At 48.1% G+C, this 60,948-nt stretch overlaps 2 protein-coding genes across 4 annotated transcripts in view; both read left to right on the top strand.

Moving 5' to 3' along the window:
* The first annotated feature begins 226 nt into the window (after positions 1–226).
* On the top strand, positions 227–18,115 carry WNT9B (Wnt family member 9B). 2 transcript variants are annotated; one of them, XM_054088534.1, is made up of 4 exons: positions 227–353; positions 8,786–9,042; positions 15,909–16,174; positions 17,170–18,115. In XM_054088534.1, exons 1-4 carry the CDS (start codon positions 268–270, stop codon positions 17,644–17,646), a joined length of 1,086 nt encoding a protein of 361 aa, XP_053944509.1. In that variant the 5' UTR covers positions 227–267; the 3' UTR covers positions 17,647–18,115. The 2 variants fall into 2 exon arrangements, with proteins under 2 accessions (XP_053944509.1, XP_053944508.1); XM_054088533.1 differs by lacking the exon at positions 227–353 and adding an exon at positions 436–567.
* A 37,147-nt stretch (positions 18,116–55,262) lies between these two features.
* Positions 55,263–60,948, top strand: part of GOSR2 (golgi SNAP receptor complex member 2) — a 13,434-nt gene continuing 7,748 nt past the window's right edge. For both annotated transcript variants that reach the window (XM_054088603.1, XM_009555696.2), the window contains exons 1-4: positions 55,263–55,349; positions 56,816–56,880; positions 59,638–59,746; positions 60,844–60,948. The exon at positions 60,844–60,948 is cut by the window's right edge and continues 28 nt beyond it. In XM_054088603.1, coding sequence (XP_053944578.1) covers positions 55,321–55,349; positions 56,816–56,880; positions 59,638–59,746; positions 60,844–60,948 — 308 coding nt within the window. In that variant the 5' untranslated portion in view covers positions 55,263–55,320. The remainder of the gene's footprint in view (positions 55,350–56,815; positions 56,881–59,637; positions 59,747–60,843) is intronic.

Here is a 60,948-nt window from a genome sequence, read left to right as displayed (position 1 = left end):
GGATATGGAACCACGGATGTTCTGCCGCATTCTGGGATGCCCTGGGATGGAGAGGCTGGGCAGGATGGACACAGCATCCCCGAGATCTGGGGAGCCCGCAGGGAGCCCTGGGGGTGCCCGGAGCCTTCCTTTAGGACATCACCGGCTGCGGTGGGACGGGACGGGTCTGGACGGGACGGGAGGAGGGGGTTCCTGCCCCGCCTCCCGTTTAAAGAGCCGAGGTTGGGCGGGCGCGCAGCGCGCTGCGGAGCGGCACCGCCGGGCACCATGCGCTGCGCCGCCGCGCTCGCCCGCATCCTCAGCTTCAGCCTCCTCCTCCTCCTCCTCCTGCCGCCCGCCGCAGCCTACTTCGGGTCAGCAGCGCCTTCGGGAGCCGCCTCCGCGCTGGGAAGGAGGGGGGACAGTGGATTGTCCGAGGGGCAGAGCTGGGAATGCGGGAGGGAGCGCGCAGGGTGCGCGGGCAGCTCTGGGAATGCGGGAAGAGTTGTGGGTTTTCCACGAGCAGCGCTGGGAGTGCGGGAGGGAGCGAGGATTCTCCGCGGGGCAGCGCTGGGAAACCGGGAAGAGGTGCAGATGCTTCGCGGGCAGCCCTGGGAATGAGGGATGGAGCGCGCAGGGTCCGCGGGCAGCGCTGGGAAGGAGGGGTGGAGAGCGGATTGTCAGCGGGCAGAGCTGGGAATTAGGGATGGAGAGAGGATTTTCCACAGGCAGTGACGGGAATGAGAGATGGAGAGTGGATTTTCCACGGGCAGCGCTGGGAGTGCGGGAGGGAGCGCGCAGGATCCGCGGGCAGCGCTGGGGATGCAGGATAGAGCGCGGATTCTCCATCGGCATCTCTGGGAATGAGGGATGGAGAGTGGATTTTCCACGGGCAGCGCTGGGGTTGTGGGATGGAGCGCGGATTCTCCGTCGGCAGCGCTGGGGTTGTGGGATGGAGCGCGGTTTCTCCGTCGGCAGCTCTGGGACTGCTGGATTGAGCGTGGATTTTCCACGAGCAGCGCTGGGAATGTGGGAGGGAGGGTGGATTCTCCTCGGGCAGCGCTGGGAATGAGGGAATCCAGCGCATCCCCGAACCCGGCTCATCCCCGCACCCAGCGCGTACCCGAACCCAGCACATTCCCACACTCGGCGCATCCCTGAACCCCGCGCACCCCCGCATCCTGCACATCCCCGCACCTGGTGCATCCCTGAACCCAGTGCACCCCTGAACCCAGCACATTCCCACACAGCACATTCCCACACGCATCGCATCCTCGTACTCAGCGCATCCTCATGCCTGGTGCAACCCCACAGCCTGCGCATCCCTGCACCAAGCGCATCCCCATACCCGGAGCTTCCCCCACCTCGCACATCCCTGCATCGAGTGCATCCTCGCACCTAGCGCATCCCTGCATCCAGCACATACCTGCACCCGGCACACCCCTGCACCGAGTACATCCCCACACCCAGTGTATCCTCACACCCAGTGCATCCGAGCATCCAGCAAATCCCTGCACCCAGCACATTCTCACACCCAATGCATCCCTGCACCCAGCTCATCCTTCATACCCAGTGCATCCCTGCATCCCATGCATCCTTCATATTCCGTGCATCCCTGCACCCAGTGCATCCCTGCAGCTGTCCTGACTCCGCTGGGATGGTCCCGTGCGCTGCAGCCAATGTGGCATTGCGTGGGGGTGCTGGGAGTTGGCAGGACCCCTCGCCGTGCTCCCACGCACCATGGAGAAAGGGGATGGGGTGGGACGATCAATGCGTGCAAGAGTGGGATGGAGAAACAGAGTGGAATATGCTCTTAGCTGGGAGCAATAGGGAGAAAAAGTGGCTTTCTTCTACTCCATGAATGATGCTTTCCTTCTCTTCAGGATGTGAATTGAGCTCTGGACAGTTGCTGGCTCTGATACCCCTCTCCTGGTGGTTTCCCTGGAGGGAAAAAAGGAGGAAGCAGGGGGTTGGCAGATGGAGCCAGGGCTTAGCAGAGGGGGGCGGGTGACGTGGGTGCTGCGGGGCTCCATGGGGCACCGGGGGCTTAAAGGCAGCCTGGGGACAGTGGGTGCTCTTGTGTGCAGAGAGCTGATGCTTCAGCCTGGGATCACCTGGGCTGCGTGTCCTCCCCTCACATGTTAGTTTTCTTAGGTTTGAAGGGTTTTCAAAAGATTAGATCAATGCAGAATTTCCCGTGAAGAGGAGCTTTGGTTGGCTTTCTAGTGAAGCTGCAGCTTAGGCAGGTTTTCAGACCCTCTTACAGGAACCAGAGCCGTCGGTTCATGCATCACGGCGAGTGCAGGAGAGACACAACCATTGACACGTTCAGCCTCTGCCCTGAGTGATTGTAACACTCAGGACCAGTCTGTGCGGACTGACACTTGTGGAGGACCTTGGTCCCTCTCCACCAACCCTCCCATCACCTGCCAGACACCTCTTCCCGCATTTGCTCGTGTCTACTGGCTTAGCACCACTTCCCTAGGACGATGATTTGTATTTCTTTTCTGTTGGAAAGCTGCTTAAAAACAGTTGGATTTGAAGTTTATCAATTCTGATAGGACGAGGGGGAACGTTTTTTAGCTGAAAGAGGGGAGACTGAGATGAGATCTTAGGAAGAATGTTTTCCTGTGAGGGTGGGGAGGCCCTGGCCCAGGTTGCCCAGAGCAGTGGTGGCTGCCCCATCCCTGGAGGGGTTCAAGGCCAGGTTGGATGGGGCTTGGAGCAACCGGATCCAGTGGGAGGCGTCCCTGCCCATGTCATGGGTTTGGAACTGGATGGGCTTTGAAGTTCCTTCCAATCCAAACCACTCCATGATTCTATGATTCTTATTCTATCATTTAGCCACACCTGAGCACCTGCTGACAGGGAAGACTCTGCCTTTCCTGGTCACAGCAGTATTCTGTAAAGGACCTGTGCTGCAGTGGGTGTTTGGCTTTCCAGTTACAGGACCATGTGCATGTGGATTGTTCTGGGTGGAGGTGAATTAGCTTGTCCTTCCCTTTCAGATACCACAAAGCAGTTACTGACCATTGCTCAAGCTGGACTCTCGTTAGAGCAACCTGAACGATTTTTCTGCTTGTGACAATGATCTTTTTGGGATGTGTTGCTTTTGAGGCATTCAAGATCTGGATGTGCCACCCTTTGATGATGCCGAGGGCGTAGTTTCACCTTCAAACTCTTTTCCTTGAGGGGTTTGACCCAGGTGTGTTCTGTGTTCTCACTTCTTCATTTAAAAATCAAAAGAAGCAGCACAAGGAGGAAACCAAGCACCAATATGGAGATATTTCATATGGTTAAGTTGAGAGGTGGAAGGATTTTAACTAATTATGTCCAGATTGAGGGAGCCCAGAACAGATAAGGATGAGGAAACGAGTGCAGGTACGGTGACCCAAGTCAACTGCCATAAAGGCACTGCTTGTGACAATTCCCAGCTGGATCCTCACACCAGCTGAGGATACACATACCGCTCATCCCAAACCTGCAAAGCTCTTGCCAAATTATTTAAAAAACTGAGTATGTATCTGGACACATCATCTGTTGCTGCTCCCAAAAAGAGGTTGCAGCAAAAAAAAAAAGCTGTTTCTAAGGTTTCCAACCCAAAACCTCCCTTGAACCTCACTTGACCTTTTAATACAAGCTCTTTTTCTTCATGAGGAGCAGACAGCCTGGGGTATAAAATCATAGAATCGTTTGGTTAGAAAAGACTTTTGGGATCATGAAGTCCAACCATACCTGCCCACTACTGAACCATCCCTGAGCACCTCATCTGCCTGGCTTTTAAACACTTCCAGTGATGGGGACTCTACCACCTCCCTGGGCAGCCTCTGCCAGTGCCCGAGAACTCTTTTGGTGAAGGAATATTTCCTAATATCCAATCTAAACCTCCCCTGGCACAATTTGGGGCCATTTCCTCTCATCCTTTTCCCTGTCACTTGAGAGAGGAGACCAACATCTACCTCTCTACACCCTCCTTTCAGGCAGTTGTAGACAGCGATGAGGTCTCGTCTTCCTCAGGACACCACAACCCCAGGTCCCTCGGCTGCTCCTTATAAGGGTCTGAAATGACAACTCTGATAGAGAAAAGTAAAAAAGCCTTTGAGATCAATAGTTTACCCCAAGATGTTGCTTTAGGCCATTCTGCCACCTCCTCTGTAGACAGCAGGTTGTGCAAAGCATGAGAGATGCTCAAATGTAGTCAAGGCAGCACCAGGCTGCTGGCCATCCCCTTGTCCAGGGACAGACACTGAGGTTCAAACAGTGTTGCTTCTGAGAGGATTAAAACTCTATTCCATTGAGGGCGAGAAGACCTGTTGTGCACCATAGTTGCCTTGATTTGATAGGTCATGTCCCACGTTGTCTTAGCCTTTCCTGAAGGCTTGTTGGAGCTCTCCGTGGGGTGTCGGTATTCTGTGGAACATGAAAGGCCCCTGAAATCAGATATGCAGCACTGTTGTGGCTCCCTTTGATTTTTCTCTTTCTTGGGAGAGGTAGAAAAGGTGTATTTTTAGGGTTTTTTTAAGACCTTTCAGATCCAGAGGACATCGGGCATTGCACAGGAACAGGCTCTCATTAAAAGTCTCTTAAGCAGCTGGAATGTGGCTGGAAGGAGATTAAAGGAAATGGATGAATTTAGCAAAGTGCTTAGAGAGAAAAGGAGAAATAAAAGTTTGAGATCCTTATTGTTCTTTCAGATTGCCAGCAGGTGTGCATTAATTCAAAGAGTTTACTTTTTTTTTGCTGTGTGATCTGTAGATAATAAACTCTAAATCACCTAAAAGTGATGTGCACTTTGCCTACCTGTGAATATCTGCATAATTTATATTTAATCTTGTAAGAATGTTGACCTACCGTGATCTTGATCTGAGCAAATGTTGGTTCTACCCTAATAAAACACAGTTACAGTTACTACAGTCAGAGCCTTCAAGCCTCTGCTCATACGAATACTCTCAGCTGTGTCTGTCAGGACTGTGAGAATGGCTTCTGCTCCCGGCTGTGCCACCGGTCCACTGCCTGACCTTGGGCATCTCCTTTGATTTCTCTGCTTACTTATTGAAATTGAAAGTTATCACAGGATCATGGAATGGTTTGGGTTGGAAGGGACCTCAAAGCCCATCCAGTTCCAATCCCATTGCCATGGGCAGGGACACCTCCCACTGGATCAGGGGCTCCAAGCCCCATCCAACCTGGCCTTGAACCCCTCCAGGGATGGGGCAGCCACCACTGCTCTGGGCAACCTGGGCCAGGGCCTCCCCACCCTCACAGCAAAACATTTCTCCCAAAGATCTCATTTCAATCTCCCCTCTTTCAGCTGAAAACCGTTCCCCATCATCCTTTCCCTGCACTCCCTGATGAAGAGCCCCCCCAGCTTTCCTGGAGCCCCTTTCAGTACTGAAAGCTTCTCTAAGGTCTCCCTGATCCTTTTCCAGACTGAACCATTCCAAATCTCCCAGCCTGTCCTCATATGGGAGATGGTCCAGCCATGGGATTATCTCCATGGCCTCCTCTGGCCTTTTGCACCACGTTTTTGTTCCTGCATCAGCACTCTGATGCAAGTACTTTGATATCCACTGAGCCCCAGAAGAGCATAGCCTTGACTTTTTGGTTGCTACTCAAGGAAATGCATCAAAGCCCCTGACAAAGCTCAATAGCCCTTAGTAAAATTGTGTCTGCTGAAGGTCTGAGTTTCTGAATTTAGTTCTCACCCTATGGTCTTGCTGTGCTGCTTACCGCTAGACTGAAGCAGTGTCTACTACATCTTTGCCCTCTGAGAACAGATGAATGGATTTTAAGCCGGTATCCTAGACCCTGACCTTGGGCATCTCCTTTAATTTCTCTGCTTACTTACTGAAATTGAAAGTTATCACAGGATCATGGAATGGTTTGGGTTGAAATTTATCACAGGATGATGGAATGGTTTGGGTTGGAAGGGACCTCAAAGCCCTTTGGATGAACAAGAACGAAAGGTTCTACCCTAAAGAGCAGTTAAATTTGCAATTCTCTGTTCTGTTCCCAGTTGAGATCCGTACGGTTGGACTCCTTTGGCAACCAAGCCACAAAGCCTTTACAGCAGAGCTCCTGCCACTTGTGAAGCTGCTGTGAAATGGAAGGGCTGGGAGCTGATCACAGCTTTTGTGGGAAGAGATGACTGGTCTGAAAAGTCAGTGAAGCTACTACTGCTGTCTCGATGATATCTGATAAGGGATGGATACTGGTTTAGCTGGGATGGAGGACATTAAAATGAGAATGGAGACTGGCTGGAGGGGAGCAGGGGAGCGCTTTATCTTCTGAGAAGGGGTTATGGGCAGTTAGGATGCTTGGCATGAGTGGTGGTTGTGTTGGAATGTACCAACAACAGCTTGGTGTTCAAGAGTTTAGTAAAACTAAGGATGCGGTTTTCCAGCAGTGAGCAATTTCAGTGCTGTTATATGAGGCTCTTAAGCTCTTCTTTCCCATGTCAGCTCTCTCTTTTTCTTATTTTTTCTCTCTGTGCTGTGAACTCGGGAAACTTTGCTGCATGGAAGCAAACGGAAAATAACCTCATCTCATGTCTGACTTGTTGACAAATGCACTTTCCTGGGATGTGAATACTGGATTCTGACTACCAAGCAACGCCCAGGTCTCTGACTTCCTGAGTGAGGATTGTTATTCCTCCAACTCATGCAATAGCAACACCTCTTTCTGAACCCAGCATTGTCTCAGTGAGTTTGGTACAGTCTGAGCATTCCTAAGAAGTCAGACTTTTGTTGACATCTAAGCCTTTCCCTGCCCATGCTGCAGGTGGCCTATCTTGATCTTCTTAAGCTTCAGAGTTCGTGCAGAGCATGTGCTTATGCACTCAGGGAAACATCACCACAGTAAGTCAGGCAAAGTGGTCACGCTCACTCACCATGTACTGATCCCGGTCAGTTGGGTCAATCTTGTGTCCCTCACCCCATCTCCTCCAGCTTTGGACTGCCACGTCCTTTTTGCACCAGCTGCTACTGTCCTCTCCGTGTGGCGTTGATGCCAGGTAGGGCTTTGAGCTGCACAATCTGAGTTGCTTTCTGAAGCACATCAAGCAGTGTCAATTCCAGTTTCTTTGGGGCTGAAGCTGGCCCCAAATAGCTGCCTCTGTTTCCAGTATTGCCTGTTTATCTCTGGACTCTCACTGTAACATCTCATATTTCTGTCTCCTAGTTCAGCATTGACAATGGGATTGAGAGATTGTTCTCACTCACTTATTTTCTAATGTTTAATTACAATGAATTCACAATGATTCCTTGATTCTGGGTTAGTTTTCAGGTCTCTGGATGTGTTAGTCAATCGCACTTGTGCTGAACTAGATGACCTCTAAGGCCTCTTCCAACCCAAACCATTCTATGATTCTCTGTTTGAAGGCATCTGGAGGTTGTAGGCTAATGTGAGAACAAATGCAGAAGTGCTGAAGGGTTTGGTCAGCTGAATTGTGCTGTAGCTCCTGGGCTTGCGTAGACTGGATGGACTACAGAGAGTTCTAAACAACTAGCTCAGAAATAGATGTCTAGAAAGTCCGTGGAGGACTAAAATTGCAGTTGCAGTGCTTAACTTGCATCCTCCGTAATGAAGATGATGTCCCTTATAAGAGTATGACCTTACTGGAACAGTTGAGTGTTAGAAATGTTCGTCTTTTGTGGAGCAAAGTGAGTTTTCATTTTGATCACCTCCATTTGTTAAAATTCTTTACTGGTGACCTGGAGTGTGGTGGCCACCATGGGCAGTTGTCATGTTCACTGGCACAGAATTTTCTCTCTCCCAGCACAGACTGGCATTTGCTGTGTAGAAACACGACCAGTCAGCTCTGGTCAGATCATTTAGCTGAGAAAGATCCAAGCTTTTATAAGGAACCTACTAATGGTGCAGAAGTGAAGAATCTCACTTCCTGCACTGCTGTGAGGAATCGCTTGTTTGGCTTTGTACCAACCTACTCACTGGTGTCCAGGTTCATCTGACTGGGTTTGCTCAAGCCCTGACCTGTGCCTGGAAGATGATGGAAGGGCCAGCAGCTGGATAGTCTTTGTAGGTGTGCTTCAGAGATCACTCCCAATTGCATCCCTCCCTACCCAACTTTGCTTGTCTGACCCTCACACTCCCTTCGTGGAGCTGCATAGTCTGGTTTGCCTGAGGGAGAGGAACAAGAACCAACTTGCTCATCTGTTCATCCCTATTGAACTACCTGTGGACTTGCAAAGAAACCAACAGGATTTGGAAGGGAAGGCATAGTCTGTAAATGGGTCTGAGATGTGTCCAGATGTAAAGGTTTAGGAGGCTTCCATTACCTGTCTGGTTTTGGTATTTTTGGGGTGGGGAAGTTGATGCATTCTGTGATCTCATCCTTTTTGGTACTCAAAAGCTGCACCCCTCGTCAGTGTTGTGAAAATACATGAATATTCCAGTTTGCTTCCATCCCTCAAGTCTTTCATCAATGTCAAATAATGTCTTTGTGTTTTTAAGCATCCTAAAAATCATAGAATCATAGAATGGTTTGGGTTGGAAGGGACCTCAAAGTCCATCCAGTTCCAACTCCTTCCATGGGCAGGGAAGGTTGCTCAAAGCTCCATTGACCTGGCCTTGAACACCTCCAGGAATGGGGCAGTCACAACTTCCCTGGGCAACCTGGGCCACTGTCTCACCACTCTCATGGGGAAGAAATTCTTCCTAATGTCCAGTCTACATCTGCCTCTCTCCAGTTTATCCCCCTCATTCTATCCCCACAAGCCTTTATGGACAGTCCCTCTCCAGCTTTCCTGTAGACCCATAACTCAATGCTTTTTACGTTTGCTTTTAGCTTGACTGGGAAAGAAGCTCTGACCCACTTCCCAGCCTTGGGACCTTCCACAAACTCTGCCCAGGGGAAGGTCCACGTCAAGCAGTGTGACTTGCTGAAGCTGTCTCGCAAGCAGAAGAGGCTGTGCCGGCGGGAACCGGGCTTGGCAGACACCTTGCGGGACGCCATCCGGCTTGGGATCATGGAATGCCAGTACCAGTTTCGCAGTGAGCGCTGGAACTGCAGCCTGGAGGGACGGACCAGCCTGCTGAAGCGAGGTACAAGGTAGTCTTGTGTTTGCAGTATAACACCTCTCTCGGTCCTGTAGCCCTTGGAATATGCATCTCAATTTAAACATGGGGCAGTGAACAGGGAGCGCATGGAGCATGTTTCATCTAGGAATGGGAGTTGTGCAGTTTGGGCCCTTTTGCCACAAAATATGCCTTATCCTCATCTTTCCTGTGTGATTGGTCATGGATTGAATAGTAGGAGGAAGTTCATACCCTTGGCTTGTGGATTTCTGTCCAAGACCCAAGTTTCCGAGGCTGACAATCTTCCTTGGCTGGCAATCGGGGATGGTGCCATGAAAAAACATAGAATCATAGAATGGTTTGGGTTAGAAAAGGCCATGAAGGTCATGCAGTTCAACTCCCCTGCAGTGAGCAGGGACATCTTCAACAAAAACACAGGTTCGTGCTTTAGGTCAGGGGAGATTTTAAGAAAAGGATCTTTCTAGATTTTTGGATATTTTAATATGTAAATCTGTGTTCTCAGACACAGAATTTAATCCTAATTTACTGTTTGAAAAAGCTTTTTATCAACCTTAAGGCATTTCAGTACATGGTTACAGATATTTCCTAAGATTCTTTCACATATATTTGGAGTTCAGACAGAGTGGCCATTGGCTTCTGTTTTGGAGAAGGCTTTAGAGAAAGAAAATGTTCTGTAAATTCTCTATTTGAGGTAGAAGGGAGCATAACAAATCCTTCAAATTGCCCCATCCCTGGAGATGTTCAAGGCCAGGTTGGATGGGGTTTGGAACACCCTGATCCAGTGGGATGTGTCCCCGCCCATGGCAGGGGGTTGGAACTGGATGGGCTTTGAGGTCCCACCCAACTCAAACCATTCCATGATTCTATGAAATTATGAGAGTTTGAGAAAAATGGAATGAAGATAAAGCCTGAAACTATTTCTTACTAAAAGCTCCCAAGGGACGCACATAAACTTCTGAATCCATCCTCATCCAAGCAATGCCTGACCAGGCTGTTACTGAGCTTCAGCCCTTCAATGATGTTTAGCAGCATTTACTAAGTTGTAACGTTCAATGTTACTGAGTTTCAGTCCTTTGATAATGTTTAATACATCAATCTCTTATAAAAAGGTGCTGAATAAGCCAATATTAACTTTCATGAAATTAAAATATTAATTTGAATTAGCATTGGGATTGAAAATTCATTACATTTCATAGACTCACAGAATGGTTTGGGTTGGAAGGGAACATGAGGGACATCTTGTCCACCCTCCAGCCATGGGCAGGGACATTTTCAACTCAATTGCTCAGAGCCCCATCCAACCTGGCCTTGAATATTTCAAGGGATGGGACAATGCCCACCTGTCTGGACAACCCATTCAAGTGTTTCACCATCTTCAGTGTAAAAAATGTCTTCCTGAAAGAAGAAATTTCCATTTAAAATTATGAAATGTTATTAACCCCAATATGAAGTTAATATCTTATCAAACCAGCACATACCAGATCAGATTTGCTTCATTGCAAGGGTCCGTTGTGAATTTTTTAGCACACTTTGTGATCGTTTTGAATGACTTTCTGACATCTGTACCTTCATGAGCCTCAAAGAACTTAAAAACGACAGTTGAATAATCCCCATCTCCAAATAGCTGGAAACCATTTCAGTGCCTGGTGGTGGCATGCCTCGGCATCTCCACGGGCTCCTGACTGACACACTAAAACATCACCTGTAATTTAAAACCTGTTTTGGCAGATGAGGATAAGAGTTGGAAAACTTTTATTGCACAATCTTAAGGATCAAATGATGATTTAATAGAGCAAAGCATGCTCTGTGCATCTCCTGTGGGAGAGGACAGCTGGCTGGAAGCAATTATTAGTTCTGCCTTTCCTCTATGGTGCTAATAGGGAGTTTCTTTCACAAAGACGATGGACACTTTCAGCTGCCGCTTTTGATCTGCTTCTCACTCCTACTGCTGTTTCGTTGCTGCCTTGGAAGTTGTTGGTCAGACCATGAACTGTGCACCTTTCACCCAATGAGCAATGAAGTGTTTTAGAAATGATTAAATGGTTTGATATCACCATGGTCCTAGAGAAAAACACAATCTTTTAAACTGCATTTAATGGTCTTCTGACCGCAAGGGGGAAAAAAGATCATGTCCCAGTGAATCTTGTGTTCAGTTTTGGGATCCTCAGCACAGGAAGGATGTGGAGCTGTTGGAGTGAGTCCAGAGGAGGCCACGGAGATGATCCGAGGGCTGGAGTGCCTTCCATGAAAGGACAGGCTGAGAGAGTTGAGGTTGTTCAGCCTGGAGAAGAGAAGATCCAGGGAGACCTTAGAGCAGCTCCAGTACTGAAAGGGCCTCCAGGAAAGCTGGGAAGGGGCTCCTGATCAGGGAGTGCAGGGACAGGATAAGGAGCGGTTTTCCATCTGAAAGAGGGGAGATTGAGATGAGATTTTAGGAAGAAATATTTTGCTGTGAGGGTGGGGAGGCCCTGGCCCAGGTTGCCCAGAGCAGTGGTGGCTGCCCCATCCCTGGAGGGGTTCAAGGCCAGGTTGGATGGGGCTTGGAGCAACCGGATCCAGTGGGAGGTGTCGCTGCCCATGGCAGGGGGTGGAGCTGGGTGGGCTTTGAAGTCTCATCCGACCCAAACCATTCCATGGTTCTATGACCTTGAATGGCAAATTTTGGGAAAAGCATTTCCAAAGATTCACTTGTGCAGCTTCTGTCTATTTGGCTACTCTAGTTATGAGACCCTTGAATAACAATGTACAAATTGATGAATAAAATCCTTCTCTTGCCACTAGGTAAATTCCTCAGATGGGCTTTGAGGCGCCTTCCAACCCAAAACATTCTATGATTTCATTCTATGCTTCGATGATTTCCATCATTGGAGATTTGAGAAGTCAGCTGGACAAAGCCCTGAGCAACTTTATCTGCCATTAGATTTAGCCCTGCTTTGAGCAGGAGGTTTGACTAAAGACCTTGAGAGCCCTTTCATCCCAAACCTTTCTATAATTCCATAGCTTTCTGGGCTTCTCCCCACCACCCCAAGATGTTTCTTCCACTTACTCTGAAATGCTTACACTATCTGTACTGTAGTATTGAAAAACCTTTGAGCAGGATGATCTTTCCTTTGGTGGAATCACCACATGGCTCAGCTTTCCTTGTGGTCTAGAGCACACCACACCACAGAACAGTGCTTTGCCATTGCAGCAAACGTCTTTCTGTATTTATAGGCTGCTGAGCTACAGAAATAATTCCAGAGAGTTGAGGGGAAGACTTGGACATGTGCAAGGTCCTACCAGGGGAAGATTCAGCACCTTGAAATTCAGTTCTGTTCTGATGTTTGCAATTAAGCTGACAAGCAGAGATGTCTGTTTGGATGCTCCTTCTCACACTGAGTGTTTAAGATTTCATTACAGTCACTGGCAACTCAGTCAATGGGGTCGGGAGAGTGATTCATCCCTAAACCAGACCCGGAGAGCCTGGACATCAGCTCCAGGCTCCACTGGCTTGTGGTGACAAGAGCTCAGTTGACACTGTGGGAGGATAGACACCCAGGATAGTTGGAGAAACCTCCATTTAGATCTTCTCAAACCATGCTTGTTGGAGCTGATTGCTGCTCATTTGTACTATGTCCTACTGAAAATCCGGTTTCAGCAGCTGCTTTGTTGCTTGGTGTTATTCCACAAGGGCTTAAAGACCATCCAGTTTTTTCATTTACTCACGTGATTTGTGAATTAAACAACTCTAGAGTGATCAGTCCCTTCTGACAAGGTAGAAGGGATCACCTTAGACTTTTCAGACAAGCATTTGGCAGCCTGGGGACATTGAACCTTTGCTATAAAAGGAGGTGGGAGGGGTGAGATGAAGGAGGTGGTTTGAAAGTCTGCTCGTTATCTTCAGTTACTGCTGTCTGCAGTGGCCTGACCACAAGCAATGGTCTCTGATTTCCAGTGGGCTGAAATTTGGCCAGCATTTACGTCAAGTGCCACAGAAGAAGCCAAACCATCACTGGTCAGAAATAGCAGAAGCCGTGTGGTGTTCCACAAAGTCAGATTTAGCAGGGTGTGTGGAGCTGATTGGTACTGCCTACTTACTCTGGTATGGGAAAGTGTTTCTAAAATGCTCTCCTCTCTTCTGGTTTCAGTATGTCAGATGGGATATTGGGACAATATCCTATTGGGATGTGGGGTAAGCATTTGGAGACCAGCTTCTGGAATTATTTTTCAGATATAGGGTCTCAAATATATCTAATCGCTCCTTCTTTCGGGTTAGCTACTGTTTGAAAATCATCTCCCACTTTTTGTGGAAGGGGATTGTCCTGCTTTACCCTGCACTGGGGTGGCCCCACCTTGAACACTGGGGCCAGTTTTGGGTGCCACAGGATAAAAATGATCTAAAGCTACTGGAGAGCATCCAGTGGAGGGCATGGAGTTGGTGAAGGGCTTAGAGGAGAAGCCATATGAGCAGTGGCTGAAGTCACGTGGTCTGTTCAACCTGGAGAAGAAGAGACTGAGTGGAGACTTCATCACACCATACTGCTTCCTCACAAAGGGAGGAAGAGTAGCAGGCGCTGAGTTCTTCTTTCCGGCCACCAATGACAGGACCCAAAGGAATGGCAGGAAGCTGTGCCAGGGAGGGTTAGGTTGGACATTAGGAACACATTCTTCCCCCAGAGGGTGACTGGAACAGCTCCCAGGGAAGCAGTCATGGCCCCAAGCCTGACAATATTCCAGAAGCCTTTGGCCAACACCCTCAGCCCCATGGGTGAATGTTGGGGGTATCCTGTGCAGGGGCAGGAGTAGATAATCCTTCTGGGTCCCTTCCAACTCAGGACATTCTACAAGTCTATGAAAATGTGTGAGCATCATGTAGCTGTCCATAATCTACATTGGCTGTGTCCCCTATCAGATTTTCCAGGACTGTTGACTGTCTGATTTATCATTACAGCTGGATGGGAATTCTTAAAGGGAACAGAATGATGGAAATATTGGAGGTCAGACTGGATGGATTCTAGAGGTGTCACCAACCTCTGCTTTTAGCAGGGCCAACTGCAAGGCCAGATCAGGTCTCTGTGGTTTCTTCTCTCTCTCTTCATTTTTTGGGGAAAGCAGTTTTGGAATTTTCCAATATGGAATATTTGTTTGCTTCAATGTGTTTTCTTCCATGCAATGTACAAGTGCTCAATTTTTCGTAAACACAAATTTTTCTATTTTGTCCAGTCTTCTCCGTTCATTCCTGCACGCTGAGCTATTGATATCCAGTCTTTCTTTTTCTTGTAGTACTTCCTGAATTGTAGACTTCTTTCTAGTTTTGTTTTCTGCAAATGAACTCTGGAGGAAATATTAAGATTTTTCCCCGGATTAAATAAGAGCAGAGGTAAGGAATCAAACAAAAATATTTTGGGGTTTAGAATCATGGAATCATTAAGGTTGTAAAGGAACTCTCATCCAGTCCAACCATCAGTCCAACCCCACGGTGCCTGCTAAACCATGTCCCTGTGTGCCAGGGCTATACGTTCTTTGAACCCCTCCAGGGATGGGGACTCCAATTCTGCCCTGGGCAGCCTCTGCCAGAGAAGAGTTTTTTCCTAATATCCAATCTAAACCTCCCCTGGTGCAACTTGAGGCCATTTCCTCTTGTCCTATCCCTTGTTACTTGGTTGAAGAGCCCAGCACCCACCTCACCACAGCCTCCTCTCCAGGAGCAGCAGAGAGCGATGAGATCTCTCCTCAGCTGCTTCTTCTCCAAACTAAACAGCCACAGATCCCTCAGCTGCTTCCAGAACCCCTGTTCTCCAGCCCCTTCCCAGCTCCGTTCCCTTCTCTGGACGTGCTCCAGCTCCTCAATGTCCTTCTTGTGCTGAGAGGAACAAAACTGAACGCAGGATTCGAGGTGCAGCCTCCCCAGCACTGAGCACAGGGGGAAAATCCCTGCCCTGCTCCTGCTGGCCACCCCATGGCTGGTCCAAGCCAGGATGCCTCTGGCCTTCTTGGCCACCTGGGCCACTGCTGGCTCATGCTGGCTTTAGTTCAGGTTTGTGTCGATCAGAATTTTCCAGAATTTCCGTGGAGCTCGTGGGTGTCATATCCACATACCCCTTCCTATCGGATTTTTTGTCTTCAGAAGGGACTGTACTTTCTTTCCTAGTTAAAACCTCACGGTGTGTCATGGTCACACACCTCAGGGCAAATGCGGCCAAGCTGGGACGCCTGTGATAGGAAGGGAAACCACTTTAGAAAGCATCACCACAGTCACTGGGAGCAGATAATTTACAGGTTATTCAGGAAATCCACTCCTGTGTGGGAGAGTTGTCCTTCTAGCTCAAGATGTCCTTCAACATGGAACCTTTCTCAATCAAGCTCCATATGATCTTTCCATACGAAATGTTACTGCTGTGCCAATGCAGTCCCAACTGCAAACATTTTTAAATAACAGGTCAGATTCTTAAAATATTTTCCACTCTCTACTAAATATTTCCTGATTTTAAGCCACACCGTGATTTCAGTGATGGTCTCCATGCACACTGATCAGCATTGTGGTGAGGATGAGGACAAAAAGAGTTCCATGACTATCGCTTTTTGCAGGAATATTTCCCCAGGGCTGTTTGGGTGGTGCCACCCATCCCCTGATTCACGAGTGGTCTCCTCTCTCCACATTGAATCAGCTGCAGCCACCAGGTGAGACTGGGGTGTTGCTGCACCAGTTTCTTCAAACACAATATTGAGTTTCTCTGCTAGGAATGCAGGTAACAGAAGAGTTTTGTCTCTTTGTATTTCTAAGTATTGTGCCTGGTTTTAGTTCATGGACAGTCAGGAGATCCAGCGAGGTGGATGGACACTTCATTTTGCCTTTCCTGCTTCTACCTTCTCCCAATCCTTCTCCTGCGCAGGTTTTAAGGAAACTGCCTTCCTCTATGCAGTATCCTCTGCAGCTCTCACTCATTCCTTGGCCAGAGCATGTAGTGCTGGGCGCATGGAGCGCTGCACCTGTGATGACTCCCCAGACCTGGAGAACCGCAAGGCCTGGCAGTGGGGCGTTTGTGGAGACAACCTCAAATTCAGCACCAAGTTCTTGAAAAAGTTCTTGGGTCAGAAGAGGATTGGCAAAGACCTGCGGGCCAAGGTGGACATCCACAACACCAACGTTGGCATCAAGGTGAGGAGGTGCACTAGCAGGCCTATGATGAAGTTAGGACTCAATGCAAGTCTTCTAACCCATCCTCAGCAGAAGCTGTTTGTGAGAGGGTTGTTCACTGACCCTACTCACAAACCAGACCTGTTTACTGGTATGTCATGGACCTTATTGTACTGAGAGCTCCCTGGAAAGTCTCCTGAACTCTGGTGTGCATCTTGAGTGGCAGAGTCGCATCCAGTATCCTCTTCTGGTATCAGGGGCTGAGAGAAAGCAATATGCAGCATGGCAATGGCTGTGAAAATTGGTGGCTGAATTAATCCATGGATTATGCCATGGCCACAAGAAGGTTTGAGAACAGGCAGAACTTCATAGCTGGTGGGACAGATTAAGTAGATTAAGGGCTGGCACCCTTAAAACCAGCTATAAGTCTGCTGGTGATCTGCTATGGACCTTGTCATGTCATAAGTTTGGGTCAGGGAGACCATTAGGTCAAGCATTTAGCCCCGTATGTTATGGACTTATCATCGTTTTCCATTTACGGAATCCAAGTTCGTGTTTGAGTAGAACACTGTCTTCATTTGTGTATCAGAGAATAATAGAATGGTTTGGGTTGTAAGAAACCTCAAAGTCCATCCAGTTCCAATCCCCTGCCATGGACAGGGACACCCCCCACTGGATCAGGTTGATCAAAGAGTCAGTCAGCCTGGCCTTGAGCACCTCCAGGGAAGGCAATCCCCCAAGCTGCAGATACTCAGTTTTATAGTTGACTACTCCTGCTGTTTTAAATAGGCTGTTAGTCAGTATTCAGACACTTGCACTCATTCAGGCTTTCTTCTCCCTGGCTCACCAGTCAGCTTTGTAGCCATCCCTCTCTTTTGTTTTGGGTTTTGGGTTTTAGTTTTTCCTCCGTAAAGTAGGAATAATACCAATAAAACTGCAACCTGACGCATTGCCTCTACCTAGAACTAGGCTCATGGTCCTGGCAGATAATGACTACCGCTTCTCTTCCTCATCAGGCTGTGAAAAATGGTCTCAAAACCACATGCAAGTGCCATGGTGTCTCTGGCTCGTGTGCTGTCCGGACATGCTGGAAGCAGCTTTCACCTTTCCATGAAATTGGACGCCTGCTGAAGCTGCGCTATGATGATGCTGTCAAGGTCTTCAGCACCACCAATGATGCTGTGGGACACTCCGAGCTGGCTGGCCCACAGAGGCACAGTCATTCCCTGAGGCACCCCGCTTCACCTCGCTCTACGGACCTGGTCTATGTGGAAGACTCCCCCAGTTTCTGTCGTCCCAGCAAATACTCCTTGGGAACTGCGGGGAGGATCTGCTCTCGGGAAGGCAACTGTGACAGCATGTGCTGTGGACGAGGCTACAACACCCAGAGCCGGCTCGTGACCTTCTCCTGCCACTGTCAGGTGCAGTGGTGTTGCTATGTTGAGTGCCAACAGTGCATGCAGGAAGAGGTGGTCTACAGCTGCAAGCAGTAAAGACAGTGCTGGAGGGTCAAGGGATACCCTAGAGTACAAGGAGGTGGTAGGGAGAGAGAGACATGATTCTCTGCTGTGGGGTGAGGGCAAAGGCAAGCACCAAAAATGTGCAGTGCTCCTGTTATCTCAGCATTGAGATCCTCCTGTCTGGGCAGAGCCCCTGCATGAGGGCTGAAAACCTGAGTTTTTGTCAGGTATCTGATCAAGAAGGAGGGACGGAGGGTGGTGGTGGGACAGCAGAAACATTGAAGATGTCACAAATCCCTCTCTTGAGCTAAAATTGTGCTTTCATCTGCATCCCTCACTTGCACTTATGTAAATGTGTTGGGGTGGTGACATTGAAACAGTGAGGGTTTGCACCTTGGTTCCTGGAGAGAAAAGAATTAAGGGACCAGGGGGGGTGACAAAAAACGGAGCCAGGATCCTGCTGTAGCAGGGGCAGCTGCGTTCCTGCACCCGGGCTCTGGCAGCAGAGTGTTTTGGTTCTCTGGCAGCTGGTTGAATCCTTTCTGCTTTGAACTCCAAGACACACTGTTGGGTGGTCTCATCTTGATGCAAGAATTGTATCTCAGAAATACTAGTTTACAAAGAATTGGAGCTCATGTCCAACATCTCCCAGGTCTATAGTTTGGACGTTGGACTCCAAGTGCATTTTAACCTTGGTTTTAACCTTGCTGTACAGAGGTGCCCCGGAACGGCCTCTGTTACAGTGCATATATCTCCTGAACCCAGCTGAGGGTGGTGAAGCTACCGCTCTGCTGCATCTGCCTCACAAGGGGTTATTTTGTGATGGTGGATCCAGGAGGATGGTGACAATTATGCATCCCCCCACCTCCAATCAAACTATCAATCACTTTTTTGTCGTATGTGCACCACGCTCTGCCCTGGTGCCCGAGGTGCATCGCATCCCCCAGTTCTGCCCTGTGCTAATGACAGGGGAACATTTCTGAAAGGGAATTAGGAGCTGCAGGAACTCAGGCATCTTTAAACATTTGGAAGTCATAGAATCATGGAAAGGCTCAGGTTGGAAGGGACTTCAAAGTCATGGGCAGGGACACCTCCCACTGGATCCGGTTGCTCCAAGCCCCATCCAACCTGGCCTTGAACCCCTCTAGGGATGGGGCAGCCACCACTGCTCTGGGCAACCTGGGCCAGGGCCTCCCCACCCTCACAGCAAAACATTTCTTCCTAAGACCTCATTTAAATCTCCCCTTTTTCAGCTTAAAAGCATTTCCCTTTGTCCTATCCCTGCACTCCCTCAGTGAAGAGTGGCAGCCTCTGCATTGAGAAGTTTCATCTCCAGACAGTGGCAGACGTTTGATGTATAAGAAGGTGACCTCGGGGAAAGAGCACAGTCCATGGCAGAGTTGTGACCCCCTGACTTCAAGTCATGTTTTTCTAGGTATCTTGCAGCTGAACACAACAGAAACAGTCTGTTATGTTTCTCTGGTGGTGTCTTGGGAAGGGCAGAGAGGCAGTGCCTGACCTGGTCACCAGGGACACACGGAGGGGTGTAGCCCAGCCTGTCTGGGTGTTGGATTGTTTTACAGTTCCTGGCAGTGTATTTACCTCCTCCAGGGCTCTTCTTGGTTAATCTTACAGCAGCAGTTTGAGTATTTGTGCTGTGACCAGCTCTGGAGAGTCTCAGATGACAAATCTGTATTTACTCAGTCTTGGCAATGACTATAAACCAGCAACCAAGTTGCCTGCATGGAGACAGGGTTATGCTAAAAAGAAGACTTGAATCCATAAGTTCAGAACAAAATTCATTTGCAATGTAATGGATGAAGATGCTGATTTGGGTTGTTTAGATGGTTGAACTGGGCAAGCTTTCAATGTGATTGAGTAAGAGCTCAACGGGGTGCTCCAGCTCTTGAGTGCGGATGTGCTGAAGTCAGGCAGCTCATCCAGTCATTTACATGTGCTTTTAACATTGCTTTGCAGTGGTGAGCGTGCACTCACACTCTTTCTTAGACACAATCATAGAACAGTTTGAGTTGGAAGGGACCTCAAAGCCCATCCAGTTCCACCCCCTGCCATGAGCAGGGACACCTCCCACTGGATCAGGCTGCTCAAAGACCCATCCAACCTGGCCTGGAACACCTCCAGGGATGAGGCAGCCACAACTTCCCTGGGCAACCTGGGCCAGGGCCTCATCACCCTCATCGTGAAGAATTTCTTAACGTATAATCTAAATTTTCCATCTTCCAACTTAAAGCCATTCCCCCTCGTTCTATCACTCCATGCTCTTGTAAAAAGCCCCTCCCCGGCTTTCCTGGAGCCCCCATCAGGTAACGGAAGGCCACTATAAGGTCTCCCTGGAGCCTTCTCTTCTCCTGGCTGAACAATCCCAACTCTCACCCTGTCCTCATAGCAGAGATGCTCCAGCCTTCAGTTCATCTTCATGGTCTCCTCTGGTCCTGTTCCAACAGCTACATATACTTCTTATGCTGGGGATTCCAGAACTGGACGTAATATCCCGGGTGTGGTGTCACAAGAGCAGAGTCATGGGGGAGGTCTTTATCTTGACCTTGTTGCCCTTCTAGTTTTCACAACTATTTTTGATTTCCGCTTCATAAAAGGATGGAAGAGAACTCTCCCAGAGCAGATCTGGCCATTAACTGACTATTTAGAGGCCACTTTGGCTACCCACAGGTCTTTTAACGGGCTTATTCCTTTTTATTCTTGTTCTGGCTCAGGCTGAGTTGAACTGAATTAAAGTGCTTATGACAGACATAATACTGCAAATTGGGTTAATTGGCCTTATTTTTTTTTTTACCTCCTAAATACCCAAGATCTTAATATTGAGCAGGCCATATTTACATCTTGTTTTTAATCTTTTTAGAGTTGAAATCTTCCCACGGGTCTCAATGTTAAGCACTCAATGAAAAAGCGTCATAATGAGTTCAAATTCGCATCACAGGTGAAACGACAAAGCAACCAACTCTGCTCTACACTATTGATCCCAAGCCATCTGCTCCACTGACCTCCTGGCTTGTCTGGCATTGGAGAGGAAGGCAATATCACATCACAGGAGGGTATTTGGGGATCCCATGCCATTGCTCATTTAAACAGAGACTGGAACTCATTGGAAGGAGGGGGGAAGCACAACTGGATCCTGTTCTTTGGGAAGCAAGGTGAATGCATTTCAAAGACACGTTAGGTATTTTGCACAACATTCTCAAAACCAAGCCCAGAAGGATGGTAAAGTGATTATTTAGGCAAAGAGGAATAGGATCAGATTAGAAGAGCTTGCAACTTCAGTTATTTGTGTCCTTGTGGCTGAAACGCTGCTGTCGGTAGGAGCTCAAGATCAGAGGTGTGGCAGGGACATCAGGCATCTTTCTGTAGGCAACTGGATCAAGCCCCTACATGGTGGATATTTTAAACTGAATTGGTCTTTTTCAGGCAAAGAAGACACATTTATGGCAGAATAAGACATTGCTTTACAGCACTTGAGAAATTCTTGTGTTTTGTGTGTGTAACCCATGTCATAGGGACATTCATGCTTTTGAAGGGGGTGTCACCAAGTCCCTTCCCACCGGGATCTGTGAAATGTGCAGGGATTACCTCTAGCAGTGGAGGGTTTTAGCAGGGATCTGTGTTACCATTTAGGCTGTGATCTGTTGGAACTGGCAGTGTCTGTGTCACACCATGGGTTTGTCCACTCTTGCTGCCAACAGGTACGAGGCACAGCTGCCCTTTGTCTTGAGTGTTGGGTCAGCTCAGTCCCATGAGGTTCTCACAAGGACTTTATTGAAGTCAAAGAACAATGTAAACAAAGCAAATTGAAAGTAAGGTTGTGCCTGGAAGTCCTGGCACCACACAGGAACTGTTGAATAAGAACTGGACAACAAGATATTTCAGGGGAAAATTAAGTCCTGTTTTTTTCATGTACCAAAGGAGACTTTGTGTCTGCAGCTCCTTGCCATGCATGGCTCAGAACTGCTTGAGGAATGGGGAATATGGAGAAGATTCGAGGAAGAGGTGGTATATTCTCTGGTATCCTTGGGGAGAGTTTGGTGTCAGTGGATGATGGAGGTTTGACCTCCAGCTGCAGTGAATTATGGTTGTTTGCTGTTAATCTAAGTCGGTGATAGGACAAGCGGTAATGATTTTAAGCTGAAAGAGGGGATTTTGAGATAAGATTTTAAGAAGAAATGTTTTCCTGTGAGCATGGGGAGGCCCTGGCCCAGGCTGCCCAGAGCAGTGGTGGCTGCCCCATCCCTGGATGTGTTCAAGGCCAGTGTTCAAGGCCAGGTTGGAAGGGGCTTGGAGCCCCTGATCCAGTGGGAGGTGTCCCTGCCCATGGCAAGGGCCTGGAACTGGATGGGTATCAAGGTTCCTTGCAGCCCAAACCATTCTGTGATTCCACGATTCTATGAAATCTGTACAAGGAGTTCTGATCTCCTCTGGCTTTGCTCTGCAAGTTTAACTCAAAGCCTATTTCAGCTCCTCCCTGTCATCACTGTTCAACCCCTGCCAGTGTGAAGAGGCAATCTCTCAGTCTGGAAACCAAATGATAAATAGTGCTGGGAATTAAATAATTTAGAACGCCTCATTTAAATTTTGGGGAAAAGAGCGTATTTTGAGTTCGAGTCAATGCTGATATCACTCCTTTTGTCATCCTTCAATACTAAGCCTTTTAGCAATGGTGTTATGCATATGGGAGTGAAAAAGTTTGCTTGAGGCACATACATTGGTTTTCCTCCCCTCTGGACTGTTTTATCACCCACAGTTGAGGTAAATTGGGTTGATAGTCAGAACATGATTTACTTCAACTAACAGTAATCGGAGTCTTTGTGTGACCAGGAAACAAATCTGGTGTCGGGTTGGCAATCGGTATTCTTCAGCTTGAGTTGTATTTTCAAGTATCAAACCCAAGCATCATCTTGAGCAAAGCTCTTCCGCCACCTCCTGGAGATACGGGATGTGAGGACCTCTTCATTTGATCTGAATGTGAGATTTTAATTATGCTGCACCCTTTACGATGTCCAGATCCAGCAGGTGTGCCATCTTTTGCTTCTACAGGCAAAGGAGTTGTTGGAATGACAGGCTGGGGACATAAAGGGATTGTGCTTAAGTCTTTACATGGAAACCTTTTCAGCAGCAAAGGTGAAAGCATACACCCTGGCTGTAAAACCAGGTCTTTCCCAAACGCATGTGTACCTCAGTGTGACCATTGATGGTAAAAATCTGAGTTTTGCAAGGTTTCTTGTATGTTTTTTTGTTTCAAGAAGGATGCTTTCCTCTGTACCTAAGGGATTGGGCTTGGAGAACCCTGATCCAGTGGGAGGTGTCCCTGCCCATGGCAGGGGGTTGGAAACGGATGGGCTTTAAGGTCTTTTCCAACCCAAACCATTTCATGATCTTCCTGGGATAAGAGAATTCAATGCTACCACCATTTCACCATTCCTGAAGGAAATGGGTTCCATCACCAAGAACCTTACTTCTATAACAGCTTTAAACTCCTCATTGGCTGGGACACAAGGGCTACTCTGCTGACACAGGTTGTTCCCTATGCATACTTCCCAGTCCAGTGTTTATTCCCATTCTTGGAGTGTTGTGGTGGTGGGTTTGGTAGGAGTGGATCCAGCATGCTCATTGCAGGAGAGAAATAGCAAACCACCCAAACTGTTTTACTGAAGTGTATAAAGTTGTGGTATAGATGGACTTGGAGTGTGTCCAGAGAAGAGCAACAAAGCTGGTGAAGGGGCTGGAGAACAAGTCTTATGAGGAACAGCTGAGGGAACTGGTGTTGTTTAGCCTTGAGTAGAGGAGGCTGAGGGGAGATCTCACCACCACCTACGACTGCCTGAAAGAGGTTGTAGAAGGGTGGTTGCTGGGCTCTCCTCCCAAGTGACAGGTGATAGGAAGAGAGGAAATGGCCTCAAGTTGCCCCAGGGGAGGTTCAAATTGGGCATTAGGAAAAATGTCTTTGCTGAAAGGGCTCTCAGGCACTGGCAGAGGCTGCCCAGGGAGGTGGAGGAGTCCCCATCCCTGGAGGTGTTTAAAAAATGGGCAGATGAAGTGCTTAGGGATACGATTTAGTATTGGACAGGTACAGTTGAGCTTGATGATCTCAAAGGTCTTTTCCAACCTGGCGATTCTATGATTCTATGACCCCACCATTCCTAGGTGAAGAGCTGAACCTGCTTGTGAAGGAACAATACATCTGGAGGCAGCCCCATGAAATGAGACACCAGTAACTTCTTGAGCCGTACCAGGGATCCGTGCAGCTCTGTTGCTGCCATGGACAGGCAGCACAATGCTGGGGTCAGGGGGGCTTTATTAGAGCAATAAATAGGGCCATGTGAGCCAAGAAACACTAATGAGCAGAGTAACAAACTGCAGTCATGCAACAGCCACTTCTACACCTTGGGTAAGCCTGAAAGGCCAATTGATGACAATATGAGATTTCACTTGAAAAGAAAAATGCTGGGCTTTAAGGGAAAGAAAACATTTGTCTACCTCAAGATGAACAACTTCTGTGATGAGAATTATGGATATTATTTATATTTCTTACATATCCACTAGAAAGAAAACGGTGCTATGGGGTTTAAGTTGCATTACAGTCCTGCTTGTACCTTGTCCTTATTTTTATATAATCCTTTTTATTATAACATGCATAATTGTGTAGCTGGCTGTGTCGTCCAGTATCAACTCGTGTCTGCACTGCTGGTGTTCTTGTCAGTCAATAAATACTGGTTATTTTCTAAGAACATGCATTTCTGCCTTTCAAGGAACATCCCTGGGGAACAGCTTCCGATAACTCCACTCCTCCACTGGCATATTGCTGATTTTCCTTTAGTTGACTTTTAATCTCACCCTCTCCAGAAGATAACTAGAAATGTCTGTGCTTTCCCACCTAGCAGTAAGGGTTGCCCAGGTGGGCAGTGCTCAGGGGTGTTTGTGTTAAGGAGACGTGACACTCATGAGCCAAATCTCATCAAGAACACATCAACAGGGTATTTCTTGTAGCAGTAGCACAAACTGGATGCTCGTGTATCCGGGGGGTCTGTTCTGCTGCTGGTGCCTCCTTGTCAATAGTTTGGCTGTGACTGTGGAACTTGACAGCTGGGCTGGAGCCACTGGTGTAAAAGTTGCTCAGCCTCAAAGGATTCCAAGGGGCCATGTGGTCCTCAGACTCTCTATGGGGTGACAAGAGCAAAGGTGACAAGAGAGAAGACTGTAGATGTGTAGAGGAACACAAGATCCTGGCGAATGTGTGCAAATGCCCAGGCCCAGCATTGTCCAGAACTGCCAACCGTGAGCCACAACAAAGCCACTTCACACAGTGATTTGCTTTCTGGTTGGGATCTTCTTGTCCCATCCCTCTTCCTCCTCTCCCAGCTCACTCCTTTGTTCTTGCATATAACTTCTGAGCTTCATTGGTGTTCTGTTGATGGTTGGACTTGATGATCTTAGGCCTTTTCCAACCTTAACAATTCTATGATTCTCTAAGTTTTGTGGGGAGGGATGATGGAGCTGGTCTGGTGCTGCAGTGATGACACCAGACTAATAGCTTTCCTCACCCTTCATCTTGGACACATCCCATCCTGGCTCCAGCAGTCCTGAGCAATGGCTCAGAGTGGGTTTAGCAGATGATCCCAAATAGTTCCCCTAGGCCTTAGTCTGGCACCAGGCCACCGCAGCATGGTGGCATCTCAGTCCATTGTGGTGCTCAACAGCGACCATGCAAGGCCAGAGGAAGGGCATGGCCATGGGCTCTGTGAGATGCACGTGCCAAGCTAATCCCTACAGGAAGCGTGGTTAACTGCTGAGTCCAAGGTTCAGCAAACCCATAGCCAATGGGCGCCCAGCATGGTCCAAAGCTGCCAATCGTGGGCCACAACAAAGCCACTTCACACTGTGGTTTGCTTTCTGGTTTCTGTTGCCCCATCCCTCTTCTCCTTTGCCCAGCCCACTCCTCTGCTCTTGCACATAATATCCTCTTCCTTCCTTTGTGAGGAAGCAGTAAACTGCAATGAGATCTCCCCTCAGCCTTCTCTTCTCCAGGCAGAACAGACTAAGGGACTTCAGCCGCTTCCTCTCTAAACTCTTCACCAACTCTATGCCCTCCTCTGGATGCTTTCCAGTAGCCTTAAATCTTTTTTATCCATTCATCCACAGACAAAGCCATTCAAGCCCTTAGGAGACAGGTAGTTTTCCTGGGATCGTGTTATCTGGGCTGATTGTGATGTGAGGTGTTTGTTTTCTCAGTCATATTGAGTGTACACAGGGTGGAGGGGTTGTGCATGTGCTGAGTGGGTGCAACGAAACCTCCTCGTGCTCCTTGTTCCTGTCGCAGCGGGATTAAAATGTCATGGGAAAGAGCTCCTGGCAAAGGATGCCTGCTCATTTGTGCGGCCATGCCGAAAATCCCCCTCCTTGCTGGATGGAGAAAAGCTGGACCACTGGGGCTGGGCAGGCCTCCTGGTTTGTGGGAGATGGGCTGGGTTTGGGCAGCCAGGCCATCACTGCTCCCAGACAGCCCTGCCATCACTCCTCCAGGCAGTGGAGACCCCCAGCAAGCTCTTTGAAGTCAGAGATCTCACAAGGCAAGAGACCAGCGGGAGCCCCAGATACAAAACGTTCAGGGCAGTTTGCAAGTCATGTCTTCATTATAAGAAATGGTGAAAATTTCTTCCCTAGGATGATCAATATCCCATTGCTTTGGGGAGCAAGACGTTCAATGCAAGCAAATAATAAAAAGCACAAATCATATTCCTGTTTGACGTCACTGGGCAGCTCTGGCCCTTTCCAATCAAGCTATTTTTCTTTCTCATCCACAAATGCATCTCAACTGTTGTGCAAATCAAACATCCCCTTCAGTGACAGCTGTGCGATGTGAGTTGTGTGTCCTCAGAATGCTTTGTCACTGTATCAACCCAGATACTGAAATGCCACCTGATGCTTTAGCTTCTTCAGTGCCATAATTTTTTGAGGGGAGACCTCATCACTCTCTACAACTACCTAAAAGGAGGCTGTAGCAAGGTGGGTGCTGGGCTCTTCTCCCAGGTAAAAAGTAATAGGATGAGAGGAAATGGCCTCAAGTTGCACCAGGGGAGGTTTAGACTGGATGTTAGAACAAATTTCATTACTGAAGAGTGGTGAAGCCCTGGCAGAAGCTGCCCAGGGCAGGGATGGAGCCTCCATACCTGGAGGGGTTCAAAAAGTGTGTGGCCATGGCACTTTGGGATATGGTTTAGCAGGCATGGTGGGGTTGGGCTGGTGGTTGGACTGAATGATCTTGGAGGCTTTTTCCAACTTCAATGATTCTCTATGGGAGAATATCCACCTACAGAGCCTTTGCTGACCTGTACTACTTCTACAAAATCTTGGTTTGCCAGGACTCAAGACATATTCTTAGGCATATGTTTGTACGTGACTCACGTTCTAGTTTTCTAAAACTGAATGCTTTACAACTGCTGACCTAACTGCAGGCACCCGAAAGCTTTAGCTGCAAAAATGAGTCATTCAAGGGAAAGAAACAGAGACCTCTCAAATCAGGCCATCAATATTAAAAATTTAGGACAAATGAACTCTACTAATATTTAAATCATAGAATCAGAGAATGGTTTGGGCTGGAGCACCTCCTGTGCGAGGACAAGCAGAGAGAGATGGAGTTGTTCAGCCTGGAGAAGAGAAGGCTGTGAGGAGAACTTAGAGCAACTTCCAGCACTGAAAGGGGCTCCAGAAAAGCTGGTGAGGGGCTCTTGATCAGGGAGAGCAGGGATAGGACAAGGGGGAATGGTTTTGAGCTGAAAGAGGGGAGATTGAGATGAGATCTTGGGAAGAAATGTTTTCCTGTGAGGGTGGGGAGGCCCTGGCCCAGGTTGCCCAGAGCAGTGGTGGCTGCCCCATCCCTGGAGGGGTTCCAGGCCAGGTTGGATGGGGCTTGGAGCAAGTGGATCCAGTGGGAGGTGTCTCTGCCCACGGCAGAGGGTGGGACTGGCTGGGCTTTGAGGTCCCTTCCAACCCAAACCATTTTGTGATGCCCCAGATCTATCCAATAGTGGTGATATTGTCAATACCTGTTGGTAAAAAATTTTGGGTAAGGACGTCCCAAATCTACATGGAAATTCTGTGTTAAAACTGCGCAGCTTACAGACCTCTTTTAGAGATGTTGCAGAACCGGGATCTACTACTTACAGGGAGGCTTTCAACTGAACGAATGCAGAGCACTTAGAATTTGTCACTTTTGCTCTGTCTGCTGCCAACTGCCTTCCTCCATCACTACAGGCAGCTGGGAACTGATCTGAGATGTTGGATTCTAGGCCCAGCATGAGTTGAGCTATAAGACATTTGTTTTGGTGCCAGGTGCAGTATCACTTGGAGAGATACGTGTGCTCTCACATTTCAGCTGCTTTGCACCTCGAGAGACACCTGCTTATGTCAAGAAATTGTAGATGTCTGTGCAAAACTCTGCTCAGCAGCTCTGTTGCCTTGCCCCAACTCCCACCCCAAACCACCTCTGCAGATCCCCTGCTCCACACCCCACTCCAGGTGCTTGTGTTGGGAGTTTTGCAGGTCTCTTGCTGGCCCCCATAGCTCTTGTGACACAAGTCTGAGTATGGGCAGGATGAATCATAGAATCATAGAATGGGTTGGGTTGGAAAGGACCTCAAAGCCCATCCAGTTCCAACCCTCAGCTATGGGCACTGACATCTCCCACTGGATCCGGTTGCTCCAAGCCCCATCCAACCTGGCCTTGAACACCTCCAGGGATGGAGCAGCCATGACTTCCCTGGGCAACCTGGGCCAGGGCGTCCCCACCCTCATCATGAAGAATTTTCCCCTCATGTCTAACCTAAATCCTCCCCCCTCCAATGAAGAAGCTGACCAAGGCAACATTCTGTGCTGCTGAGAAATCCCCAGAAAGAGGTCTTATTGGATTCATCTCCATTACATCAGTTATTCTTCTGAGTCACCTGTTGGCCCTTCCAAGGGCTCTGCTGTGAATCTAAGCTTGCCTGATCCTGTTGTAGAGATGCAAATCCATGCCCTGTAGTTGCCTCGATACCACCTTCTTCCTGACTGCTGCCTGACCTGATCTGCTGGCTTTCCTCCAATGTCCCTTACCTCACTTTGGTTTTCATTCAGTTTCTCTTTCCTCCTCCTTCTCTGAGTGACCCCAGATTCTTTATCCTTCCCTCTGTGCTGCTTTTGCCAAAACCCACCCACCTCTTGCACTTCTCCATCCTCTCTTGCTTTTAGAAGGAAAGTTATTCATGGCATTGCACTGCCCCAGGCAAGCTCCAGGCCCAAAATACCTTGGGAGCATGGGGGCATGGCTGGGGTTAGCAGGGTAAGCAGGGCCAAATCCAGCCATGCCTTGTGAGCAGGCTGCTCAACCATGCAGGTAAAAGATGTATTGCATGTGGAAAGAGAGAATGGTCCTTGGTCCCCCAGCTCCCTGCGTGGCTCCAGCTGTGGTTTGTGCTCATCTGCAGGGCACTTCTCTCCAGATTTAGGGAGTTGTGCTTGTCCCATGAAGAGTAGCTGGCAGGGTGTAAGTTGGAGGACTCACAGAGTCACTTCAGTTCCCATCAGAAAGCCTCCCGGTCTCTGAAAGCTTGGAGATGTAAAAAGGTGCTTGTGTCTCTGGTGTATCTCAGTTACACACCAAAATCAGGGCTTGTTTTGATTTTCTTCTCTCTCGCTCTTTTTTTTCAATTTTGGGACAATTTCCCCTGCTGTTCAATTCCTTTATCCCTTCCTGAATTCCACACCTCTGGAAATGGAGGGAATGGGAGGGAGGAAAGAAAAAACAGCAGCAAGAACACAACTAAGAAGCTTTCGCATCACCCAGATATGGGCAAAAGTGACCCACAGGGAGAGCAGAAGCCAGAAGCCAGGTGCATATAAGGTGGGAAACCCTTTCCCCACCACATTTGCCAGCAGACACTTGCCTGTTCGCCTGGACAAGCCCAGCAGAGTAGAAGACGGGAGTAATAAAGCTCAGCTTGTGCTGATCCAGGTTGTGACTGTTGTGTTACTGACATGGGAGAGGGGAGAATGATCCCCTCCCTGCTATCCCAAAACACCCTGAGGTCACCTGAAACCAGGACACTTTCATTAAAAAGAAATCTCCTGAAACACGTTTTCCCCTCCTTCGTGCTGAGCTGCTCCCCGGCTCACCCTGTGTGCCCAGAGGCTCTGAGAGCCACAAACCATGCAGGTGTGGTGGAGGACGGAGGGCTCTTCTCCCACCCTGGCTCCGGAAAGGATGGGTGAATTGCTGAAGGGGGAGGGTGACACACGTCAGGAACCAGAGCTGCCAGAGTTGCATCTCACATTTCCTCCCGCTCAGGCTGTGGAAAGAGCTGGGTCAGGTTGGAACAGGAGGTTTCGTCTGTGGCTCATAGCCCAAGGTCAAATGAGATTTCTGCAAGGCAGCAGCACGTCCTATTAGGTTGTTTTTACAGCGATAACCCAACGCCCTCCCTGATCCTCAGCCCCCGGCATCCAAGTAAAGGTTTATGGGGGGACAGAGTAGCGTGGCCATCGTCCTCTCTGTCATATCCTCCAACACCGTTTTCCTGGCTCTGTTGCTGATGTGTCTGTGATGGTGTGCATCTCCCCCACGCCCTCAGCTACTGTGTTTCAGACAGCACAGTACGAAGATGCCCAGACTGATACTGAGCCTCCAGATATTAACATAACACAAACGTTAATTGCTACTAGTATTAGTAAATAAGGGCATGCACACTCCTGTGGAAGATTTGGAATATGAGTCTGAATTCCAGATGACAGAGTGGTGTTGTCCCTGTCTACCTCTGTGCTGAGGTAGAATTCAGTTTGACCGAAGAGCATCCTGGCACTTCAGAACAGTAAAGTCCTGCGTGAACATTTTTGCCTGTGATGCTTTCCATCACCATTGAGCTCTTCCATCATTTCAATATGAATTCATGTAAACCTCCAAAAATCTCAGCTTCCAGAGATTTTGATTAGGAAAGAAGATCACTTTCAGAGCATCACCCATCACTATGTTGCAAACCAACTCTCCAGCCCGTGAATGAGGTGCAATTTTCCAGCTTTGTATTCCCCTATAAGTTTTACTCTGGCTGCTCTGGCTTGGCTGCAGGGTCCACCATGCCAGGGTCCACCACGTCATCTGTTTACAATCCTGCAAGGCAGCCCCTGAGAAGATAAAGCCTGTCACATACTCACTTACAAACTTGTGGCTGGCTCGGCTCTTATTTGGCTGCATTACTAATCCCAAGGGATGAAGATTAAAAGGCAAACAAATGTAAGAAAGGAAAGACATAGATTATAAAGTGTGAGAGCAAAGAGGTGTGGAGTGGTGGAAGGCTATTCCTTAATTCTCCTATGCTTCAATTTCTGATTCTTTGATAGAAAGAGAAGTAAATGAATATTGACTCACTTCTCCTAGAAAGAAACGCTCTCCTTGATTGAATTTCTCTACAATACTGCAATTCTACAACCCTCTTAGAGGTCTGAATTGGAGATCAGTGATGTGATGATGCAGTTATGTTCAACTGCAGATAAAAAAGATATTTTATTCTTTTGTAGTGACTTGGTCACACAAATTGCAGCTGTGAAGTTAAAAGAAATTGAATGGGAAGTTTGGAGTCATTAGCAATGATGTTTAACAAATCTTGAGTTACTGGAGAAGTTATGGGGAGGAGGGGAAAAGGTCCTGTTGAGTTTTGGACTGGCTCCATTCGTGCCCAGAAAATCATAGAATAATAGAATGGGTTGGGCTGGAGGGAACGGGTATAAACTGGAGAGGGGCAGATTTAGACTGGACATAAGGAGGAATTTCTTCACAATGAGAGTGGTGAGACACTGGCCCAGGTTGCCCAGAGCAGTGGTGGCTGCCCCATCCCTGAAGGTGTTCAGGGCCAGGTTGGATGGGCCTTGGGCAGCCTGATCCAGTGGGATGTGTCCCTGCCCATGGCAGGGGGGTGGAACTGGATGATCTTTAAGGTTCCTTCCAACCCTAACTATTCTATGATTCTATGAACTTAATGATCATCCAGTTCCACCACTGCTGCCACAGGCATCTGTTCTTGGAAGTCTTTTCCTTGCATCTGTGGAGGGGGTGTCCACCTCCAGCTGCAGTGTTGCAATGTTTGTCACCTCTCTAACTGTGGAGCACTCCTTCTAGGTATCCAGCTTGGCGTATCTCAGCTCCCCTTCCAGCTGAATCTGGATCCAGTCGATACGGTGATGGCACAACCTGCTGCTACAGCCAGTAAGACCTTCAGATCCTATCACTACATCCACAAGAGCACTGGTAGGAACAGGGCCCTGTACTGGTAAAAAAACTTGCTAAGTCATTTTGGAAAATGTGCCTGCCCTCCTTTTCCTCAAGTGATCTCATCAAAGCACTGGTGCTCAGAACAGGCTCTGAAGAAAAGCCACCACAAGGCATTGATGTGCTTCAACACTGAGTGGTCTCACAGCTTGGTTCCTACTCTTGCCTTTGGGAACTGAGCCAGTATCCTCTGGGAGAGAGGCTCTGCAGCCCACTCAGTGCCCAGAACTAGAATCATAGAATCACTAGATTGGAAAAGATCTTTGAGATCATCAAGCCCAACCACACCTGTCCACTACTAAATTGTATCCCTACGCGCTTCATCCACACGTCTTTTAAACCCCTCCAGGGATGGTGACTCAACCACCTCTGTGAGCAACCTCTTCAGTGCCCTAGAACCCTTTTGGTCAAGAATTTTTTCCTGATGTCCAATCTGAACCTGGCCTGGCACAACTTGAGGCCATTCCCTCTTGTCCTATCACTTGGGAGAAGAGACCAACACCCCCCCCCACTACAACTTCCTTTCAGGCAGCTGTAGACAGTGATAAGGTCCCCCCTAAGCCTCCTCTTCTCCAGGCTAAACAGCCCCACGTCCCTCAGCCGCTCCTCGTAAGACTTGTCATCCCAAGAAAAAACCTGGAAGGCCCCTCCCAACACAATGCCCTTTCTCAGATCTCCGAGCAATCTGCTCTGCTCAGCCTCTTCTCCCCCAATTAATAACGCTGCTGTCAGGTTGGATTACAGTCCTCGACTTTCTTTGTCTCAGCTTAAAATACTTGTGGTTTCATATTCTGTCAGAAGAGATGTATAAGAGCAGAGCTTTGCTCAAAGTGCAGATGATGATGGAAAGGGAATGTGTTGCTACAAATTCCTGCAGGAGCCTTTATGAGATTCCTTGGGACTCTTTGTGAGGCAAAGATAGGGAGGGAGTGAATAGGATGGGTGCAATGGAGAGCTCACAGGTGCTGCTCATTGCAGCGTTGTGGGAAAGATAAGAAAGAGCCTGTGGCTTGAACAGAGATAAAATTGGAAGGGTTTCTACAATTATCTAAGTAACTTTGTTCATTGTGTCACTGTTTGTCCTGTTAGGGGGGAAAAAGCCAAGCACGACACCCAAACCAAAGCCAAATGCCCACATGAAGTTGCTTTTATGGAAATTTAAGTCCCTTGCTTCTTACTGTGTTCGACGCAGGAAGAAATTTCCTGTGACAGCTTGACTGGACACGGCCCTTCCATGTCACAGGGATCCACCTTTTCTGCTATCCTGACTTCACAATATCAGCTGCTGCCACATCCCTACATGTCAGCGAAATTACTTATAAAGAACACAAAACTGCCAAACTTGTCTCAGCCCAATCTTGTCTGCCTGAGCTTGCTCTGAGCAAGATGATTTCCAGATATTAACTTGTGTTTCTTGCACTGGTACCTTGGATGGTGCTTTCGATTGGGTGATTTCTTCCTGCCATGTAAGTCTGGTCTCATCTCACCACTGAGATATCTTCCATACACAGAGCAGCACCCACCACCTGGACCCTGGATAGGATATGGATAAAGCACATTTTCTGTACTGCTTAAACAGTCTCTTTCACTTATAGAAATTACTTCCCTTAGGGGAATTTATCTTTCCTCTCTAGGAAGCTTTACTCTGCTGGTGTCTTGCCTGTGGGACATGATAGCAGTGGAGCTATCCAACTGTCATCTAAGCTCCCTCACCTCTTCACTTTCTTTCTGCTTTCTTCTTCCACAGTTAGATTCTCAATGCCTTCTTTTGTTCTCTCCGGCCACTCTTTTTATTCATTGGTCAGACAGGAGTTCCCTTATTTCGTGCGTTGGCCATAAAAGAATTTTCTTCTGCTATTTTCATGTGTCTTTTCTGGTCTGACTTCCCTCACCGTTGGTAACACTTGGTTGCTGGCAACCCCATCTTCTGTGGTGTATGAATATGGTATGTTGCTCATAGAGGCGGTAGATGCCACATCAAGGGTAGGGCTCTGAGCAACCTGATCTGGTTGAAGATATCCCTGCTCACTGCAGGGGTGTTAGACTAGATGACCTTCATGGTCCCCTCCTACCCAGACCATTCTATGATTCTATGATACTATGATTCTATATTTGACCTTAGATCTTGGATTCCTCCAGCTTTGGAGAAGCTCCTCTTTGGTTGAGCCAGTGACTCTCTTGATCCTTTTCCCTCTCTATAGGTATTTCCATTCTAGCACGGTCTTTCATCAAAATTGAGCCTAGATATTGAGGATTGGGAAAGCAGTGAACTGTGGTTGCCTCCAGATTTGCACCTGGGGTGTTGTGTTAGTGGCTGGGAGGACGTCAAGGGTTGTAGACAGGACAGTTCTCCTGTTAGTGCAACAGCTGGTTCCCTGTAGCACATGGAAATAAAAGGATCTCGGCAAGCTCCGAAGGGGGCAATGCACAGGGCACTGTTCATCCTTCCCCCATTCCTTCTTCCCTCAGATTCCGGAGAACAGCCAAACTGAGAGTCAGGGGAGCAAGAACAGGTAGGACAAGTCTGCTCTGCCTATGGCTTTTCTTGTGTGCCTACACCCAGGAGAATGAGAGGTATTGCATGCCCCTCCATCATAAGCTGCTGCTAATGATTCCTTCTGCCCGCAGGACAGAGTTGGGATCGATGGAGGGTCAGCCGTTAGACATACATTTCCCAACGCCCAGCATAGCACACAGGGTCAAGGAGCTAATCATCACTCCTATCTTGCCTGCCTTGTTGTGGTGTCCAGCCTAGGGCAACTGGAGGTGCATTAAAGATTAAACAAGAGGTGGGGGGTCTGGTGAGTGTGTTGGAGTAATTCCAGGGTGGGTGGGCAGTGGTTGGCCCAAGCAAGTGGATTTCTGCTGCAGCGGCCCCTACTTTAGATCTTTCAGCCGAACAAACCGGCGGCATCTCTGTTGAGACAAAAAAATGCCTCTAGCTAAAATTCCACTATCTGACCTCAGAAGGGCTCCAGCTGTCTCTGCCACCAACACAGCAGCTAGAAGAAGAGTTTTAAAGAGGTTGGTCATGCTGAAAGACAAACCCATTTCTTCAAAGGCCCTGGTAGGACCCAACCTTTCTCTTCCTTGCTCACCATTCACCGTGTAAGTGTGAACACAGTGTGGCCTGAGTGTTGGCTGCACTCAGATGAGCGCCTGTCACTTGACGGCACCATGCCATCTACGTTCACTGTAGGACTTTGACACCTCTTCCAACGATCACCTTGCTTGACATACTCATTCCCAATGTTTCCAACCTCCAAAACCAGCACTTTGCAACTCCTGCCCTGACTGAAATAAAAACATATTCATGGGATTAGGGAAACAATTTCCATTTCAGGTGTGCTTAGTAGCTCATCCCATGGCTTGGAATACATCGGTGTCAGCTTCAGAGACGATTTCAGCAGGCTGTTCACACACCTCCCTGCTTTGCAGGACTAATCAGTGTGTCGTGCATTACTATCTAGTGGCAACGTGTCTATTCTGACCCCACTGGTCATGGGAGTGCATTCGTGGTTGCCTTGGGTACCTACAAGTGGTCTCTGGTAGCTGTGCCTTTAGAGGTTGACTGTAGCGCTCAGCACTTGAGGGAGTTAGGAGAATGCTGCGGCTGGAACTGTGTGGCTCAGGACGTGTATGCTGACTAATGCCATCCTGCAGACCCTGCCCTTCGGTTCCCCAGATCCACAGTTTCTTTTTCAGCCTTGAATTCACAGCCATCGTTGTGTAAGAAGAGCAGAAGAAGAGATTCATCCAGGGGAATGGGCTGGGTCAAAGTTACAGCCACTAGGAAATCATGGAACCCCTCATTCCTTCGGGCAAGCACCAAAGAAGTCCACTTCAGGGATAAGCAGTTTCAAGGCTTGCCATTGAGTGAAGGATCCTTCCTAAGGAATACTGACATGGTGAGGCCTCTTTGTCAGAGCTTCCTCAACTAATAATTCACTGTCCCCACTTGGGCCAGTTACTCCCTTTATGGCCAGTGGAAGAATCATAGAATAGAATCATGGAATGGTTTGGGTTGGATGGGACCTTAAAGCTCATTGAGTTCCAACCCCTCCTGCCATGGGCAAGGACACTTTCCACTGGATCACGTTGCTCAAAGCCCCATCCAACCTGGCCTTCAACACTCCCTAAGAAGGGCCAGATGAATTGCCCTGAGTCTTTTTTTCTTCACGGAGTATGAGTAGAGCCTAAGGCAACTGGCTCACACTTGACATCTCCAGCTCCAGAACTGAGATGAATCCCATGAGTATGGCTACAGGGTTGGACACTCACCTTCATACTCCTCTTGCCGATGAGGGGTAATGTTTTCAATGGCATTAGATGACGTTAATTGAAATAATTTTTCACTGTGCTGATCATCTAGGGTTGCTTTTCATCATGGAACTTCATAGTCTTCAGGTGGCCTCAACTGTAAAGCATCCTCTCCACAGGCTCCCATCTGGGTTTGCCATTCCCAGAAGAGCGATTCCAAATACGGGCAGCAGTTGTTGTTCTCATATTCTAAGCATTATGTATTTTGTGTGATACAAAGGAAATGTTATTCATTTACTGGAATTATCCTTTTATCAAGTCCGTTTCCTATTGCATTTCACCCTCCATTGCTCTGGCAGTTCATTCTTTTAACAAAGCTGTTTCTATTCTGGAAAGCGAATTGAAGAGGTTTTGCAGCGAAAGGCAGAGTGTTTCATTTTGGTTTTAACAATGTGTTCCAAGCATCCTTAAATTCTGAAGGTCTTGGAGCAACAATGAACAAATCGATCATGAAATTAGAAGATAACAAATGCGGCCTCATGAGAGCTTTCCCTAAATTGTCTTTGAAAGAATCTGTTACTGTATTTTAATTTTAAGCACTTTTTACTTGTCAGATTTTGTTTTCTGTTTCCTGTTGTAGCCTTTGTTTCCCCAGTGCAGAATTGAGCTGGAAAACTGCTCCTGGGTCCTTTTGTAAACTTCTGGTCAGACCCATGAGATGGATTCAGGCAGAGGTGACTAAACTCTGAAATACGTCATTTGAGGTGTTCTGTTGTGCACAACCTCATGGACAGTGTTTGTGAGGAGTGGATCGCCTGCGACGTGTGTGGGGCAGCTGACCAGACAATGCCAGAGCAAAGGAGTGAGACTTAATTCTGCTTCTCTAGGAGTCATAGGCAGCCCATGGGGGCAGCCATGAGCCAAGACAGGAATCGAGAAGTGGAGTTCCTAGAATCATAGAATGATGGAATGGTTTGGGTTGGAGGGGACCTCAAAGTCCATTCAGTTCCATCCCCTGGAAGGACAGGGACACTACCCATTCGATCTGGTTGCTCCAAGCCCCATCCAACCTGGCTTTGGACACCTCCAGGGATGGGGCAGCCACCACTGCTCTGGGCAACCTGGGCCAGGGCCTCCCCACCCGCACAGGAAGACATTTCTTCCCAAGATCTCATCTCAACCTCCCCTCTTTCAGCTGAAAACTGCCCCCCTCGTCCTGTCCCTGCCCTCCCTGACCAAGAGCCCCTTCCCATCTTTCCTGGAGCCCCTTACAGTGCTGGAAGCTGCTCTAAGGTCTCCCTGCAGCCTTCTCTTCTCCAGGCTGAACAACCCCAACTCTCTCAGCCTGTCTTCAAATAGAAGGTTCTCCAGACTTTGGATCATCTCAATGGCCTCCTCTGGCCTCGCTCCAACAGCTCCATGTCCTTCCTGTGTTGAAGTCTCCAGAACTGGACACTCGGCTCCAGTTGAGGTCTCACCAGAGCAGAGCAGAGGAGCAGAATCATCTCCCTTGTCCTGCTGGTCCCACTGCTTGGGATGCAGCTCAGGATGTGGTTGGCTTTCTGGGCTGCAAGTGCACATTGCAGGCTCACGTTTAGCTTCTCATCCACCAACACCCCTAAGTCCTTCTCTTCTGGGATTCTCTCAACCCATTCTCCGCCCAGGCTGTAGTTGTGCTTGGGATTGCCCTGACGCAGGCGCAGAAGCACTCTGTCTAAATGAGTGTGAATTGCTAGTTGGCAATGAAAGTGAAAGACAAGAGAAGAGCCCTTCTCTTGAATTGCATCCAAAATTGAGAGTTAAAGAGAAAGTAGGGTCTCAGAGAGCAAGAGAAACTGAAAATCCCACATCTACATTTCAAAGGCTTCATTGTCCCAAGGCAAGACAAACAAAATGGTATTTGCATATTCACTGGCACTGGACCAGTATCCAAAGGCATTGGCCAAAAGAAGAAACTGGGAGGAGGGAGGTGATATTTGCATACAATGTATTTCCTCAGATTGAGAAATGAGATGGAAGGGGTAGAGGGGGAAACTCCTAGGAGAGTCTTTTGATGCTTGTTTTTTTCCTAAAATGAAAGAGTATGGAGGAAGCTGTGATTTCAAACTACAGTTCAGCAATAGGTAAGATCTAACAGGAGGGGCAGAAATACCATGGCCTCACCACTCAATGTGATGAGCTGGAATAAACTTTTCGTGCCACCTGAAATTTGTTCAAGTAGGGCTGATTGGTTAACTCTGTGCCAGCATATTTCGTGTCAGTGGTGCCATCAGCATGCAAAACAAAGCAGCATGTTTTTAGGCCTCCTTTGGCTTGTCTGAAGGCCTTCTCATCAGCCCCTTCTTACTCTCTTCCCACTCCTATAATATTGAAGTCACTGCCTCCATGCATCACCACATCCTCCGTAAGCATCAGGGCCTTAGGTGTTTCCACATTCAGTATCTTTGGTCCTGTCCTTGCCATGGACCTTCACATGGACCTTGTCTTGCTCACTGTCTCCACATCAAGCTTCACTGTCACGTTGACGCTGACCTTCTAATACTGCAGTCTAATATCGTCTCCAAGCCACATTCACACCCCAGCCACAAGGAGCTCCACTGCAAGCAACGCACCCTTCTTTTATCTCCTGCAGACATAATTCTGCTAGCTGCAGCTCTGATGATATCCAGGCAGAGTCTTTTATGGGAGGGCTGCTATGCTGGAGGATTGGAGAAGCATGGAACCAAGGTCAAAGCTGTGGAAAAAGCCCATAGGAAGGACAAGGATACTCGTGGCCCCTCATCACTGAAGAGAGATTCCACCTGTGCAACAAGGATCTTAGGTGGGATTTGTGACAGGGCAGAGAAGCATGGAGGGTGAGTGTGAAACCCTGCAAGAGTGTTAGGAAAACCTTTTCCCTTCCATCAAAGAGTGGCAACCTGGAGAAGTGAGTACCTCCATGGGAAAGAAGCTCTCAAAGAAATTGAACCACAGGAACCATCTCTTTCCTCCTCAGTGCTAAGGGAAAGGGACACTTGGAAGTCTCCAGCCCAATCTTCCCTGGAGTAGGATGATCCTCAAGACTAGAGCAGGATAACCAGGGCTCTGAACAATTGAGACTTGTAAATACTGAAGGATAAAGGCTCTCTTGGCAATTGCCAAGGCTGCATCCCCCTCCTGGACAGTGTTTCCTAATGCCTAACTTGAACCTCCTAAGATCCAGTTTGTCTTTTTTGACCCTTACTATGTTGTCTGGGATGACTGAGAAGTGTTTGGCTCTGTCCTTCTCCTAACAGCCCTTCAAAACTCTATTGGCTACTCTTAGACACTGCTCAAGTCTCCTCTCACTCAATAGAAGAGGTGGAGCCTCCTCTCCACCTCTCTGCTAAATCAGCCCTGCTCCCTTTATGTCTCCTGGCAGATCATGCGTCCCAGGCCTTGATGATCTTGGTTGCCTCGGCTGGCCCCTCTCCAGCTTCTTCACATCCTTTCTGAACTGGGAGATCAAAGCTGAACACAGTCTTCCATGTGTAGCCTTCCCTGCGCTGAGGAGAGGGACAGTAACTTCCTTCTACTTTCTGGCTACATCGCTCCACGTGCAGTCCTGCAAGAGTTTGTCTCATTTGCAAGGAGAGTGACTGCCAGCTCCTCTTCACCCTGGCACCCACCATCACCACCAGTGTTTGGCAGCATGATTGTTGCTCAGACAGTTTGCTCCCAGCAGCTGCTCCTGGTGCAGAATAAGTGAATTATAGAATCATTAAGGTTGGAAAAGACCTCTAAGATCATCAAGTCCAAGAGAAGGCTAAGGCATGACAGAGAGTAAAACAAGTTGACTCTTCTCTTACTAACCTCATCAAGTTTTGCTTGGCCCAGTCTTGAAGTTTAAGATCCTTCAGCACTGAGGTTCAGCCATTCAGTTTGTCACCCACCCCAGTTTAGCACCATTCAAAAAGCCGTTGGAAATTTAAAGTTTCCACAGCTGGTGCTGCTTTGAGCTGGATGTTGAACTAGAGAACCCCCAAGATCCCTTGAAACTTGAAAGATCCTGTGATTCTAGCGAGTTCATGTCACAATGGAAGTCACAGGTAAAGTTTTTGAGCCATGTGGGCCTGTGTATAAATCCCTGAGGAGTGACCCCAGCACTGCCAGCTGGATGAGCCCAGCAGCTGAGCTGGGTTGTCTGTTTTTCCAACCCACATTTGCTCAGCCTGCCAACACTACTACTAGGAATGACAGTGGAAAAGCCTCTTTAGTTTTTCAGGCTGGGTGTGTTCTTCAGTTTCATCATTTTGCACACACTCTACCATAGAACTGTGGAATCAATAGGTTGGAAAAGACCTTTGAGATCATCAAGCCCAAACGTACCTCTCCGCTACTAAACCATATCCCTAAGCACTTAATCTACCCATCTTTTAAATACCTCCAGGGATGGTGACCCCACCACCTTCTTGGACAGCCTCTGCCAAGGCCTGAGAAACCCTTTGGTGAAGAAATTTTTCCTAATGTCCAATCTGAACCTCTGCTGGTGCAGCTTGAGGCCATTCCCTCTCATCCTATCACCTGTCACTTGGGAGAAGAGACCAACACCCACCTCGCTACAACCTTCTTTCCAGGAGCTGAAGAGAGCAATAAGGTCTCTCCTCAGCCTCCTTTTGTCCAGGCTAAAAAACCCCAGGTCCCTCAGCCACTCTTCATAACCGTTGTTCTCCAGCCCCTTTCCCAGCTTTTTTGGTTTTCTCTGGACACGCTCCAGGACCACAATATCTTTCTTGTAGTGAGGGGTTCCAAAACTGAACCCAGGATTCAAAGGGTGGCCTCACCAAGCCAAGTACAGGGGCACAATCACTTCCCTGCTCCTGCTGGCCACACTGTTTCTGATACAGCCCAAGATGCTACCAGTCTTTGCATGCGTTGCTTAACGATCCATTAATGCTGCTCCCAGAGCCTGTGTCAGGCTTGGAGATGGAATGGTTTGGGTTGGAAGGGACCTCAAAGCCCATCCAGTCCCACCCCCTGCCACGGGCAGGGACACCTCCCACTGGATCGGGTTGCTCCAAGCCCCATCCAACCTGGCCTTGAACCCCTCCAGGGATGGGGCAGCCACCACTGCTCTGGGCAACCTGGGTCAGGGTCTCCCCACCCTCACAGGAAAGCATTTCTCCCTAAGATCTCATCTCAATCTCCCCTCTTTCAGCTGAAAACTGTCCCCCTTGTCCTTTCCCTGCCCTCCCTGATCAAGAGCCCCTCTCCAGCTTTCCTGAAGCCCCTTTCAGTGGTGGGAGGCTGCTTCTTCCCTGGTCTTCCACGTCAGTCATTTCAGTTTTTCCCTCCTTAATGATTTAAATACTTTTAAGAGACTTTGCGCTTGACAAAACCGTTCCAATACAAAATGAGCCCTCATTCTTACTGCCATGCACTGTCTGCAGAGCAATGATGTCTCCATTTATGATGCCTACAGCTGGTCTGCTTTGAGGACCAATAGGACAGCAATCTCCATCATTTTCAGTCCTGTATCTTCTATTTGAGGGATGCAGGAGTTTCCAGTCTGATAAAATTTGTGCAAATTTCTGCAGTGAATATTTTCAGGGAATCAGCACACATTGAACGTCCTCAAGTGTGAGATTCTTGGAGGAATTTGAGCCCAGTGGTGTGTGCTAAGAACACGGAAAGCAAACTGCCTCCTGTTACAGCTACCTCAGAAAGACCAAAAAAGGATCCAAGTCTCAGATACTTGATTGCTTCCTTCTCCTTGCCAGAGTAGATGAAGCTACTGAGTAACCAGGGCTGAGACAGATCTGGCTCCTTAGAAACATAAAGAAAAAAGCATTTTTGGAGGCATCCAAGGATATTTCACCTGGAGAACAGGAGGCTGAGGGGAGACCTCATCACTCTCTGCAGCTCCTGGAAAGGAGGTTGTGGTGAGGTGGGTGGTGGTTTCTTCTCCTCTGACAAGTGATAGGTCAAGAGGAAATGGCCTCAAGATGAGCCAGGGGAGACTTAGGTTGGATATTAGGAGGAATTTCTTTGCTGAAAGGATTCTCAATGATTGGCAAAGGCTCCCCAGGGCCGTGGTGGAGTCACCATCCCTTGAAGGCTTTAAAAAGTGGGTGGATGAGGTGCTCAGGAACGGTTTAGTAGTGGACAGGTACGGTTGGGTTCAATGATCTCAAAGACCTTTTGCAACCAAACAATTCTATGACTCTGTGTTTCTATTCTTGCATCAGCTCCAACTCAGCATGGTGCTCTGGACCGCTATGATGATTGCACAAGTTTGATCCAAAGCCTGGTCTACCCCCGTCCATTCCTGCTCAGTTCCCACTTCCAATGCAGGAGAGCTCGCTGGGGGTTAAGCAGCAAGGTTTGACAGTTCTTGTCTGCTAAAGTGAGCAGCCGAGCCTAATGCGTGGTCATTCATTACCGACTTTCTGAATGGTCAGCTGCAGAATTAGAAGTGGTCAAAGGTCTCTCCAAACATTTACCATCCATTAAAAGCTAACCTTTCTGTGTGTGTGTTTGAGCTTTCAGTTCATGAATAGCTGCGGGCTACGCATAAGACTGGGCGCTTCTCTGGGGGTCTATTACACTGTCAAACACAACTCAACCTTCCCCAACACCCCAGCAGCATTCCTGAAGTGGTTTCTCCCTCCCCGCCTCCCATCACTCCTCCAGGAGCCTGAAAGCTTGCTGGCAGCTGGACATTCCTTATGGGCACTGTCAAGTTTGTCGGTCTTTTCTATCTGAAAACAAACAGCAACACGGATTTGAGATCAGAACTCCACAGAACATGGGTTTCTTTCTGTCCCAGGGCCAGTTTGCAATCAGATGGATGTTTTCCTGTCATATTTTGGGATCAAAGCAAGAATTGTGCAGTGTCAGGGCGAGACAATAGTCTGAGTTTTCAATGCGATCAATCAGATTTTATCATTTTAGGAACACTTAAAATGAAATGATAACAACTGTGCCAAAAACCAGGAAACATGCTGTTCTAGGACAGTGACTTCTTCAAAGCTTGTGCTTTCTATGCTCTCAGATGACACTTGGCTATTGACGCTCTGTGCCAGATCCAGGAAATCTTCCTGCTTTTTGCCAAGTCCAAAGTCTACTGTGAAGAAGCCATCAGCCTCAGGTTCTCCTCTCTCACACACCCAGCTTTGCATGGTTTTTTTTAAATCCCAGGTGAAAAGGCATGCCATCCACTTTTTGCTTCACAAATGGCATTTCTTATGCCTATCCCTTCCTTCCATTTCCCACCAGTTTTCTGTTTCTCCCTCATTTAATCAACTCTTTCCTACCTCAGTTTTAGAGATGCCTCTGGCAAGCAGCTACCTTACCTTACCCTGCAGGCACTCCTGTACTACCTGTGAGTCCGTGGCTTCTGGTTTGGAGCTAACTCACATTTGGTGATTTTTGGCTTGAAGTTTTGGCATAATGAGTGAGCTTTTGCCTGAAAATCATAGAATCACAGAATCGTTTGTGTCAGAAGGGACCCCAAAGCCCAGTTCCAAATCCCTGCCATGGGCAGGGACACCTCTCACTGGATCTGGTTGCTCAAAGTCCCATCCAATCCAACCTGGCCTTGAACCCCTCCAGGGATGGGGCAGCCACCACTGGATATGGGAGATCCTCCAGCCCCCAGATCGTCTTCATAGCCTCCTCTGGACTTGCTCCGACAGCTCCGTGTCCTTCCTGTGCTTGGGACTCCAGAACTGAATGCAAGGCTCCACGTGAGGTCTCACCAGAGTGGAGCAGAGGGACAGAATCCCCTCCTATGCAAAGTTCTTTGTACAGCTTTATGTTAATATTGCTCTGGATTAAGTGAGTTATAAAGGGTTTAAAAGAGGAAGAACCTGTGAAATGAAAAATGAGAGGAACAGAAAGCTTTTCCCTATTGAGGAATGTTCTTCCAGAGGACCCAGCACCTCTCTGAACTGAGGAGGCATCAGCCAGCACCAGCATTTTTCCAAGGTCTGGCCAGGAGAGATCAGCCAAGTCCTTCAATGGGATGACAGGAAATGGCCTCAAGATGTGCCCTGGGAAGTTTAGGTTGGATATTAGGAAAAAATTCTAATTCTAAGTGGTAAAGCACTGGCAGAGGCTGCCCAGGGCAGGAGTGGAGTCTCCATCACTGGAGGGGTTCAAATAATGTGGCACTTGGGGACATGGTTTAGTCAGCACAGTGAGGTTGGGCTGACAGTTAGATTGGATGAGCTGAGAGGGTTTTTCCTGCCTTAACAGTTCTCTGATTCTATGATTCTAAGTGCAGCAACAACCAGGACTGCACAGCATTAAATTAGGCTCACAAAGTAAGTGGAAAGCATCTCACAATGTCCCCATCAAAGCCTAATTATCTGCTGACTTCTTAGACACGAGAGAATTTTCTTTGTCTCTTTAATTTCATGCTTATCATCAAACTGGTCATTAAATGGCTGAGTATTAGGGGAAAAATTCTAGGCTTTCTGGTCTGTCTTGTTTAATCCTTCAGTCCCTCCCTGCCTCCTCCTGTTCCACTTTCTCTTTGGCACAGTCAGGCAGGAGGAAAGCAGGCAGGGGTTGTATGGTTCACTCTCTGCCTTGTGGTCTCAAAACGGTGCATAATCCCAGGTAAAGGCTAGGATGGAAGATCATCCATTGTCACATCAGAGCTCAGCAGCGCAGCTCTTGACTGCCAGCGATACGTCCTTCGCATCCCATAGGATGCAGCAGAATTGCAGAGGTCACTAAGAGTGGGATGAGACCCAGAAGTCTGATCATTATAAGGAAAATGAATTGTCAGGAGCCAGGTAAGTTGGTAAAAACATAACAAAAATGATTAAACAGCAAATATCACTGGATTTTCCCATCTCATAATGTATCATTGAGGGCTGTTACGTAAAATTGGAAAAGAAACAAATTAAGCCACTGAAAATCCTTGTTCTGGCCATGGCAGGATTCTGGCTTACAGACACAAGGATCCATGCAGTTAGGCACTTCATAGAACGATAGAATCATGGAATGGTTTGAGTAAATACCATCCAGTTCCAATCCCCCGCCATGGACAGGAACACCTCCCACTGGATCAGGGGCTCCAAGCCCCATCCAATCTGGCCTTGAACCCCTCCAGGGATGGGGCAGCCACCACTGCTCTGGGCACCCTGGGCCAGGGCCTCCCCACCCTCCCAGCAAAATATTTCTCCCTAAGATCTCATCTCAATCTCCCCTCTTTCAGCTGAAAACTGTCCCCCTTGTCCTTTCCCTGCCCTCCCTGACCAAGAGCCCCTCTCCAGCTTTCCTGGAGCCCCTTTCCATACTCGAAGCTGCTCTAAGTTCTCCTCAGAGCCTCCTCTTCTCCAGGCTGAACAACCCCAACCCTCTCAGCCTGTCCTAGGCTCACAACTATTTGTGGCAATGTCCTATCTACTCCCCCAATGCGTTTCCTTCTCAGGGCACACGACCACAACACTTAGTGTCCAATAAACCAGTCCCATCTACAGGATCCTCAATTCATTTTTTTTGCCTTGATGTCAACCACTGCTCCTTTCTGTAGTTTGGTTTCTAATGTCCAGGAGGAACCATTTCCCCAACAGCTTTAAACTTTTGACCTGAGCTAATTACTGAATTCACTTTATAGAACTAATGAGGTTCTGAGCCTCTGCAATGCCTTGGAGGCTGTAGAGAGTCCGAGCCAAAACCTGAGCTCCCTAATCAGCTCTGACTCTGTTTTTTTATTCATTGACTGTGTGCCCTGAGGCACTGCTGCTCCTTCAGCTCTCTGAGAGGAGCTGCAGTGCTGCTTCTCCCCACTCTGCAATAGAGCAAAACATCCCATTCAGGGCTGGAGGTTCACTCAGCACCTTTGTAATGAAAGGAGGAGATCCCAGTAGGGACCAGTGGCCAGATAGCAGGGACAAGAGGGCTGTGCTCAACTCTTTTCTCAAGTCTACTGTCAGACAGCTTGGGGGTCTTCCTTCTACCCGTGCTGAGGGATGTGGGGTTGCTTATCCCAGAGGAAAGGAGGCTGAGGGGAGACCTCATGAAAGGAGGTTGTGGTGAGGTGAGGTGGGTGCTGGGCTCTTCTCCCAAGCAACAATTGATAAGATGAGATGAAAAGGCCTCAAGTTGTGCCAGGGGAAGTTCAGATTGGATATTAGGGAACATTTCTTCACTGACAGAGTGGTGAAGCCCTGGCAGAGGCTGCCCAGGGCAGGGGTGGAGTCTCCATCCCTGGAGGGGTTAAGAAAACACGCAGATGTGGCACTTGGGGACATGGTTTAGCAGGCATGGTGGGGTTGGTTTGACAGTTGGACTGGATGAGCTTAGAGGGCTTTTTCAATCTTAACCATTCTATGATCTAGCCTATGAATTAACCTCCATGCTTGAAATGCAACAATGAAAACAAGCAGGTATTTTTCTTTCTAGAATAAAGACTCTCCCCAAATACATGCCATATTTCTAGTTGTAACTGATAATCATAGAGGTAAAGCTTCTGGCACCTAAAATGCTCAAAAAGCAGTATTTTACAACAGCTTTAGCAAGGAAGGGGAGTGCGCTTGGGCATGTGAGAGCGGTTCTCCCAACCAGCTTGCCATATGGACAGTGGGGAGGAGAGTCTCAGCTGGTGGAAGGGCATCAAAGTCTTCTGCTATCAATGGAGCTGGGCTGCTTTTGCATCACTAACTGTGAACAAAGGACTTATCTGGTTTGGAGGCTGCAGGGAAGTAATGCAGAGACATCTGTGATTGGACAGGTAGAGATAAGCTGTGTTAGCAACGCAGTTTTATAATATTATAGAATCATATATAGTAAATAATTTCTAGAATATTATATAATTTCTATAATTCTTCACATCATCCCGAGCAGCCAAAACTACATCTTGGGAAATTAAAATCCACAAGGATAGTAGGACACCACTAATTCAGCGATGGACATGGCCACAGAAAATGATCTTGAATTTCAGGTACTTTGCCAACACCAGGAAGAACAGATAAAAAACAATGTTAAAATTAATCTCGTCAGGATATGCTGGCCACTTTTCACTCTCGTCAGCTTTCATATTCACCCCTTGTGCTTCCTCCATAGACTCTCACTCCTTCCACTTGCACTTTACGGTCAGTTTGGCTTCCTGGCAGACCTTCCCTCCCTGTGGGCAGCAGGACCAGGGAGGTGATGAGTGCCCTTTACTTGTCTCACAAGATGTTGCTTTACCAGGGACTGATGTGATTATGGATTCCTACTAACACGAGCAATCCAAAATTGCTTGAAGAGTGCAACGAATCCTGGAGCTCCATGACACCCCAGCCCCAGCTGCTGCACCTACTTGCACCACCATGCTTGGGTCACTGAAACAGCATTGGAAAACTTGACGGAGGAATAAAGTAAATCCAAACACCCTTCAGGTGTTCAAGGCCAGGTTGCATGGGACCTTGGGCAGCCTTATCTAGTGGGATGTGTCCCTGCCCAGTGCAGGGGGGTGGAACTAGATGATCTTTCAGGTCCCTTCCAACCCAAACTATTCTATAATTCTATGATTCTACGATTCTATGATTTCATTAAAACAGGGAAGACTGGTAGATGTAATTCTGCAGATCTCATTTGTTGTTAAGTAGAGAGAGTTGGGATTGTTCAGCCTGGGGAAGAGAAGACTCAAGGCTTACGTTAGAGTAGCTTCCAGTGCTGAAAGGGGCTCTAGAAAAGCTGAAAAGGGGCTCTTGATCAGATAGTGCAGGGATAGGACGAGGGCGTATGGTTTTCAGCTGAAAGAGGGAAGATTGAGATGAGATCTTAGGAAGAAATGTTTTCCTGTGCAGGTGGGTTGGCCCTGGCCCAGGTTGCCCAGAGCAGTGGTGGCTGCCCCATCCCTGGAGGGGTTCAAGGCCAGGTTGGATGGGGCTTGGAGCAACCGGATCCAGTGGGAGGTGTCCCTGCCCATGGCAGGTGGTTGGAATTGGGTGGGCTTACAGGTCCCTTCCAACCCAACACAACCAATTCCATGATTCTATGAGTCTAAGAAGCCTGCCTTGGACTTGGGCAAATAACCCCCTGCTGCCAGTTCAGTTGGTGACTGGAGGGGGAAATACAACCGAACCTGGAAGGCAACTGAGCTGTCACATAAGAGTTGCAGGGCTGGCTGCTGGGGGTAGATATTTTTGCGATTACACCATCCAGACTAGTCAGAAAAAAGCAGGTAAGTTTTAGGACAAACAAGCCCTTCTTTGAATTTGAAATAGAAGCAGCAAATTGACAGATAGCTGAGGACAGCGAACAGAGCAGTGCACAGCCAGGCTAATCACTGCAGATAAGATCTCCAACACTGGGATGCGACAGGCAGTCTGACAGCTCCTGCTGTGGCACCTTCCCTCTCCCTGCAGACATCCTGGCAAGCAGTTAAATGCCACCGTTAAGGTGGAGTGACCAGATATCTGCAGCTCCAGCTGCCTGTATCATTGCCTGGGCCACTCCTGCTGTTGCAGACGCTGAACCAAACTGATGCAAATGATGCTTCTCAGCCTGGGATGTCTGCCTTGCTCCTAAAGAATAGAAAAGCTAATGAAAATCTGCTTGTCCATCCCTTTGCAGGTATTTTCCAGTCCCCCAAAACACAGAATCATAGAATCACGGAGGTTGGAAAAGACCTCTAGGCTCATTCAGTCCAACTGTCAGCCCAACCCCACAGTGCCTATTAAACCATGTCCCAAAATACCATGTCTACATAATTATAATATGATTTGTGTCACCTACAGGTATGAAAACCACCTTGTGAGATGACAGAAGAATTAAGTCTTCAAGGAGAAAGGTTGCAAAAGGACCAGAAAATTCAGAGTTAGGGCAGGATTTCCTGTGTAATGGAGTGTGCTGGATGATGAGGGCAGAATTGGTAAAAAGAAACCCCTCTGGAGAGACCCCTGTCTGGAGCTGATGCTCTACATTCCTGAATGCCACTATAGTTCATAGTTTACTGGGCTACAAGAAGTGATCTAGAGGGAGGAAAAGTCCTAACAAGGTTAGGACTTCTGCAGGTTCACCTGCAGAAGGATATATATTTTTTAAGCTAAAATAGGGGAGATTGAGATGAGATATTAGGAAGAAATCTTTTCCTGTGAGGGTGGAGAGGCCTCGGCACAGGTTGCCCAGAGAAGTGGTGGTTGCCCCACCCCTGGAGGTGTTCAAGGCCAGGTTGGATGGGGCTTGGAGCAACCGGATCCAGTGGGAGGTGTCCCTGCCCATGGCAGAGGGTTGGAACTGGATGGGCTTTGAGGTGCTTCACAACTCAAACCGTTCTATGATTCTATGGTTCTATGAAACTCCTGGGACTCCTCTGAGCTGCACATCAGTCTTTCTTGGGTATTCGAAAATGGCCTGAAAACCACCACGCTGTTATAATCCCACTCTGAGCAACACTGGCTACTATGGACCGTAGCACAGGAGCTACCAGGCTGGACCAAACGGCCAATTGCATCTTCGACGTCTGCATTCAGTCCTCAGACTTTCTCCTGGACCCCTTTAACAGCAAAAGCCATGCTAAGGCTTTGTTCAGGTTGCTGGAGAAGGTTTTAGGTGCATTCCTCTATGACATTCTTCAGAGGACGCTCCCACCCGCCCCTCACCCATACAGACAAGCCAGTTTTCCCTTTTGGGGGACTCCAACTGGATTGACAGAAGAAGACATCTATCCTGTGGATGCACGCAGCTCCCGGGGCCTCTTTGTGTCAGGCTGTTTTAACAACAAACATATCACAGCCCCCGGAGCATCCAGTCCAGCGGGTGAGAGGCGGGGAGAGGGAGCCCGGCACGTCCATCTGTTTCTGCCTGGATTACCCAGTTGATGAAACACGGATGAAAATTGGTTTTACATTTCTTTTTAATTTGAGATTCCCCGTATTGACAAAATGTGAGCATGAGGCACGTTGACATCTAGATTTGACTTGGAAAGCAGTTCGGAATAAACCTATTAACCAAATGAACCAAGCAGTATGGTTTTCTGGATGGGGCTGCCAAAATTAGACCTAGCAAATGGGTGTTTATTCAATGGGTATAAAAGATCTGTGCCTAAAAACTTCCTGATGCAGCCAATGATTTTGTCTCCTTCTAATGGAATTCTTAACCTGACACATTTCAGAGAGACTGACCATCAGAGAACTGAGCCCTGGAAAATCAGGACAACAGCACATGGGTTTGTCATGTTTTTTAAGGTCTTCTTATGCAAGTGTTGGATTATGCATACGGTTCAGGGCTGCATCAGCGCCAAACCGGAATCTGCCCTAACAGATTTCTGTATTAAACAGGGCTACCCAGTACAATTCAGAGTCCCAAAGCCAGAGGTTTTAAGCCTTGACCCAGTGATTGCTATGGTTTTGGGATTAAGGGGGGAATGCCATCGCAGCAGAAGGCAGTTGAGACTCCTAACAAGTTCCAAATCGACACAAGGTGTTACACTTCTTGGTGGGATCATTGTAATCTCTTCTGTTTGGTGACCAGGGAAGGCAATGTCATTGCTTGCCTTTTCTACCACCATGGATTTGTTGGAAGAGGTTCTTCTGCTCCTGTTTCCATTGATAAGGTCAAACCGAGACATGATCAGCAGGGAAAAGGCACAGGGATCTCAGCCCTGTATGGAGAACCAAGCCATGCTTAATCCTTATGATTATATAACACATTACACCACACTGGGGACATGGAATGACCAAACATACCCAATGCAGTGCTTGTACCAAAAATCCATGGAGAGCAGTATTCCACCTCAGCAGCGATCTCTGGCTGTTACCCAGAGAAGAATAAAAGCCAACACTCTTGTCCAGGCTATTCTCCGAACCTCCATGCATTTGTGCCACCATGCATCTCCAAGGCTGGGTGCTGCAGTGCTGCTCACTCTTAGGAGATATGTTTTTCCTTCTATTTCTATTATTTCTATTTCTATTTCTATTTCTATTTCTATTTCTATTTCTATTTCTATTATTATTTCTATTTCTATTTCTTCTATTTCTACCACATTTCCCCAGCATCATTGCAGAAGGGAGGGAGTTTGTGAAAGGGTGGAGAGTTTGTATGACTTCTTTTTCCATTGGCCTGACCTTCTCCACCCTTGCGTATCCCTTTACCTGCTGTATTAGCGAAGAAGGGAATGATGGCCCAACCATTTGTGACTCTTGTGGCCACAATTCAGTCTCAAAACTGACCGTGATAGCAGTGTAGAAATGTTCTTAATTTGGGAAGATGAGAAGGAAGATGCAATGTGTCTTTAAAAAGTGTTTTGCCCAGGAAGAGCTGAGTCCAGCACATCATCCAACAACAGCCCAAGAAATTTGATAGATGAGTCTCCGACATTCTTGTCGTGTCTCCTCTTCTCTTTTTCTCCCCTTCCACAGCCTCAAAATGCTGAGAGGCGTGCTGTGAGGTCTGGCTTGTGTAACAGAGGCTGTCAGAGCAGGGACCAGCCCCATGGCCTGCAGCTGGACTAAGTGAGGAGGCTCCATCAAGCATTCATCTAAATGTCTTGCCTCTGCGGCATGCCCTCAGGTTCGACACTCCTTTGTTTTTAAAGCCACAGTTATTAGTATCAAGAAAGCATGCAAAGACATGGGGAAGACTTTGTGTGCCCAAAGAAGGGGGGGGGGGGGGGACAGACAACAGACTTTCTGTGCCTGTTGGTATCGCGCTTAGAGAAATAGAGACATTATTAGGGTCAGGTTTTAAATAGAGCATCAAGGTCTGTTTTTATAGCAGCTTCCAGTAGTGAAAAAGGCTCCAGGAAAGCTGAAAAGGGGTTCTTGATCAGGGAGTGCAAGGACAGGATGAGGGGGAAAGGTTTTCTCATGAAAGAGGGGAGACTGAGATGAGATCTTAGGGAGAAATATTTTGCTGTTAGGGTGGGGAGGCCCTGGCCCAGGTTGCCCAGAGCAGTGGTGGCTGCCCCATCCCTGGAGGTGTTCAAGGCCAGGTTGGATGGGGCTTGGAGCAACCGGATCCCGTGGGAGGTGTCCCTGCCCATGGCAGGGGGTGGAACTGGATGGGCTTTGAGGTCCCTTCCAAACCATTCTATGATTCTATGTTTTCTTGGAGAGAGATCAAAGCCCCATAGCTAGGGACTGGTAGAGGCAGAACAAAGGAGACCCTACAAGGATGCAGGTTTCCCTTTAGTGCTGCAAGGCTTTCAAGTAGAAGGCAGAGGAGAGCAATGAAGAATGCACTGATGGGGGTTTGGAGGCTGCTGGTGAACTGCACACTCTGTCTGGAGATCGTTTGATAGAGAAAATCCCCACAGTCAGCTTGGGGTTTCTAAGAGAGCAGTGAATATGAAATCCTTTTTCTCTAGTAGGTGCTGCACAGGAATGACCTGGGGATACATCAGACAGTGATAAGTGACTCTCTCCATCCCCATTTATCTTGTTTACAATACAGAGGCTTTCCTTGAACAAAACCCTTGTGCTCCTGGCTGTTGTGTCTAAACGAGCCAATTTGCTGAAGGACTCCTGGAAGGACTTGAAGTCTAATGAGAACAGAGGCCTGGTTGCTGCATGTTGGTTCTGGCAAAAATCAATTTCTTTACAAGAGAACAGAAATTCGTTGTTGTATTTCAGTGCTTGCCACTTCATCAAAACTACTGTGGTACTTTTCAAAGCCCTGGCCAGAAGGGACATCCATTCAGCCTCTCTGTTTCCAGAGTGTTTGAAAACAGAGTGGAATGGCTCAGATAAGGGCGAACAAAGAACAAAGACTGAAGGTATTTGTTACTGCTGCACTTTATGTTCTTTATTCATACGCTGTTTATTCTTAGACTGATGTGATTCAGGTGGTTTGAGCTACTGTCAGACATCCAGGGGACAATCTTCTGCCAGGGACCTGGCTCGCTGCATAGCAGAGCCAACAAAGAAAGTTCTGTGCATCTTCTGAAAGGCAAGGAATCATGGAATGGTTTGGTTGGAAGGGACCTCAAGGCCCATCCAGTTCCAACCCCTGCCATGGGCAGGGACACCTCCCACTGGATCCAGTTGCTCCAAGCCCCATCCAACCTGGCGTGGAACCCCTCCAGGGATGGGGCAGCCACCACTGCTCTGGGCAACCTGCGCCAGGGTCTCCCACCCTCACAGCAAAACATTTCTCCATAAGATCTCATTCCAATATCCCCTCTTTCAGCTGAAAACTGTTCCCCCTCATCCTATTCCTGCTCTCCCTTATCAAGAGCCACTCCCCAGCTTCCCTGGAGCCCCTTTCCATACTGGAAGCTGCTCTAAGGTCTCTCCAGAGCCTTCTCTTCTCCAGGATGAACAACCTCAACTCTCAGCCTGTCCTCATATGAGAGGTGCCCTCAAATCATCCCTGTGGCCTCCTCCGGACTCGCTCCAACAGATCTATGTCCTTCTTGTGCATTTTATGGTTTAAAACATAGTATTTAACTTCATTAGAGCATTTTATTTGGATGTGCCCAGTTTACCACTTCATTCTCTGTGATACAGCAGATGTCTCTCCAGGTCACAAATGGGATGGGCAGCAGGAATCCAGGAAAGGCTACTGTCAGCCCAGCATGAGGGAGACTTCAAAACCGGAAGGGTAAAAAGACAAAGTTTAAAAGAAGGAAGAAACCGTGGAGAAAGAAGGTCTACAGGAAAGCTGGGAGGGACTGTTCACAAAGGCTTGTAGTGATAGGACGAGGGGCAGTGGGGGTAAACTGGAGGGGGCAGATTTAGACGAGACATAAGGAAGAATTTCTTCACCATGAGAGTGGTGAGACCCTGGCCCAGGTTGCCCAGGGAAGTTGTGGATGCTCCACCCCTGAAGGTGTTCCAGGCCAGGTTGGATGGGCCTTGGGCAGCCTGAGCCAGTGGGATGTCCCTGCCCATGGCAGGGGGTTGGAACTCAATGATCTTTGAGATCCCTTCCAACCCAAACTATTATATGATTCTATGATTCCATGAAGGAAACGTGTGAAGGGGCTCCTCCTGCTGATTCCTAAATGACAAATCTCATGGTATTAAGTTGAATGCTTTCCAGAATCAACACCTCTCCTGGTTTTTTCTCAATCAAGATCTTATTAGCATGGGATTTTGGAAATATTTGCCATTGAAGCACACTGATAGGAATGAGTTACAGTCCTAATCTCAGGTTTTTAATCAATCAGGTCTTGTATCTCTGTTTCTCATGCCCTGGTGTCCTCTGTTGGAGCGAGTCCAGAGGAGGCCATGAAGATGATCTGAGCACTGGAGGATCTCCTGTATGAGGACAGGCTGAGAGTTGGGGTTGTTCAGACTGGAGAAGAGGAGGCTGCAAGGAGAAGAAATTCTTCCTTATGTTTCGTCTAAATCTGCCCGTCTCCAGTTTATACCCTTTGCCCCTCGTCCTATCACTATAAGCCTTTGTGAACAGTCCCTCCCAGCTTTCTTGTAGACCTTCCTTCTCCACTGTTTCTCACTTCTTTTAAACTTTGCCTTTTTACCCTTTTTCCTCAGGCTTTGAAGTTTCCCTCATGCTGGGCTGACAGTAGCCTTTCCTGGATTCCTGCTGCCCATCCCATTTGTGACCTGGAGAGACATCTGCTGTATCACAGAGAATGAAGTGGTAAACTGGGCACATCCAAATAAGATGCTCTAATGAAGTTAAATACTATGTTTTAAACCATAAAATGCACAAGAAGGACATAGCTCTGTTGGAGCGAGTCCGGAGGAGGCCACAGAGAGGATTTGAGGGCACCTCTCCTATGAGGACAGGCTGAGAGTTGAGGTTGTTCATCCTGGAGAAGAGAAGGCTCTGGAGAGACCTTAGAGCAGCTTCCAGTATGGAAAGGGGCTCCAAGGAAGCTGGGGAGGGGGTCTTGATCAGGGAGTGTAGGGATGGGACAAGGGGGAATGGCTTTTCAGCTGAAAGAGGGGAGATTGAGATGAGATCTTATGGAGAAATGTTTTCCTGTGAGGGTGGGGAGGCCCTGGCGCAGGTTGCCCAGAGCAGTGGTGGCTGCCCCATCCCTGGAGGAGTTCCACGCCAGGTTGGATGGGGCTTGGAGCAACTCAACCCCACCCCCCGCCCCCCCATCGCTCCCTCCTCCCCCCGTTCCCGGCCCCGCAGCGCCCCCTGCTGCCACGCTCTGGCCCCGCCCGCGCCTCGCGCCCGCCGGAAGCGGAAGTGGGCGGGTCCGGAAAGGGCGCGCGGGTGACGTGGGCAGCGGAGCGGCCCGGGCTGGGATGGAGGGGCTCTACCAGCAAACCAACAAGTGCGTGAGGGGCCTGGGCCGGGGGAAGGGGTCTGGGCACAGTATGTGTGTGTCTGTCTGTCCCGGCTGCGTTTCCGTCTGTCTCGGGGCCCGGTCGCGTGTCCGTCTCTCCTGGAAACTGGCCCCGTGTCTGTCCCGGCCCTGTGTCTATCTGTTCCACCCGTATGTCCGTCTGTCCCCGAGGCCCGGCCCCATGTCTGTCCTGGCTGTGTCTCTGCCTGTCCCTCGGGCCCGGCCGCGTGTCCATCTATCCTGGAGCCCGGCCCTTTGGCTGTCTGTCCTGGGCCTTTGGCTGTCTGTCCTGGCCATGTGTCCATCTGACCTAGGGCCTGGCCAGGAGTCCGTCTTTCCCCCCGAGACAGCCATGTGTCTGTCCTCATGACTCTGTGTCTGTCCCAGGGCTGTCTGTGTGTCTGTCCAGGCATGTGTCCGTCCTGGCGCTGACCGTGTGTCTGTCAGGGCTGGCTGTGTGTCCATCCAGGCATGTGTTCGTCCTGGGGCTGGACCATGTGTCCGGATATACAGCCATTTAGGATACACGGATTAATTCACAGGTTCCTGACAGCCCGCAGACGCAGTTCATCCCACTCCCAGAATCGAGTGGCTTCATGGCCATCAAACTGATCGCCTTTCAAAAGGAATGCTGCTTTGGGGCAGTAGAAGTGGTGTGGAAATTACAAACCACAAATAAGGCAGGAAGTCCTGCAGCTGCATGTGATACAGAATAATGTGTGGGAAAGAGCCCAAAGGAGGCAGTTAATGCAAATATTCCAGCTGTTTGTGGTACCTGGGTTTCTTTGCGCTCTGTTGGAGAAGGTAGAGTGGTCAATGTGAGTCTAATTAACAAGTGATGTAGAGGGAGGGGTGAGAGTCCTGCTATTCATCTAGAAATGTGTACCCGAAATAGTAACTGTGATTGGTAAGGGGAGTGATCTCGTCATGCTCCTGTTTTCACATTGACTTCTTCTGTGATTGCAGTGTGGTTTGGGGTGGAAGGAACCTCAAAGCCCATCCAGTCTCACCCCCACCTAACCTGGCCTTGAACCCCTCCAGGGATGGGGCAGCCACCACTGCTCTGGGCAACCTGGGCCAGGGCCTCCCCACCCTCTCAGCAAAACATTTCTCCCTAAGATCTCATCTCAACCTCCCCTCTTTCAGATGAAGGCTGTTCCCCTCATCCTATTCCTGCCCTCACTGATCAAAGAACCCCTCCCCAGCTTTCCTGGAGCCCCTTTCCATACTGGAAGTTGCTCTGAGGTCTCCCCTTCTCTTCTCCAGGCTGAAGAACACCAACTCTCTCAGCCTCAGTTTGTATGGTGTCTGCACTGAATACCATGTAGCCAATTCCTATTCTGTTCCTAAAAGTATTTTAAAGTAAAAGAAGCTGAAAATTGAGGTATTGAGAAATGACCTGATACTGTAGCCGTTAACTGACTCCTGTGAATTTGCTCTTTGTCTTCCAATAGGCAGGTCCATGAGGTCCAGTCTTACATGGGGCGCCTGGAGACTTCGGACAAGGAGTCTGTGCACTGTAAGTAACGAATTGGTGGGAAGAACCCCACCCTAGTACAGATATGATTTAGCTTGCATTAACTTGATGTACTGTATCACTGTATTTACCATTGTTATCAAGAACAAATTTGGCTCCTGGGTCACTGTGGTCAGCTGAGGAGACATCACCACTTTGGAATACATTAAAATGATTTTACCTTTGACTTCACTAACGTGATGTTTTCTGTGAAGGACAGAGCAGAAAAGAACAGAATGAGAAGCCAAATCACCTTCCTGTTGTATCTCTTGAATTGGTGAATTTGCTTACTCTGGATGCTTCTGCGGTGTCCTGATGTGGGAACGCCAGATGTGTTTTGGGGCTGTTAGGTTTGGCACTGATTGCCAGGGTGTGCTAGGGTTCCCTTCGGTTTAAACAGGTTAAAACCCCCACGTGGCTGCGTTCAGGGAGACTTAATGAACGCAGAGATGTGGCAGAATTCCAAAATCATCGGGCTGATTTGTTAGAAGTTCAGAAAGCAGAGAAATGCGATTGACTTGTCTCTGCTGTTCTTTTGCTGTTCCTTAAGCACCCACTGCTTGGCAGTGTTCTCCAGAAGATGCTTAGTCTGGGTCTGGGGAAAATGCTGTGATTTGGTGTGCTGGAATTCCAGCAGGATGCTTCTGACAGTTCTTGCTTGCGTCAGAGTCAGAACCTGTAATTCCATCTCCTTGTAAGAAATATGTAGAGCAGCTGCATTTGAAATAGCTTCCGTACATTTGGACTGTAACCGTGTGCTAAGAAATGACCATAATAAAGTACAGTGATGTATTGTGGTGGCGCTTTTGCCCCAGTGTGGAATTGGTGAATGTATTTTGGACCTGTATTTGGAGCCTTAATTCTTATGTGAGTGATTGCTGAAAACTCAGAGGGGAATGTGTGCTGCGTCGCCTGGATTCGCATGCCTGCATGCTGACTGCTTTCTCTTACCCTAACTGTACTTGGGAAGCAGGACTCTGATAACTTTTCTATCAAAAAATAACCACTTGTCCCCTGTGTCTGTGTGTCGTGGTGAGTGCTCTGTTCCCAGTACAGCTCCAGACTCCGTGGGCTGCTGGTCACTGGTTTTGGAGCCCTCTGAAAATCAGCGTCCTTTACCATCTTGCCTCTTGAGACTGTTTCAAGAGATGGGATTACACACCAGCTTCTGCAGTCAATAAATGACTGTATTATTTCTGTGTTTATATAAGGATACAGACAGGCGCTCTCCATTTTAGTGTGTATTGCAGGATTTATGGGAAAAAGGATTGTCTTTTGGCTGAAGCGCAGGAGTAAGAGCCAGGAAATCACACATTTCTGTTGTAGTTTTCCAACTTCGGGCAAATAATTCCTTCTTATGTAGGATGACTAAGGTAGCAATGCTGTTGTTTGGGGGAGCAGAAGCTGATGTCATTGTCTATCTGCTCACCTGGTTGCTCCTCTGCGAAGTGTAGCTGTACTGAGTGATAGAGAGAGGAATTAGAGTGATTGTGTGTGAGAATTGGTACTCTTTGGCTGTGTGAGCTCACAGAGCAAAGCAGAGGGGCTGGCTGTGCTGCTTGCTCTGCCAGGTTCTGTGGCATGTGGTTTTCTGGGAAGCTGTGCTGTCTCTGGCAGTGGGTTAGTGATGCTTTGTTGTACGCTTTGTTAGTCTGAATGCAAACTCAAAAGTGGTGTCTGAAGGGTGGTGGTGGTCGCATCGGGCCGACTGTGGCCATGTGAGATGTCAGGACTGTTTCTGATGGCTACACAACTGCGCCGGTGGTGCTTTCCTCCAACAAGCAGTCCTTGTGCATGCTTGGGACAGTCGGAATGGCCGCATGGCCATGCCGATGATGCTTTCCTGCAACAGTCTGTGTGCACGCTCAGAAAGGCGTGCGCCTTCAGCGTCCTCACACACCTTCTTTAAACACAGCACAGCCGGTGATGAGTAGTGCTCCTGTCCTTCATGCTTCCATGCAGTTCTCTCAGTTATGAAACACTGGATAATGCCATGGCTGGAATATGTGAGTGTCAGATGAGGAAGGGGCTGTGGCTTTTTCTGAGTGTTGCTGTGCAGTGACTGCGGTACCTTGAAGTGTAGGAATCTCTCTGTTTGTTTCCCACCTCACTGAGCCACAAGTGTGTGAGTCTGTGTTGTGTGCTATTGCCCCTCTGTCCTTTCTACACAGATCAGAAGATCATGGAGTGGTTTTGGCTCGAAGGGACATAAACATCATCCAGTTCCAACCCCCCCCGCCACACCTCCAGGGATGGGGCAGCTACCACTGCTCTGGGCAACCTGGGCCAGGGTTTCACCACCCTCACAGGAGAATATTTATTCCTAAGATCTCATCTCAATCTCCCCTCTTTCAGCTCAAAACCGTTCCCCCACCATGGGTGACAAATGATGAATTTCTACATTTCTTCCTAAGATCTTATCCAAATCTACCTTCAGCTGATCAGAAGCAATCATATATCCATGATATGGAGGTGCTAGTTTTGTAGCCTTGCTTTTCCGCCTGCCAGAGCTGCCCTGGAAGAGTAGGGGCTTTCTTACCTCCCCTCTCAGAGCGGGAGGAGAAGGCAAAACTCTAAAATTGTTGAATTAAAGAAGTGGCTTTTTCATGAGATCTGTAGTTCTCACTTCCCTATTCTTCCTTCATCCAGGATTTGCATCTGTCAGATTTTAAATACTGGTTTAAATGCTTTTGAGCTTTTACCTTCATTCACATTGCAGTTCTTGAATTCAAATCAAATCACATTTTTATTTCCTTGCAGTAGTAGAAAATGAGATTCAGGCAAGGATAGACAATATATTCAGCAACTTGGAGCGCCTGGAAATCCTGTCCAGCAAGGAACCTCCCAATAAGCGACAGAATGCGAAACTGTAAGTTGACCTCTACCCTGATAATGTTGTGTAGTCTTTGTAATTACTTTCATTACATTTATTGAAGCCCTTTGCCTTTTGATTTGAGTTGAGCCTCTGCATTTTGCATAACTTGACTCTGCACTGGCAAAATCTGAGGCACAGGGGCAGAATCCCTTTCTGGCATTTAACCACAGACTTGTGATGGAGCTGGATTTATGGCTCTGTTTGGAGATGAGCAGAAAGTGCACTTGGATGCTTAAAAAATATACTGTCTATGACATTTGCTTTTAATAGCATTTGTCTGGGTGAGGTGTAAATTACTTCGGTTTTCTCAGTGCCGCTTTCCTGGCTGTTGTTGACTAAAACAGAGAGGTTCTAAAGTGAGCGTGGTTTGAGCAGGAGGTTGGAGCAGAAACCTCAAGGCTTCCTGTTCTAACTGATACTGTTAATTTCTAGTCCCCAAATGCCTTGGTAGATCCTAGGGGTGGCTTCTATAACCCATGTTCCAGAGGTCTGTGTCTGAAACAATCACCTCAGCTTTCTTTAGAGTAATCAAATGTTTAATCAGAGGCAATGGAGTTCTGGATGTTATTTGTTTCAACCGAGTGCAGCTGTCTCCTGTATTGCCTCTGTCTTTTAAGCTCCTTTTAATGAAAATTCAAGCTTAACATGGTGCTAATTAATGAAACTTGAAAGCTTAATCTTTTATGGGAATGGGGGTCATAAAGTTAAAACTACAAATCCTACCATTATTCCAAACCCGTGTTAAATGAGGAATATATATATATATATATATATATATATATATATATAATGCCTACAGAAACAAATGGTGGGGTAGTATGTCCAAGGCAGGTCAAGAATTCTAGCTCTTATTCTGTTTTTAGCCTTGAGTTAAATGATCACCTCTTTAGTAGAAGAATGAGGCACAGAAGATCTAAGTCTGGAATACAGGTCTAACATTAAATGTCTTTTATTTTCTAGATGAGTAGAACCACTCATTCTCTATTATTCATCACTGTTAATTTACGATGCTCCATTGTTCATATGTAAATGCCAGAAAAGAATGATATTTTTATGCCTGGGAATGTCTCCCTGTCATTGATCCTTTCTAGCCGTGTTGACCAGCTGAAATATGACGTTCAGCATCTACAGACAGCCCTGAGGAACTTCCGACATCGCCGTTACATCCGGGAGCAGCAGGAGAGGCAGCGAGAAGA

This window comes from Cuculus canorus, chromosome 25 (genome assembly GCF_017976375.1).
Source record: "Cuculus canorus isolate bCucCan1 chromosome 25, bCucCan1.pri, whole genome shotgun sequence".
NCBI classification, from domain to species: domain Eukaryota; kingdom Metazoa; phylum Chordata; class Aves; order Cuculiformes; family Cuculidae; genus Cuculus; species Cuculus canorus.
Note: the sequence above shows the minus strand (reverse complement) of the source record. Positions and strands in the feature narration are given on the sequence as shown.

Excerpts from the sequence above, each read along its gene's own strand:
- WNT9B (XM_054088533.1), top strand. The coding sequence starts at position 473 with ATGCGGGAAGAGTTGTGGGTTTTCCACGAGCAGCGCTGGGAGTGCGGG. Across the intron at positions 9,043-15,908 it reads GACCAGCCTGCTGAAGCGAG|GTTTTAAGGAAACTGCCTTC; the intron begins GTACAAGGTAGT and ends TCTCCTGCGCAG. Across the intron at positions 16,175-17,169 it reads ACACCAACGTTGGCATCAAG|GCTGTGAAAAATGGTCTCAA; the intron begins GTGAGGAGGTGC and ends CTTCCTCATCAG.